General features: G+C 41.7%; 1 protein-coding gene across 1 annotated transcript; it reads left to right on the top strand.

Annotated features, from left to right (window-relative positions):
• The first annotated feature begins 21,069 nt into the window (after positions 1-21,069).
• On the top strand, positions 21,070-41,345 carry LOC149022601 (Bifunctional inhibitor/lipid-transfer protein/seed storage 2S albumin superfamily protein). Its single transcript, XM_089147662.1, is given in 7 exon segments — positions 21,070-21,391; positions 21,452-22,702; positions 22,754-23,115; positions 23,117-23,857; positions 23,969-24,113; positions 40,867-41,009; positions 41,208-41,345. Coding segments are annotated over 7 exon segments (3,039 nt in total). The 5' UTR covers positions 21,070-21,132.
• The last annotated feature ends 30,744 nt before the right edge of the window (positions 41,346-72,089 follow it).

The raw sequence follows: 72,089 nt of genomic DNA, 5'->3' as shown, positions 1-72,089 counted from the left end.
TATTGATTCCCATACTTCGTTCTCACCATCCCGGTACGCTTTGCAAGTTATAAGCATTCAGCATATCAACAAAGGGCTTCTTGTGTAAATACTTGAAGACGCAGCTCTGCGAACATCGGATTGGAAGGGATTTAGGCAAAGCAACGACAGCTTGCCTTTGAGGTAACGCTTCAGATCCTTTGGCTCCTGACTTTCCAACTCCTCGCTCCAGTTGCCAAATCTTCTCCCTGGCATCATCCAAGTTTGACCGGAGACGATCGATCACCGAATTCTTCTATCCTGCAAACTCCCAAGCTAGATTCCTAAGGCGAGCAATCTCAGCATCTTTAGCTTCAGAGATTTCCCGAAGCCTAGAAACTTCATTGCTCAACCTATTGAGCCTAGAGGCTGCTTCCACTTGGTTGTGGAAGTTACCAGTAAGACTCCTGCAAACAACTTCCGAGTTAAAATGAGCAGAAGAGTAATATTTAGAATCAAAAGATAATGAAGAAAGACTTACATCACCATTGACTTCATAAAGACCTCATCTGGAAGTTTGGAAAGAACTGCGCTCTCAGAAGTCATTCGAGTAGCAGTGCACCATTCCAACGCTCTGTCAAACTCGTTTGACACTAATTCAGGCGAAGGATGAGAAGGATGAGCTACATCAAGAGAAGGATGAGCTGCATCACTTGTCACCGACGGCGCTTCCTGGTGGCAAAATCCTCCAAATCCAAAGGAGAGAAGGAGGATGCCAAACAAGCACTAGAATTGGAAATAGGAGCAACACCTGCTGGGACCACACCTTCATCAGATCTTCCTGGGAAGAACGAGCGATCACTTCAGGCAGAAGAGGCATAGGGGCGGCATCAATAGAAACTGTGGGAATCTGACTTGAAGATTCACCAATAGCATTCGCCTTACGCTTGGAGGATTCACTAGCTGAAACCCCCTCACTTGCCCCAACCACCGCCGATGGAACGATTTTCTTACAAGATTTCGCTTTGATAAAGTTCGGATTGATTCTGGGAGCCACTGTATACACAGAAAAAGCCGTATCAGTACAAAAGCCCAACAACAACAGCAACACGGGAAAACCCTAGTTCTCTGTCAAATATGCAAACCCGATTAACTAAACCCCAAGTACTACTACTGTGCAGTTTACTCAGGGGGAAGGGGAAAGAGATGAGTAATCAAAAAACTCACTTGTTCAGAAGTTGATAGAGTTATTGTTGGAGTACGAGGAATACGGAAGCAAGCAGGAGGATTCGCTCCCAAACGTCATTCTGCCCCAAACGATAAGCTTGGATGTTGTAGGCACCCAACAGTTTGGAGAAAGGTACGCTGTTCAGGTACTTCCGAACACAATCCTTCCGAAGCTCTGGCTTGATGTGCTTGGGCTTGCTAGGAATCGCCCACTTCAAATATCTTTCGTTCTCCGCACATTGAAATTCCAGTCTGTCACCGAACAACGTGGCAGCTTCTTTTTGCTTCTTGGCCTCGTGCTCGACAGCAACAGCACGAGCCTTTGAAGAATTAAGGACCTCCTTGAGGGAGTTCACTTCTTCCTCGTGCTTTCTTTGCAGCTCCTCGGCAGCTGCAGTAAGCCGGTCTATCTCAGAATTGGCTTTGGCCAAATTCTCTTCACAGGTTTGCAACAAGGAGCTGTTGCAGCCAACCCAGCTCAATGCTTGCATGTGCTGATAGAAGCTCAACACAGCATTCCTGGGAAGGCAGAAATTATCAGAAGAAGTCATAAGAGATTATGAAAAAATAAGTAAGCAGGAAGACCGGTACCTTGTGGAGTGACTAACAAGGGCAACGTCGTCCAGGGTTTCAAATTTCTGACGATCAGAAGGAATAAGACTGAGGGAACTCCACTCCGCAGCTTTCTCAGGATTCTGTGTCACCCTGTCGGTCAACTTCAGGGTCCACTGGGGGGTAAAGACCTCCTCACAATCCGCAGAATTCTTGGATTTTTTATGGGAGGAAGCATCAACTATAACATGCCTCCTTTTGGTTCTGGCGGAGGAGGAGATATTAGACCTCTCCACCATCGGCTTCTTCCCTTTACTCGAAGCATTAGCCACGGGCCTGATATTCCTGATACCCCTGTAAGAGGGGTCGGGAGAGGGAACTGAAGCCTCTTGCTCAACGGTCAAGGCTCTAGGCGATCGTTGCTCAGCTGTCACAACGGCCCTAGCGGCCTTCACTCGCAGGCTTTCGGGATTCATTCTTGGAGGCACTGCAAAGAAGAGCAAGAGTCAGAATTAAAGATGTATCACTTCAGTAAAATTAAAGGATGATGGTTAGAAGCTCACAATGAGCCAAGCCCAAGTACTGAAGAATGGAGTTATACTCCACCTCAAGTCCATGTATCTCTTGATACCATGGAAAGGATTTGATCTTCCTGATGGCCGCCTCGTCTTCTTTGGATAAGGGAAGGCCTCGGTTATTCTCAGAAGAAGAAGTACGCCGCCTCCAGACGGTCGGGAAGTTAAGATCTTATGGAGGCGCTTGACAGAAAAAGTATCGTTCGCGCCATCTTTTGTGGTTAGAAGGGCAAGTTCCTTTTACAAGGATGCCGCCCCTCCAATCAAGTTCAGCTTTATTGCGTTTGGATAGAAAAACCCAGCCGGGAGGATGGGAGATAGAAAGAACATGAAAATGCACAAAGAGAGAAAGAGATGGCGTAATGCCAAGTTCAAAACACAAACCCAAGAAGCCGATGATGAGACGCCAGCTATTGGGAAGAAGCATTCCAGGGCAAATGTCCCAGTGATTCAGAACGGCTGAGAACAAAGGATTAAAAAAGGGAAAGCGAACCCCGTTTTCCAGTGCATCTATGTACAGAGAAAACTCACCCGAAAGGGTTGAATCGACCCTCTCATCAGGATGGGGAGCCCTAACCTGATAAGAGGAAGGAAAATCAAAATCTTGGATTGCTGAAAGAAGGGTTTCCTCCTTGAAAACGGAGGGAACAGAGCCAGGTCCGCCATCGAACCTGGAAGTTTGAGGCTGCCTAGAAGACTCGGCAGTTACCCTAGAAGTCTTGGAAGATCCAGACAAGGATGGAAGGAGTTTCAGTTTTCCTCTCTAAACTTTTTTGAGAAACTTCAGCAAACTCGCGCCAGAGGACAGTTAGGGTTTTGTTATCACTATTCGACTGTTCGGAAGGAGGGGAAGCAAAAGCTTCATTACCACTACTATTACTAACACTGGGTACTAGAGAAACCCTATTATCCGCCATTACTTGTTTCAGTAAGGTACAAAAAGAAAAAGACCAATAAACTTACTGATTCAGTGAGGCAAAAGCTTGAGAGCAGGAAGGCGCAAAGCAGACGACAAAGGTTCAAATTCCAGACAAGAAGAATGAAACCTACGAAGACAACGAACCGCTTTTAAAGCACCCGCACGAGTGTTCGAGAATCTGAACGATCGAGATTGATTCAAAATCGACGATCGAGATTAGAAGACATTTTGAAAGTTTGAACTCACGAATCCGAAATAGGCGTTCGGAAACCGTCGCTTGGGTTACGTGAGCCACGACAGATTGACTGCAAGGAGACACGTGGCATTACCCTCACAATGCTCGAGGAAAAGTGACCACTGCATTAAATGTGATATGACATTTAATGGAACATGCAGAGACTATTGCCTGATGAAGAACCCAGTTAAAAACCAAGCCCTCGGGATTGACCGAACGCTTGGTCTAGGGGGCTCGTGATATGGAGAAAATATGATCGAACCGGGTTCATACTTGGTTTGATCCTCGACTCCGATTGAGACAAAAGGAATCGACTCGCTCCCGAGCGAACCGAATCCGTAAGATGGCTTGCTAAGGAAGAAAACTTATTCAACTACAAGCACACCCTCATCCAACTTATGGATTAGGTTAATCACCCTAATGATGGCAGACTCAAATTGACGGCTGCGGCTAATCATTATCGAAGGGATAATCATCGCATAACCTTAAGGTTATCTCAGGAGTCCTCTACTAGTCCAAACTAGTAGAAGTTTATTGCTCAACAGATCTAATTGTTAAGATCCAACGACTACCCGAAGAAAGCTCAAGCGCATTCAATGAAGGAGATTTGAAGGTACACTCTATATAAACCTCACTGCCATACGAGGTGAGGGACACAGATTCAAATACACACTGGTAGACGTAAACTATAAGAGGCTTACGATCTAGATCACCTTTCCCAGTTCTTCATTCCTTAGCTCTGTGCTTCTAGTAGAGCCGTTTGTGATTAAGTTCATCAACTGACTTAGCCTTCGGAGGTGGACTCCCGACCCCCGCGGTCGGGCCACATCTGACTCTTTCGTTTTGCAGGTCATCACGAGGAGATCTAAGGGCTGAGCAGATTTTGGACGCATCAACTCATAGATTAAAGTCTTCTCCTCTTCATGGACACAAGCAAGAAGGCTAACCAAATTTCTGTGCTGAAGTTTTGCAATAAATAGAACCTCATTTTTAAACTCTTCAATTCCTTGCCTTAAATTCCTTGATAGTCTTTTAACAGCTATCTGCTTCCTATTGAACAACCGACCCTGGAAATTGAGATTAAAAACAATTAATCAACCCTTGAACCAATACCAGGTTTTAGTATTGTAGACCATGCTTGCAATCTATTAATCTAAATTAAATAGTAACTGGAGAATGGGAAGAGAAGTCACCTTGTAGACAACACCAAAACTGCCTTGTCCAAGCTTGTTATTGGGAGAGAAGTTGTCCGTGGCAGTGGCCACAACTTCTAGTTCAACGAATGGCGATTCGGCATTTGAATCAATGTCTTGAAGCTTATCATTCCCAATAAAGTTTTTTGTTGAACTAATGAAATCAAATAAGAACCTATTACACTTCTGCTTCTCAATTGTTCCTAATTGGTTGTAATTAGACACTAGAAGTTGCTTGATACTTTTCTAAGTAAATAAACCATGAAAAAGATTGATTTTTTTTTTTTACCTCCTCTCCTTTAGCAGTTGGTACACAAAAGTAGCGAAGAGAAGAACAACTAGAACAAGAGACTCGATAAGAATCACTAGAGTCCGCTTGTTGTGAAGAAATCCTCCATCTTTTCTTGCATGTTTAGCTGCAACACATAAAACCATCATCATCAAATCATATATTCTACCCCCACCAAAACACCCCCCCCCCCCCCAAAAAAAAAATAAAAGAAAGAAGGAACTCATTGATATAAGAAATTAGTTGACCTAGATCCAGGGCATCCACTTGTAGGTGAAAATAATCGCCACCACGACTAAAATATCGAATGTCCATAAAGTTGCCGAACCAAGCGATGCAACCACTGCCGCCACCGGTAATATTCGCAGGGGCGTAGGCAGTGCAAGAGTAGTTCTTGAAGCACTCTTCCTTAGACTCGTCGAGACTCAAATTCTTGTTGACCAGGGCCATGGATGTGTCTGGAAGCTTTAGGAACCCATCTCCCTTACTGCACCCAAGGCTTCTCTTCCTCACACACCCATTAAACCATTCCCTAAAGGACCAGCATGTTTGATACTGAGGGCTAACTTGATTTGCAGATTCATGCCCATCAATCATACAATCAACAAAGTCATCATTAGAAGTTCTATTGCTGACCATTGAAGAGTGAAGGGAAAATCTAAAGTCCTAGGGGAAACTGAATGAAGAGCTAAAATCTTAAACAGATATGCCAAGGGTCTCGAATGCAAATAGAGAAAGAGAGAAGGATGGAAGAATAGAAGAATGAACAAGAGAAAAGGTTGAAGAACTTACTTGTTTAAATCCTGAACGGAATGGAGCTTGAAACTAGAAGATATGGAACTGGAGATCGCAAGGAGGAATGCTAGAAACGCTGAGTGAAAGCAAATTCATGAAATGGAGAAGTGAAAGTTGAAATTTGAAAATTGAAAAGACAAGGGTTTAAATAGATTCAAAGGCGAGATGATGTTCGGATGAGATTAGCTTCAATCAACGGACGAGGATGAGTGACGGTTCGAGTGATGATAATCAACAAACAAGATTGGATGGAGATCAACAACTGACGATCACTGACGGTTCGAGCGCGCTAGGGTAATGATGGTAACAGCTTTCAAAGGCCACATGGCGCCTTCGGCACAGATAATAAGATGGGCATACGGCTCGAATAGCGTACCATTGCATAGACAGAGTAATAAATGCGACGTTTGAAGAAACGAGAGGACGTTTGGTCTTTCACCTACTAGGTTCGGTGATCTTGATCAAGAAATAACAAACCAAGCCATCGGTCCTATTGTCCTGATCGCTTGGCTTAAGGGGCTCATGATATGGATAAATAAGGGATTACTCTAGTCAAATTGATAACTCTGGTTGGGGTCGGTCTAATGATCAAACTATCAAGTAACGTGAAGAAGAAGGAACCCAATAGTTAAGGAAAGAAACATGTTCCCGTGGAATTCAGGAGACAAGATCATGCCACGAAAGGTAACAACCCTTAACTCCGAAAGATGGGTAACAACCCTAGGACTGGACGACCACTAGAAAGAAACATAAACACATCTAACAGTCGAGAATAACAGATAAAATCTATATAAACTAAGGAATCACATACAGGAGAAAAAACTGAATCATTTCCCTCCATTAGTTCATTCAATTAAAGCTCTGATCAAGCTAGAGCTCTTCGATGTTTCAATTGCAGACTTAACCTTGGGAGGTGGTTACCCAATTGTGGGAGGTGATCGAGCTCTGACATCTGTTTTGTAGGAATATGAAAGCTAAACAATTTTTGGCTGCATCACCTAGCTGTCTCCATTCCAAATGAACTCTGGAGATTTGAGTGAGGTGGATAATCCTAAACAGAACTAATCTTATATTATAATTTATAAAAAGAACAAAATTTTGAAAGGTACATATTGGTTAATAAGGTACGTATTGGTCCTATTGAATGGAATATCTGCTATTTAAAAATTCTGGAGCTCACAATAAGAGGGAGAAAAACAACTCTTCAATTCTCAGGGTTGCTAATTAATTTGTAATTCTTGTTGCTAAAAAGGAAAAACATAATGTAGACTTCTTTAGGATATAATTTCAGGACAATGGATTACTAACCTCTACGGGTCACGAGTGTACAATGCAAAATTCTTCCCCCTTTAAGAAACTTCGATTGCAGTCATTGTAACTACATTTATGGAACAAGAACCTATTCCCCATGGTAGATGAGTCTAAATCCTTGAGATCAGTTGTTTTCATAATTAGAGCAGGTTGGTTACGCATAGGAATTTTTGTTCCATTCTCTAGCACGAAAACAACACTACACATGGTTGGTCTATCTGATGCATTTTCTTGCACATACAGCAATCCAACCTGAATACACCTTAAAACTTCGTCAGTAGAACAACTATCAGTTTTGATAGATGCATCAACTATCTCTAATGCTCGTTCTTCTTCCCACAAGTCCCACACCTGTTAATGTTTCATATAATCATGATTGTCTGGAATTGGAAATTGAATATAGAGTTTTTTTTTCATTTTGCTCATTAAGTTGTTCCAAACTCTTGTTTGCCCGCTTAAGTGGCCAATATTTCAGTTTGTCCAATCTGGAGAACTTGAAATATTACAAAAAATCCAATGTAGTTTTCTGTTGATTTCCACTTTGAAATTACCATTTTGCCATGGGGTGAAGGGGGTGAAGGGAAATATAAATTTATTTTTATTTTATAATACTTCATTTAATTTTTTTCAAATTTATAAAAGAACTCCCTATCTCATTTGTTTAAATTGTCTTTTCTTTCTTTGGATTTTTCGCTTTACTCTCCATTTCCCATTTTCGTTTGTGACATTTGTGTGATTCGAGTCTTTACTCTCAACTTGCTTTGAGCTGATTAAAGCTGTGGACAGTGTTTTTTCTGCAGAAGTTGAAAATTAGTCATTCTGGAGTAAGATGGCTCCGAGTACGTTTGGTTTGCCAACCATGGTAGTGAGAGTTCATCATCTAGAGGATCTGATGGTACATAGATCATTGTGTTCTAAGAGGAATCCTTTTCACTCCAAAATTGCTTTTCACAAGTCTAATCAACTTGGGAATCCAGACATTGAACCAACCCCTTCTTTTCCACTTCTTGGGGAACTCAGGCCGGTATCTGCAAGCGCAAGTAAGAAGATGGTTTCTAATGGATATGCGGGAGGGGCAACTTCAAAATAAAAAATACTTGAAATTGGATTCTTGTTTGGTTGCTCCCCCACCCGAGGGAAAGAAGCCTTGTGCTTTTGCTGTAGCAGTTTCTGAAGTTACATACAGATAAGAATCTAAGTTCGAATATGGAAAGCAATTATATACTTAATAGTGAAATCCTCCCCCGCCCCCCTCCGTTTCTCTTTCAGGTGAATCAGTGAATATGGAGGTTTTTTTTTTTTTTTTCCGTAAATTTGAAAATATTGAATGAAGTTTTGTAAAATAAAACAATTTATATTTCCCTTCACCCCATGGCAAAATGGTAATTTCAAAGTCAAAGTTAACAGAAAACTAATGTTCCAAATTCACCATGTAATAACCCCCGTGTTCCTAACTGAAACATGAATTGTAGGTCTGAGTACCGGAAGCTCTAGCTGAAAGAAGATGTGGGCCATCCGAATTGAAGTCCATGTTTTAGCCTTAGAGCCCATAGATTTGGATAGTGTTGACAAAGAACTTGTCTTATTGGGAACCAGAAGAAGATCCAATCAAAACCTAAATGGATTGGGTAGGTAGATATCTACTACAAAAAAGGTCAAGTTGGAAGATGCCCATGAGTGAGATAAGAGCCCTCCACATGTTGGTTAAGGTTGTAACAGAACTAGGGACCAACTGGGAGTGCAAAATTTAGTCGACCTTTGTACAAGAACCGCTTGGTAGAGCGTTTGCGTGAATTGAACTTGTAGGAATAGATCCCTCAGCTAGGATTGTCTTTAGACTTCCATGATATCAAGCACATTTCAAGCCCAATCGTCCAATCAAACCTTGCTTTCATCCCAGGAAGGAACGTGTGTTGGATAATCAAAGCTCTACTAGAGGAGCCTCTATGTGCCTTTGCTATTGTATAGAACGGGGTTTCCAAAGTTGAGGAGCCTCAAAAGGTGGAATTTGAACTTAAGGAGACATTCATAGACCAGAAAGGTTTATGGTTGCTATAGGAAGAGACAACGAGATTCCCATCCTAACCCAAGGCTTATATCGACTCAATGTGTTGTTTCAAATACCAAATTTTGGGCTCCTTTACTGGGACTCATGTGCATATTGTGGTTGTGGAATCTTAAATTCCTCTTTTTTGTTTGAAATTAGTTGAAATTATATGTTTTTAATTCACTTGTGTGAGATTTGATTATGAGCTTAGCAAGTTGTTGGTCTCACTGTGTGGGTGTGAAAACTATTAATTTTAATTAGGTTTCTTGAACAAGATTTAAATGTGTACTAAATGTCCTATTGCATATTGTTGAATGTAGTGATGGCCAACTTATATGAAGTAGTTGACCTTGAAAGATGTTATAAGTTTGATGAGACCAATTATGACATATGACATCGTATGATTCTATCTATGCTCAATGAACAAGGTTACTTAGACTTTGGGACCTTTGAATGAAGAAACCTAATGAGGTAATACTACTCGACACTGTCAAGAGAAGGATGCCTATGAAACTTGGTTTAGAAAGGATCAATGGATACGCTATTTCATGCATAGTATTATGCATGAAGACTTGATTAGTGTATCTGAGAAGTACTTTACTGCCATGTCTATGTGGGACTAGACAAAACTAGAGTATGGAGGTACACCAACTACTAGGTTAAGGGCCATGACCTTGAAGTTAGTTATGTACCGTAAGGACCCCAAGCATACCATGCTTGAGCACCTAAGTGTTATGAAAAACATGATCAGGAAATTGGATGATGCTAGGAACACCCTTACAAATGAGAGATAGATACAAGTAATCATTAAGACACAACCTGATTCCTAGGCCCAAAAAAAATGGTTCTCATACATAACGATGACATCAAAACTTTCAATGATGTTGTCGTTGATGTGGAACTAATGGTGGAGAGCCAAGAGGCAATCCCAAAACAAGTGCTTGTTGCCAAAAAGGGGCAGCGCAAGACATCTTAGTCTAAGCTCAAGAGACAAGGCAAAGCATGAAATTAGGTTAAGGCTTTGAACCTAGTACCAAGTAGAGGCAAATCTACCAAGCAAAAAAGAGGCAAGCGTGGTAGAAATAGAGATCTTTGCAAAGTCAAATGCTATAAATGCCAAGAGATGGGACACTTCAGTCGTGATTGCACTAAGCCGAAGAAGGTAACATTCTAATCCCTTTTTGTATATACTATTATGTGTACGTATACATGTTTTGGTAGCTCATACCCAATCTGATTGGATTGTGTATACACGAGTATTAAGATACATTGTTAGAGATCAAGGGGGACTTATAGATTAGAAAACTTTTATGGATGGCTCCCAAACTATCGACATGGGAATTAACATGAATGAAGCGGTACAGTAGGGTGGTACCACAAGCTTGATTTGCATGTTGAGTGCACATTACTCCATGACTTGCTAAAAGCATCAGAAATTTGATGTAATCTAGTTTCGGTTTTAGCACACTTTTGTCTTTGCTAAATTCCTTAATATTTGGTAGTTATTTTGGAAATATTTTCCAATGACATTTATTTAAACACTGTGACTTTATAATGGTTTCTCAAATCAGATTTTCTTTAATTTAACTATTTTTATTTCATCTTTTATGATCCATGTTTATTGTGATATTGTATATTCTTCGAGCATGCTAGATTAGGATACATGAATCTTGACAAGATTGCCAAGCTAGCTAGAGAAGGCCTTCTTAACTCACTCGGTAAGGCTATTCAATCGACAAGTGGGCCTTGTTTAGCTGGTAAGACTCATTGGAACCTTTTAATAAGGTATCTCAGACCCTTAAGCTTATCCCTGTGGACATTGCAGACAATTAATGAAAAGGAAATTTAAAAATTCTTTCTTCCTTATAACAAATAATAATAATGTAGTAGGAAATAGAGAAAGTTTTCACTTCTAGATATGTTTAGGATGGTAATGACACAAGTTAACAACTCAATATCTTCTTGGGGGGACACTCTTGTAACTATAGTCGGCATCCATAACAATACGCAATCACAGACAAAGTCTTGCAATGTTTATCTTCTTGATTCTGATTTCCTAGCATAAAAGATGCCAACATAAATCTTGAACTTATGAGAAAGAGATTGATGAAAGTATCTCATCTACTCTAGGCAAGGGTGGGGAATTAAAACCCGTCCAACCCATCCTGTATCTCTAGAGAAGATAAGATTGATCATTAGTCGAGTGGGAGTGCGGTACCAATAATTGGGAGCATAGAACCAAATACTAATCCCTTGCACGTAGAAGCACATGAAAACAGATTCATATTTCGTCCTTTTGAGGTTGAAAAGAATGCTATTAGTCGTGCTTCATGAAATGAGAAAGAGCTTGCTTCATTATGTGAAGCACACCCTTAAAGCTAAGGAAATGAGATAAACATTTATGGAAGATGAGATCGATCTTCTAGTGCATGCCTAGTGGCATAGGGATGTGCCTAAAGAGAGGGGATAGACTATGGTGTAGGTTATAATGACGAGAGATATTCTCCCTTGTGGTGAGAATAATCTCATTTTGTCTTATGCTTTTCACAAAATTGGATTTGGAAATCTACCAGTTAGACATTCATAATTTTTCCTCAGTGGAGAACTAGACGATGAGTCCTTTATGGCTTGACTAATGAGTTTTATAGTGAAGGAATAAGGGCGCAAAGCATGATGTCTCATTCATTCATTCTTTGATCTTAAGCAATCATCTAGGTGGTGATACATGAAGTTTAATCATTCCAACACCTCCATTAAGTAAATGAAGATTTCTTTATCCAATTATGTTGACAATATCCTATATGTTGGAGATTTTTTTGTTGCCACTCAGAAGTGGTTGACATAAATCTTCTTGACATGAAGGACTTGGGTGGGGTCATCCTTGTGTTGTGACTGAAGTTAGTAAGAGAATGCATTAGGAAATTGCTTGGTATGGTAGGTCTTATTAGACTTAATAAGGAAAGACTTAATAAGGAAAATCCCTTAAGCAGTTTCATATGAGCAACTTGAAATCCATAAGCATTTTAATGGACAAAGCATGTGTTTTAAGCCTAGACTAATGTTTTGAAATTAATGAAGAGAGATAGAAACCATATGTCCTAGGTACCTAATGCAATAGGCAGTCTGATACACGTGATGATATACACACATGCAGGTATATGATATGCAATTGGGATGGTTATTCATTACAGAGCATTATAGGACTAGGTCATTGATGAGCAATGAAGAGAATACTTTGACATCTCAATAGGACTATAGACCTCAGGCTCGCCTACAGTGGTTCACATTTGAGACTAAGAGATTAAAGCATTTTGGCCTGTAAATCTATTATTGGGATTTATTTTTTGTCATGAGGGATAAGGTTGTTGCTTAACGCATGTGGTAAGAAAGAGACCCACATTGCCCTATCTTTTGTAGAGACAGAGTAAGTTGCTAGTTAGAACGATTTATGATGTTGTTTTACTTATTATAACTCTAATTTTGATAAGTAGGTTCCTTGATGGGTAAGTCTTATGTATTTATAAATGAACATGGCTGTTGTGCAAGAGTCCTTTACAATATTCAAATTTGAATTCAAAATTAAAAACTTGTATTCAAATTTAAAAAATCGAATTCAAAAAACTTGAATTCAAAAATCAAATTCAAACCATAACAGATCCGTTATGGTCTTTCATCCCGCCTCAAACTTTGCATTGGCAGGTGCAAGAGTTTGTCTCTATGCTTGAAGAAAGCTTGTGATGTTAAGCCCTTAGTAAACACATAATTTGATCATCTAATCGAACAAAGTGCACTTTTATGGTGTTGTTCTGAACCAAGTCTCGGACAAAATGATACTCCACTTCTATATGTTTTGTGCAAGCATGTAGCATTGGATTTGCAGCCATTTGTGTTGCAGACACATTATGACAATAAATTTCCATTCCTCTTGGAAGTTGTACATGCAAATCACGTAGAACATAAGAAAGCCATAGTAACTCAAAATGTTGTGACGGCAAGGGATTTGTACTCAACTTCCGTACTTGATCTAGATACTGTAGGTTGTTTCTTGAAAGACCATGAGAATAAATTATCCCCAAGAAAAATGCAAAACCCACTAGTTGATCGGCGTGTGTCTGGGCATCCTGCCCAATCTGCATCAGTGTAAGCAGCTATGAAAGAAAGTTGGGTTGGTTTCAAGAGAACACCAGCATTAATAGTATGCTTGACATAACATAAAATACGTTTTGCTGCTTGTAGATGATCTTCTGTGAGAGATTGCATGAACTGACACACTTGATTGACTACATAGGAGATATTTGGTCTAGTGATCGTCAAATATTGTAAGGCTCCAACTAATTGTCTGTATGGTGTTGGGTTAGGTAGGGGATAACCAGTTGTTAATGATAATTTTGTTTCAATTGCAATCGGGGTAGTGTATAGTTGGTTGCTTAAGCAAAGCTGTGCTCATGCATTAAAGAAGCATAACAGTGCTTATATGAGATCCCAAAACTCTATGGGAAGGCCGAACATTTTTTATATCACTACATTCAGGATATGGTTGCACTAGTAAGAAGTGGTCTAAAAATGTATCTCCATTAGCAATACGTTGGCTAGACTTCTTGATGAAGCCCATTGCAAGAAATGTTTTTCCCTTATCATATAAGGAACTTAGGATTGAAGAAGATTAGCTGTAATATTCAGCCCTATTCTAACCTTGACCCTGACCCAGATCCACTGTTGTATTCAGGTCCGAAGACCCGAAGCGGTGGAAGAAGAGATTTATGGACCATTCTGATTGATGATCATGATTCGGAGACCGAGCTCATGGACATTGACAATGATACCCCTTGCTTAAATGCATTGTCAGTGTTTAAGAAAAGTCTGCACATTGGAGAAGATTAATATGGTTGATGTACCAAATGACCTCCTGTGCACAATCCGAAGGTATTCCCCGAAACTAGACTTCTTGATTGAATTGTGGAAGAAAACCTCACTCAATTTGACCTTGTATAGCCTTTCAAATCCCTACTTGAAGTTGCTGTTCTAAACCTAAGTTTTCTGCTGAAAATATTTTGGTCAATCCTTTTGGTCGATACCATCGACCAAAATATCCCAGTCTGCCAAGTTAATGATTCCATGGAATATTCCTTTTCTATTTAATGTGACTCGAGCCTTGAGCCTTTTGCAATCATTTTTCTCACCTGGGAACGTGGGGAGAGCTTCCCAAAGCAGCTCCTTGGTTAGTGTGAAGGGTATCTCATCAAAGACATTTAGTTTATCATTGATTCTTGTCTTCATCTTCCACACTAAGGTATGACTCCTCATTCCACTCTCTACCCTACCATTTTCTACTCTTTTCTATTGTCATCTTGCTAATGAGACATTTGGAATGGTGCTGCAACCTTGCAACCACCACTCCAAGTGCCTACTCATGCTCAATCCATGATCCCCTTAGCCATTCATTGATGCTATGCTTATATCTCATGCCTAGCATATGTATTCCATGATTTATCTATTACCATCATACTGTTTGATATCAAACTGAGCTATAGAGTGTATTATGTTCATGTTTAACATTGCCATATGATTCCAATCGAATTTCTATTAGTTCCTCTAGCTATTGCATGCTATTCCTCATCAATGCAATCAATTCCAACTCATGCCATGATGTTCATCACTTGAACTTGATAGCTCAAATTGGGGCTTTTTAATTAGACCACTGGATTGGGTTAATTCCATGATTTATAGGGTCCTACTATTGTTGTTAAGTATGCCTCCAAGTTTCGGATTGATCCGAACACCGGAAGACTCATTTCGGACCAAAATCCCCAAAATCCACTATTCTCGCCCCGAGGACAATTTTGGTCGATCCTTTTGGTCGATACCATCGACCAGACCATCGACCAAAGTTGTTCTTGACAACAACCTTGGTCAGTTTTGACCCAAATGACATCCGATTTTCCCGACTTCTTTTCTAACTTATTATTGATGTTTGTTTAGGGCCTTAACAATTCTATTGGACTATTCTTGGTATTCTGAATTCATCATCAACTCATCCAAGGTGAGGATGGTTATATCCATAAACATATAAGTCATCAAATATTGAACTGTGCTTTATTTAAAGAATGAAATCCCTAAATTTCCTTTCAATCATTATGAGACTGTTACATATGTGTTAGAACAGTAGCATTTAAATCTTTATACTTTTGTTGTGTTACTTTATCATTTTGATTTGCTTATGATTATAATGATTCGTTTCAATATCATGATTTGATTACTATTGTGAATATGCATTGGATGCATGAGAAATGATGAGATTTGATGTGTGATTGCTTACGTATGACTTGGGATTTGGGGGTGTCCTACTGACACTTCTGTCTTTGGGCATCGGAGGGAATAGTATGGGATATTCTCCGATGGTGCCTATCGACACTCTCCCGAGTTATTGGATGACATACATAGGATTGTCTAGTTGTGTGGCTAGGTTCATCCTTGTCGTGTCAGACCCGAATCGGAAGGGCATTGAGACCGAACAACCCGTGGTAGTGTATGGTTGGATGGGCGCTCTAGGCCGGTAGCCAATCCGGTAGGGGACATAAACCATGCTACGGATACCTGAAAGGGGCCATTTATTGGTAGAGTTGCATATGGATAGACTTGGGCTCACGGGCGCTCAAGACCGGTAACCAATCCGTGAGAGGACGTGAGAGCTTCCCGTTTACTATATGTGGATGACCAATAGGGTTGATGAGTCCGAAATCCGGGATTTCGCTGACTCTAGTGTGAAGGATACCGGAAAGGATCGCCGGGGCGAGGAATGGACGTATCTGAATTCGACTTGACCGACCGAGTAGATGACTTGCATTGGGCTAGGCTTTACTGTGACATGCGCCAATACTTGACCAAATGGTGATGTGAGAGAGTGGTGACCGATCCCCTTACCACGGCTTTTTGATGACTTTACCGATCTTCCCCGGGCATTCCCAAGATATGGAAATGGGAGAGTGACTGACGACCCAGAGAAGTACGGTGCTATGACTTAAAGCATGTCTACCCTAGAGACCAGCATTCATAGAGTTAGGCTCATATCTGCATCATATGTTCCATATCACATTGCATTATTATATGTTCTGAATGTGTATGATTTCTAATTATGGAATAACTTCCTTGCTGAGTTCTTCGAACTCATTCCTTTTTGTGCAAATGTTTTAGATTACATTCCAGGTACCGAAGATTACGATGGCACCTCCTATGAGGCGGACTATGATTCCACATACTACCCTCCGGGTAGTGGCGTCGGTGAGGATCCGTATATTGGAGCCGAGGAGGATTACTATCCGCACGGGGGGTTAGCCCCACGGTTGTGCGGGAGCGGCAGCGTTGGGTTTACTTCATCCGATCTGGTTGAGGAGACTACCATTAGTATAGAAGAAACCCTAGCATAGTGCCCCATTTCCCTGGTGTATTTGTGGAACCTTGGATATTGTAATTAACTTGTCTTTGAATTATTCTGGTGACACTTGGATATGTAACTAACTTGATTTACTTCTTTTCCGCTGCTCTGAGAGGGTGGCTACCACACCTTCTCACCCTTTATGATTTTGATCACACTTTATTATTATCTATATTCCGCACTCTGATTTAGTTAATCTTATCTTATTCATGATACTTAGTATTAGCTGTTTTTACCATTGATTATTACTGTTCATGATTGTGTTACCGTGTATGTGGGAGGCATGGACCTCAGATCATTGATCCTTGGACTGTGGATCACATCCCGGGTATTCCAAATGGGGTACCGGCTGGGTGGATGTGAATGATTGGTATCGAGCCCAAGATCAAGTGGAACCCCGACCACAGAAACGGTGACGGAACATTCCGAGTCACAGATCCGAAAGTGACTCAAGTACTCCTAGAAGTGAATAATAGATAACCTGGACTAGAAACCAAAATATTTAAACATAATTTGACTCATGAATAAGACACAATAATATAGACAAAACAACTGAACTTCATTGATTTCATAGGGAAATTTTTACAAGTTTGAAAAAGAGAAATACATCCATAATGACATAAAAGAAAATTTCTAGTGATGTCTATGTAGGTGAACGACTCCTGCGATCTGTCTGATCCCTCCTAGATCTGAACTCCTCCTCCAGTCGTGCAAACCTCTCACTGAGGGTGCACATGTGTAACTCCATCCTCTCCTGCCGAGCCTCGATCCTCTCAAGAATAGAGTAAATCGATGACTGATGAGAAGCCACATCTGGAGCCTCAGAAGTCGTGCGTGATGGGCCTCCGACCTCAGTAAATCGTGGAGCGGGAACCTCCTCATGCCTCGGAGCCTCCTCATGACCCTGATCATCATCCTCACTATGCTCATCATCGTCACCACCATCATCATCATCAGTACTATCATCCTCTGAGTCGTCATCTCCTGATGCATCATCGATATCATCCTCATCCTCTGATCTGACTGCATCCTGGAGCCCCATCTTCCTGATCAACCATGTACAAATGGGCTCACCTAAATCTCGACCCTGAATCGTAGGTGTATGCTCCAAGTCCACACCAAAGTACTCAAAGATACGAGTCAAGAGTCGACCGAAAGCCAAGTTCCTATCCCCAGGAAACTCGATCCGATCAATCATGACATTTTGCATGATGTATGCTAAATCGATTTGTACTCCAGTATACATACTATAAATGATCAGTGCCTCCATCGCCGACACTTTGCTATGATGCCCTGCCTTCGGAAGGATGTTTCGCCCGACGATGCGAGCGATAACTCTAGCTGAAGGACGCATTGCGGTACCACACCGGGGCATATAACAGTCAATGTCATCCCATAGAGTCATGCACACCTCGTATACCTCATAAGGAAGAAGCACCTCTGTGATATCTGTACCAGCGGGAATCCACCAGCGGGAATCCACCAACGGGAATCTCGTACGATCGGTACATCTAAGATGCGAGCCAGTGTCCTCGTAGTGAAACTGATCTCTCTACCTCCGACCATGGAATCTATGACAATCCTAGAACCATCCCTCGGATCATCCTCTATACGGTAAGTCAGATTACTATAGAAGTATCTGATAAGATCTGGGTAGACTGGTTGTGCCGTAGTGTATAAGTGAAGCCAATCCATAGCCTCTAATCTCTCTCGGATGCGAAATACCTCTAAATCATCCACATCCACCAATCGTCCGTGCTCGATCGGTATATCATGGAAATAATGCTCGTATAGAAACTCCGCCATAGGAGTAGTGAAATGCTCCTCGTCTATGACCTCAGCCCGGGGAACAAGTCCTCTACCCCTGTCCACTCGTCTCCCTCCTCTAGGCATGGTGTATCTGTTGAAACAAGGAAAGAAACTCATTTGGATTAGTCTCAGTGTGTGATTGTTAGATGAAGGGCATTTTCGTAAATTTTCAGAAAATTCGATTTTGGTGAAATTTTGATTTGATCATTCTAACATATGCATAAGACCTATACAAGCATGCTAGAATACTTTATTTGGTGAAAATCCATCTTTTTGGCATATTCAAAGTGAAAATTCAGCAAGTAAGAGAGAGAAAAATCCCTCTTTTGGCTTGCATTTGTGATTTTTGAAAAATTGGAATTTGACCGAATGGAGAGTGGGAACACTTTTCCCCTAGTAGATCGGTGTTGTAGAAACTTGTTTCATGTCAAAATTCCTTTTGGTTTGAAAATGAGACAAGTGCTTGTAAAGTTGAGTTTTTGTGAAATGAATAGTGTTTTGGTAACCAAAATAGATGCAATCTTGTGTTTGGAACTTAATCTTACTTGAAAAGTTATGAAAACATGTTTCTAATCATTTATATGTATGATTCTAACCATTAGCTACAAGTATTACTCAGTTTTATTGAAGAACACAACAATGGTGAATGAAGTTTACAAGAAAAGAGAAAAAGAAAGAGAACTTACTTGTGTAGATGATCAAGTGAGATTATCAAGAATGATTGAAGCCTTGAATCAAGTCCTAGCACTTTTGAAAACCCTAGAAAATCGCTTTCTCAGAGCTAAACTCGAAATGGTTGAGTGAGAAATGAAAATGAAATGAGAAGTGGGCCCTTTAAATCTGATTTTCGCGCAGAATTTATTTTGGTCGATCCTTTTGGTCGATACCATCGACCAAGAAGCATCGACCAAAATTCTTCATTTTTCTGCATTGGGTTATTTTGGGAATTTTTGATTCTTTGACTCATTTCCTTTGGATTTTGATCAATGCTGATTTATTTTCTTGTTATATTGATAATTCTAACCATGATTTGGTTATCCTATTCGTTGGCCAAGTTGTCTTTGTCAAATTTGAAATTTTGGTATCCTTATCTTTGATCCTTGCAGAATGGTCTTACTTAGAAATCGTTTCGTCGGATCCGGAAGCAACGGAAGCGAAGAAACCCCTGCTTGAGGGGCTCGATCAGCGAGACACGGGACGATAGCCACACCACGAATGGCATTCCTGGTGCCCCCGATATCGGAAGCTTTAGAGATATCGCCAGCGTCATGACCAACATGATGCAACAGCAGGCTGCCCAATTTAATCAAATGATGACTGGTTTTGCTACCCTTCGCAATGAGAACCGTGCCGGAATTGGAACTTCTGGAGCCGCAGCCCCTCTTATGGAAAGATTCACCGGGACACCCCACACCCGTTTGATGGAAAGTTTCCTAAAGTTACAAGTACCTTCCTTTACTGGTGTAACAAAGGACACCCTCTTTCCGAACAAGTGGCTTCGTGAGTTGGAGAAGGCCTTCAGACATTTGCAATGTTCTGATGCTCAGAAAGTGTTGTTTGCCGAGCAGAAGCTTCAGCAAGAAGCTGATGCATGGTGGGCTTCCACTAGGCCTATCCTTGAGACCTTGAATGGTGGTGTTGTTACCTGGGAGAAGTTTAAGGAAGCTTTTTGCAAGAACTACTTTCCGGAAGCTGTAAAGGACGCAAAGGAGGCCGAGTTCATGGCCTTAGTACAAGGTACTTTGTCTGTGCTTGAGTATCAGCAGAAATTTGAAGAACTTTTCTTCTTCGCCCCCGAGTCTATTAAGTCTGAAGAAGCCAAGGCGAAAAAGTTTTTCAAGGGTTTGCGACCTTCTATTAAGGCATACCTCACTGTCTTGCCTCTTGAAGGATATGCTCAGGTGGTTCAAAACTCGAAGAAGCTTGAAGAAAATGAAAAGGAAAATGCTCGAGTTCAGAAACCCTGGCAACCTAGACCTTCTGGATTTGTGGACCGCACTGATCGGCGTTTTGCTAGACCTACTCCTTATCCTGCACCCGCCTTTCAGCCGAGAAATGTTGGTCAGAATCCTAATTCCCTTCCTGTGAGCTATTATGGTCAGTCCAGTGGAGCCAGACCTCAGGGAGCTACTTATCCTCCTAGGCCTGGGATGGTGAATCCTAGACCAGCTTATCAGAGACCTCCCCCTGCTGCAGCTCCTATTGGACCGAAAGATACTACTTGCTTCCTCTGCAAGCAAGCAGGCCATTATGCTCGTTCCTGCCCCAAGAAGTCTGTGCAACCTCAAGCTCCTGTAGTGAAGAGTACTCCTGCTGCTACTTCTGCCCCCTCCCTCTGGCAGAGTGTTTAGCATATCTGGTACCGAGCAAGACCCCTGCCACGATGTTGTAACAGGTACTCTGTTAGTAGCTTCTCTTCCCGCATTTGTATTATTTGATACGGGTGCATCACATTCATTCATATCATCTACTTTTGCCTTGAGAACTAACTTGACACCTCGATGTTTATCTAGTCATTTATCTATTTGTACCCTTGTTGGGTCTGCTGTTAAACTAGATAAAGTGTTAGAAGATTGTTCTATTTTGATTTGTGGAAGAAATCTGAAGGCAAACCTTGTATTGTTTGACATGAGAGATTTTGATGTAATCTTGGGAATCGACTGGTTGACCTTCTACAATGCCGTGATCTTATGCTCCTCAAAGAAGATTCAGTTCCGTGTAGAAGAGAATTCAGTTTTCGAATTTCAAGGAGAGAAGGGAAGATTTAGCAAGAAGACCTTGTCCACTCTAATGCAAGTCCATGCCTTTTTGGGAGATGCTTCGTCTGGAAGCAAGGTCAGAGAGAAGAAGAGACTTGAAGAAGTCAGAGTTGTTAGTGAATTCCCTGATGTTTTTCCGGATGACTTGTCAGGTTTGCCTCCTGATAGGGAAGTTGAGTTTTCTATAGACTTAATTCCTGGAGCGGCTCCTGTATCCAAGGCCCCTTACAGAATGGCACCTACCGAACTCGAAGAGTTGCAAACTCAATTAAATGAACTCTTAGAGAGAGGTTTCGTGCAGCCAAGTGTGTCGCCTTGGGGAGCTCCGGTCTTGTTTGTAAAGAAGAAAGATGGTAGTATGCGTCTGTGCATTGACTACCGGGAATTGAACAAGCTGACAATCAAGAACAGATATCCTTTGCCTCGGATTGATGACCTTTTTGATCAGTTGAAGGGTGCTGCTGTCTTTTCAAAGATTGATTTGAGATCGGGATATCACCAGCTGAAGGTGAAGTCAAGTGACATCCTTAAGACAGCGTTCAGAACAAGGTACGGACATTATGAATTTAAAGTGATGCCTTTCGGCTTGACTAATGCCCCTGCCGTGTTCATGGACCTCATGAACCGAGTATTTCACGATGTACTCGATAAATTTGTAATCGTTTTCATTGATGACATCTTGATTTACTCAAAGAATGAGGAAGAGCATGCGGAGCACCTGAACTGCACGTTGCAAAGGTTGAGAGAAAAGAAACTCTATGCTAAATTTAGCAAGTGTGACTTCTGGCTCTCAAGTGTAGTATTTCTTGGCCATGTTGTTTCAGCCGAGGGTATTCGTGTTGACCCAGAGAAAGTCCAAACTGTTACTGATTGGGAAAGACCGAAGACCGTGACTGAGATAAGAAGTTTTCTTGGATTAGCAGGATACTACCGGAGATTCATTGAAAACTTTTCTAGGTTGGCTGCCCCTATGACTAAGCTAACTAGAAAAGAAGAGAAGTTTGTCTGGACCGATTCTTGTGAGAAGAACTTCGAAGAGCTGAAAGTTAGATTGACAAGCGCCCCGGTTCTGACTATACCTGATAGTTCCGGTGGATTGACGGTCTACACTGATGCTTCTAAAATCGGTTTGGGCTGCGTGTTGATGCAACACGGAAAGGTAGTGGCTTATGCCTCTCGACAACTAAAGGATTATGAGCGGAACTACCCCACTCATGACTTAGAGCTTGCAGCTGTTGTATTTGCTTTGAAAATTTGGAGACACTATCTATACGGTGAGAAGATCGCCATCTTCACGGATCATAAAAGTTTGAAATACTTCTTCACCCAGAAGGAGCTGAATATGAGACAGAGAAGATGGTTGGAGTTGGTCTCTGACTATGATTGTGACATCCAGTACCACCCGGGTAAAGCAAATGTAGTGGCGGATGCTCTTAGTAGAAAGAGTCAAAGAAAAGAGTTGGATTTAAATGTTTTGAGTCGGCCTTTGTTGTCCTCGATGGAAAGATTTGGTTTGGAAGTGGTCCCTAAGGGTTCGGATTGTATTCTCTATGCCATGACTGCAAGATCCTCCCTTAGAGATAGAATTGTTGCCTTGCAAAGTTCTGATCAAGAGTTGAAAGAGAAGATTGATAAGATTGCCTCGAATTCAGAAATGGACCCTGCTTTTAGTACATCTATGGATGGTACCTTATTGTTTAGAGGTAGACTCTGTGTGCCCGCTGTTGATGAAATCAAGAAGGAAATATTGAAAGAAGCACACCAGTCCATCTTTACAGTACACCCTGGAAGTACCAAAATGTACAAGGACTTAAGGGAACATTTTTGGTGGAATGGTTTGAAAGCAGACGTTGAAGACTTTGTTGCCAGGTGTGAAACTTGCCAACGTGTGAAAGCTGTTCGCCAACCCCCATCTGGATTACTTCAGCCCCTTCCTATTCCTAGTTGGAAGTGGGAAGATATCTCAATGGACTTTGTGACTAGCTTGCCGCGGACGAGTAAGGGAAATGACACTTGTGTGGGTGATTGTTGATAGGTTGACTAAATCAGCCCATTTCATTCCTATGAAGATCACCTACTCTTTGGATAAGCTAGCTAGACTTTATGTGGACAATGTAGTTCGTCTACACGGAGTGCCAGTGAGTATCGTTTCGGACCGTGATCCTAGGTTCACCTCAAGGTTTTGGAATGGACTGCAGAAAGCCTTGGGAACCCAATTGAATCTGAGTACAGCTCATCACCCACAGTCTGATGGACAATCTGAGCGGACAATTCATATTCTTGAAGACATGCTTAGGTCTTGTGTGGTTGACATGGGTGGAAATTGGGATGAACACCTAGCCTTAGTCGAGTTTGCCTATAACAACAGTTATCAAGCAACAATAGGCATGGCTCCGTTTAAGGCTTTGTATGGTAACACTTGTAGAACGCCCTTGTATTGGACTGAGACTGGTGAAAGAAAAGTCTTAGGTCCAGAGATGATTGAAGCTACCAGTGATATGGTTGACATGATTCGGGAAAGGATCAAGTCTGCTCAATCTAGACAGAAGTCGTATGCCGACAAGAGAAGAACCGACTTAGAATTTCCAATTGGAGAGAAAGTCTTCCTTAAAGTATCACCTATGAAAGGGGTGACGAGATTCAATGTGAAAGGAAAGCTTAGTCCCCGCTTCATTGGACCTTTTGAGATTTTGGAAAGGGTTGGACCTGTAGCATACCGCTTGGCCTTGCCTCCGTCACTTGCTGGAGTTCACAATGTGTTCCATGTTTCAATGCTTCGGAAATACCTAGAAAACCCGGAGCACATACTACAGCAAGCACCCGAAGGACTTAGTGCCGATCTTTCTTACGATGAAGGACCAGCCGAGATCCTAGATAGAAAGGACAAGCAGTTGCGGAATCGCACCATCCCTCTGGTGAAGATTCGATGGAAAAACCATACCCCTGAAGAAGCTTCATGGGAGAAAGAAGAAGACATGAAGGAGAAGTTTCCTCATCTTTTTGGAAGCACAGGTACGCTTTCAATTTCGAGGACGAAATTCTTTTAAGGGGGGGGAGAATGTAATATCCAGCCCTATTCTAACCTTGACCCACGACCCGGATCCTTTGTTGTATTCAGGTCCGAGGACCCGAAGCGGTGGAAGAAGAGATTTATGGACCATTCTGATTGATGATCATGATTCGGAGACCGAGCCCATGGACATTGACAATGATACCCCTTGCTTAAATGCATTGTCAGTGTTTAAGGAAAGTCTGCGCATCGGAGAAGATTAATATGGTTGATGTACCAAATGACCTCCTGTGCACAATCCGAAGGTATTCCCCGAAACTAGACTTCTTGATTGAATTGTGGAAGAAAACCTCACTCAATTTGACCTTGTATAGCCTTTCAAATCCCTACTTGAAGTTGCTGTTCTAAACCTGAGTTTTCTGCTGAAAATATTTTGGTCGATCCTTTTGGTCGATACCATCGACCAGGACCATCGACCAAAATATCCCCGATCTGCCAAGTTAATGATTCCATGGAATATTCCTTTTCTATTTAATGTGACCTCGAGCCTTGAGCCTTTTGCAATCATTTTTCTCACTTGGGAACGTGGGGAGAGCTTCCCAAAGCAGCTCCTTGGTTAGTGTGAAGGGTATCTCATCAAAGACACTTAGTTTATCATTGATTCTTGTCTTCATCTTCCACACTAAGGTATGACTCCTCATTCCACTCTCTACCCTACCATTTTCTACTCTTTTCTATTGTCATCTTGCTGATGAGACATTTGGAATGGTGCTGCAACCTTGCAACCACCACTCCAAGTGCCTACTCATGCTCAATCCATGATTCCCTTAGCCATTCATTGATGCTATGCTTATATCTCATGCCTAGCATATGTATTCCATGATTTACCTATTAACATCATACCATTTGATATCAAACTGAGCTATAGAGTGTATTATGTTCATGTTTAACATTGCCATATGATTCCAATCGAATTTCTATTAGTTCCTCTAGCTATTGCATGCTATTCCTCATCAATGCAATCAATTCCAACTCATGCCATGATGTTTATCACTTGAACTTGATAGCTCAAATTGGGGCTTTTTAATTAGACCATTGGATTGGGTTAATTCCTTGATTTATAGTGTCCTACTACTGTTGTTAAGTATGCCTCCAAGTTTCAGATTGATCCGAACACCGGAAGACTCATTTCGGACCAAAATCCCCAAAATCCACTATTCTGCCCGAGGACAATTTTGGTCGATCCTTTTGGTCGATACCATCGACCAAGACCATCGACCAAAGTTGTTGCTGACAGCAACCTTGGTGAGTTTTGACCCAAATGACATCCGATCTTCCCGACTTCTTTTCTAACTTATTATTGATGTTTGTTTAGGGCCTTAACAATTCTATTGGACTATTCTTGGTATTCTCAATTCATCATCAACTCATCCAAGGTAAGGATGGTTATATCCATAAACATATAAGTCATCAAATATTGAACTGTGCTTTATTTAAAGAATGAAATCCCTAAATTTCCTTTCAATCATTATGAGACTGTTACATATGTGTTAGAACAGTAGCATTTAAATCTTTATACTTTTGTTGTGTTACTTTATCATTTTGATTTGCTTATGATTATAATGATTCGTTTCAATATCATGATTTGATTACTATTGTGAATATGCATTGGATGCATGAGAAATGATGAGATTTGATGTGTGATTGCTTACGTATGACTTGGGATTTGGGGGTGTCCTACTGACACTTCTGTCTTTGGGCATCGGAGGGAATAGTATGGGATGTTCTCCGATGGTGCCTATCGACACTCTCCCGAGTTATTGGATGACATACATAGGATTGTCTAGTTGTGTGGCTAGGTTCATCCTTGTCGTGTCAGACCCGAATCGGAAGGGCATTGAGACCGAACAACCCATGGTAGTGTATGGTTGGATGGGCGCTCTAGGCCGTAGCCAATCCGGTAGGGGACATAAACCATGCTACGGATACCTAAAAGGGGCCATTTATTGGTAGAGTTGCATATGGATAGACTTGGGCTCACGGGCGCTCAAGACCGGTAACCAATCCGTGAGAGGACGTGAGAGCTTCCCGTTTACTATATGTGGATGACCAATAGGGTTGATGAGTCCGAAATCCGGGATTTCGCTGACTCTAGTGTGAAGGATACCGGAAAGGATCGCCGGGGGCGAGGAATGGACGTATCTGAATCTGACTTGACCGGCTGAGTAGATGATTTGCATTGGGCTAGGCTTTACTGTGACATGCGCCAGTACTTGACCAAATGATGATGTGAGAGAGTGGTGACCGATCCCCTTACCACGGCTTTTTGATGACTTTACCGATCTTCCCCGGGCATTCCCAAGATATGGAAATGGGAGAGTGACTGACGACCCAGAGAAGTACGGTGCTATGACTTAAAGCATGTCTACCCTAGAGACCAGCATTCATAGAGTTAGGCTCATATCTGCATCATATGTTCCATATCACATTGCATTACTATATGTTCTGAATGTGTATGATTTCTAATTATGGAATAACTTCCTTGCTGAGTTCTTCGAACTCATTCCTTTTTGTGCAAATGTTTTAGATTACATTCCAGGTATCGAAGATTACAATGGCACCTCCTATGAGGGGGACTATGATTCCACATACTACCCTCCGGGTAGTGGCGTCGGTGAGGATCCGTATATTGGAGCCGAGGAGGATTACTATCCGCACCAGGGTTAGCCCCACAGTTGTGCGGGAGTGGCAGCGTTGGGTTTACTTCATCCGTACGGTTGAGGAGACTACCATTAGTATAGAAGAAACCCTAGCATAGTGCCCCATTCCCCTGGTGTATTTGTGGAACCTTGGATATTGTACTTAACTTGTCTTTGAATTATTCTGGTGACACTTGGATATGTAACTAACTTGATTTACTTCTTTTCCGCTGCTCTGAGAGGGTGGCTACCACACCTTCTCACCATTTATGATTTTGATCACACTTTATTATTATCTATATTCCGCACTTTGATTTAGTTAATCTTATCTTATTCATGATACTTAGTATTAACTGTTTTTACCATTGGTTTTTATTTTTTTTGTTTTTGTTTGGGGGGGGTGGGGGGGGGGGGGGCGGGGGGTTGATCGTCGGGGGGGGGGGGCCCCCCCCGGGTAACCCAAAGGGGGGGGGGGGGGGGGGGGGGGGGTGACAATAATTTATTAATTTTAAAAAACTATACTACTAATAAGAAAAAAATATTTATTTTTAATAAAAAAAAAAAAAAAAAAAAAAAAAAAAAAAAAAAAAATAAATAAAAATAAAAAAAAATAAAAAATATTGAATTGACCACCCACACTGGTAATTCACCTTGGTGCTTGAGAATAGCAAGCAAGATGAGCCTATGGTTTTGTAAAGCTTTTAGGGGTTTTCAAACCAGTGAGGGGCGCTTTAGTAAGGACTAAGATGAGACCTCTTTGGTCGAACATGGAGACACCACATTTCCATGTTACCTGAATTGAAGCCAAACATGAATCTTTTACAATTGGTTGCTGGACAATTAGTTGTAAAAGGATTAGGTTAGACGCTTTAGGTAGCAACTGAGCCAATATTTGTATGGCATTTTTTTCTTTTGTGAAATGCCCATTTCAGTGGTAGTTACCCCATAGCATGCATGTTGGTTGCATGTGGTACAATTGACCGATGATGTGAGTGATAGAATGGATCACTGCTTCATCATTGTGTAAGCCATCAGAATCACATTTAGTTGATCCTACTTGTACCCTTCACCTTAGACTATACGATGAAGAGGACATGCACTAATGCTACTTTAGCTTGTTCCTTGGGATCAAGGATGATGCGGTCTCGCAGGACAAGACTTGGAATGCAGTTGGGGATAATCCAAATGGCACGAGTGCTTTGGGAAAAAAATTTGTTCTATACCCTACAGTGATGTGACTCATTGCCCGAGCGACTTGTCATATGACAAAGTCATGAGTACAACATATGAGATTGGTTCACTACTCATTTTGAGGGATCAAAAGTGTGGAACTGGGTATAGTTGAATTGTTTAGGGTAAAATGAGATAATTTTAAGTGATGTGCTATGTTGGTCAAATGGACACTTGATATAGCACTCCTGCCCTAGATATATCTCTTTAGGTCACAGGTTCCATTTCCACATTGAAAGGATTTGAGTTGATGAGAGAATTTATTTGTATAGTTCTACCACCTTGGTGACTACTCCTCTAAGTGATTGGGTCTAAGAACTCTAATATTGTTTTCCCTCGCTTAGTTGATTCTAAGTGAAACTCTAATTAAGGAATTGAGAAAATATTATAAATAGAGGGATGGAATATGAAACTAACTATTGAGAAAATACGTATACTCTTCTTTTTTCTCTCTGTGACTTCTTTTTGAAAGAAGATAATCCTGAACCTCCATCACTATGGTTCGCCGATTTGGAAGCATGGAAATAACCTGAAGGAGTACAATCAAGTGAACGGGAAAGCAAAGGAACGAGAACGAAAAGAGGCATCTTCTATGTCTAGATCCATTGCATTCAAGATCTTTGAGGTATAGGATCTTCAACCTATCTTCGCACTAATTTTAAGTAACAATACAAAATTCAAAAACGAAAATCTTCTACAAGAAGAGAGTTGTGCGAGCACTAGCTAGACAAATGAAAAAAGGCATAAATATTTCTTCCGACGAAATAGAGAAAGCACGAGACATGCGAGGACAAGAAATAACTTGGTTATAAAAGATGGTGTCATTTAAGTTTTGGTTCATGAACATGATAAATAATTGGAATTATAATTCCATGATTCGTGTACATGGCCTTGGATTGTGCTTGCTTTCTTTAATAACTTCCCTTTTGGATTCATGAGATCTCCTTCTCCTCATAGGTACTTCGTATATGTTTTGTAATTAACTTAGTTTTGAGACTACAACACAATATATATCATATGTTATTGAGGTTTAGTATTGGGTTTAACATGGGAGTTCATATAGAGTCAAGTCTTGTCTAATTCCATTAGTTGTCTTGGAAAAAAAATCCAAGATGAAATGAATAAACACAAGCAACAAAAGAGGTCAGTACAATGATGATAATTGTTGCATTCGGTTGTGACTCGACCGCCAAATCAGCTACAAGTAATGGGCCGACCTTGCTTGATTGGAGGCCATCTCTGATGATCGAGTTAGTACTTCACACGAATAGAAGACTCCGATGGCAAAGCCTTGATTATAGAGAATAGTATGAGTGAATTGAGTTACCTTCTTCCAATTTAGGTGTGGTGTTAGTCTAACCTAAGTGATGGATTGGATTGTCTAGCCACTTTTTCTATTGTCTGATCTTCACTATAGATAGGCCTCTACTGAATTACGAAGTCTAGTTACGCAATGTGCAGGGAAACTTCTCCCAATTCTCTACAGCTTGGGCTTTTATCCGAGCCAATTCTAGAAGGCTCTGTGGTGTGATCTTAGGTATCGGATGAGCATAATTTTGTCTCTATTCGATAGCGATTGAGGGATGGTCAATTTTTTATAAACCGTTATCTTGTTGAACCTGGTTGGGGGATCCAGGCATAACATTAATGAAATGAAGAAAGAGCATTCTTAATCAAATTCTATTTCTTTGGTTTCCTACTAAGTGAAAGATGTACATAATAATTAGTACTCAACAGAACCAACCATGACAGTCATATGTTATGAGTTTTATTCTTTGGTAAACTAGTGGTCTATTGAGGACGAGCAAGAACCGTGGCTGAGCAAAGCTCTAATAGCCATGCACCAAAACAGATTAGTGATCTATTGAGGAAGAGGAAAGACCATCGCTGAGCAAAGCTCTAATAGCCATGCACCAAAACAGACTAGCGATCTATCGAGGACGAGGAAGGACCATCGCTGAGCAAAGCTCTAATAGCCATGCACCGAAACAGTTTGATGTATGTTTATGTATTAAAACATACAATGGGATGTCCTTCAAGATAATTACTGATACCTCTTTCCTATACTTTTTGAAGGTACTAACATAATCTTGTACTTTGCTTGAAATTTATTGATGCATACGATTGTTAATCTTTTCCAATTAACTGATGGTGTGATATCTTTGTATTTTTCAAAAGCCCCAAAATATCCATGAGATTTGATTTTACTTATTCATCTCACTTGGATTTGACTTTTTGAGATCCAAAATTGCAAGGGCAGACTTGGTATTTCATATGTTTTTTTTGGGATAATTACTGTTGCCCCCCTTGTACTTTGATTTTATTACTACTTTATCCCCTGTATTTTTTAAAATTACTATTTCAACCTTTAACTTTGTCAACAATTACTAATGCCCGCCTACCGTTAAGCTTCGTCAGTTTACTGATGATGTGGCGTCTATATATTTTTTCAAAATCCCAAAAATAACCCTGCAATTATCTTTTTAATTATTTGCTCTTTTTTCAAGTTATAATACTACCCTTAAGCAAAAAAATTAACTTTAATTTCACTTTTCTTTTTTAAAAAGAAACCACCAAATAAAGGAAAGATGTGATTTTTTTTCTCTAAAAATAAATCACCAAATAAAGGAAAGATGTAATTAAATAGAAACTAAAATATTAAAAAATATCAAATTTAATTCAAAGCTGAAAATTGAAAATCACCTAATATATGTTGACCATTATGTATGTTACCAAATTTTCTATCAATTAGATCTTATATGCTAATTTGTTTGTAAAACTTCTATCATTGTGATTATGAAAAATTTAAGTGGAATGTGAAAGTTTCAACAATCATAAGTATGTGGTCCCACCAAATCCAAAATTAATTCTAAAATACGATTTTAAGGATATAATTGACATGCAATATAGTTTCTATAAATGAGGGTAATGCCATATTTTTTACTTCTTAATTTTAATGGCAAAATAGACATTTCATATTTGATGTTAACAGCCACTTAACACCTTTAGAAGTGAGGGGGGCAATAGTAATTTCACAAAGAAGGGGTTTGATTAGTAATAAAACCAAAGTATAAGGGGGCAATAGTAATTATCCCTTTTTTTTTTACTTCTGAATAAGAGTAATATCGTCTTTAAGCATCATAATTTTAGCTAAGCGCCAAGTAGACATTATACATTTAACTTTAACAGCCTCTTAACATCATTAGAAGTGAGGGAAGAAATAATAATTTTATAAAGAGCAAGGTTCCATTAGCTATTAAGTTAAAGTACAAGGGTTGTGATTTAACTATTTCTATTTCCTATATTTTTGGTGAAGAACTTTTATAGATAGTATCCAAGCACAACATATGGTAATGTTCCAAAAGATGAAAAAAAATTAGGTTGGAGTCCCTTAATTATTTTGAGCCTAAACTTCGGTTGGGTCCCTATAGTGGCAAATATTATGTTTGGGTCCAGCTTAAATTTACAGCATTACAAGGGTGCTAGCGTCAGAGATGAAATGACCATAATACCCTCACTAAATTAAAAGAAATGAAATTACAATTTTACCTCATAACCTATTCTCAAAAACTATATAGGTTGGTGAAGGGATTTCCCTTTTATCCATTTTCTTTCTTTACCCTGCCAGAAATCACCCCCCACTGGCCCCATTGTTGGAAGCCACCCACCACCCAAAAGGGGGAAAAAAAGGAATGCCTCCATTGGCCCTGCAGCGAATCCCTTGGTCAATCTAGTTACTGATCGATTTGGTCAGTCTAGTTAAGATCGCACCACCTGCTATTCTTGTTTATTTTTTGAGAAAAAAGAGAGAACAGAAAGAAACCCTAGATTTGTAGAAGATAAGCATGAAGAATGCATGAGAAGAATTAAATCTATACGTGTCATTTTCCTTATTATTGCAAACCATTGATAGTTTTCTTTGGAGAAAAATTCTCTCTTCACTTTAGAAATCCTTGTACCCTTTTCTTCCTTCTTTATTTTTCTCTCCCTTTATTATTCTATAGAATTCGTTTCACATCTGATCAAGATACAGAGAAAGCAAAAAGAAGGTTATTATTATTTTATTTTTTAAAATTTTTTGAAATATTGTCATTCTTATTTTAATCTTGTATTTTACCCATGAACTCTAACCGATGGAAATTAAAAAAAGAATGAAGGAGAAGAGAAGGTGTGCTTAACCTCAAGATGGGCACTGTCATTCTATTTTCTTTTTGGGAGTGGTGGTATTCAGTAGTGGGGGATGATTACTTGCAGGCAAAAGAAGATGGGTGAAAGGGGAATCTCTTCACCCACATGTATCATTTTTTAGGTTTTGAAAATAGACTACTGGGAGGGGTCAAATTTGTAATTTTAGTTTTGGGGTTCAACTATGAAAATGGGATGTAAATTGAGGGGCATTTGAGACATTTTAACCTATAAGGGTAATTTGTCATACTATGAGTGTAGATGTTTTGAGGTCAAAAGCATACTTATATTAGGTTGAGGCGAGTAAAGAAACTATCAAAAGGAAAGGACATGGAGACTGCCACCATACAAGATTTCAAGAACAATTCAAGGCTCCCTTAGCAAGGAAGTCAACATAGATGTTCGAAGACTTGTTAACAAAGCAGACTTGAATGAAATCAAAAGCAGTAAATTAAGTTTTAACACCATCAATATACTGTAACTGTCCCAATCAAGATTGCTAGGCTGCCCATTAAGAGCCAAAACCATAGAATGACAATCTCATATAATCCTAAGCCTATGTAGACCAAGTTGAATAGCCATAAGACTGCATCTCGTATGGCTAACCATATCTAACATGGCTGCTGAGAGTCCACTGCCTTTGATGGAGCTGGATCTAGATAGAATATTTGCAACACTAAAGACCCAACCTGAGTTTAATCACATAACAAGGGACTCCATTGTAAATTTTTCAAAGACTAATTATGGAAATCTTAGGGATATTGGAATCAATGATTTTCTGTGAGTTGACGAGTAAAACAGACCAAGTAATTAGCATCTAAAAGGCTAAAAATGATGTAATGCTGTCTAGACAAAATCTAATCATTTTATATATTTAAACAAAAGAATGCCCACTACAAAATTTTGTTTTGGATCTGAGATTCATTCATGCCATATGCGTATCTCAACTATATAATCAAGATATGATATAGTATAGTATGACTTTATGAGAATTTAAAATAAATCTAGTTTTAATGATTTTTTAATTTCTAATTAAAAAAGAGAGTAAAATTGCCAACTTCAAATTAATGGCATTCACGAACAAGAAATTAAATATTATGTTCAAATATAAAAACAAATGGATAAATTTGACCACATAAAATCTAAATTCCTTATTATAGATAGATTTTTCAAAGTAAATAATTGCCACAAAGTAAATGGGTTGAAACCTTATTTGTAGTAATTACCGTCTTTAGAGGTTGGAAATAGGATCATTGTGTCCAATAAAATATATATAATTAATATGTACTATATATAATATAGTTTTATATTTTTCTTTCTCAAGGAGTTGATTCGTAATAACCATACCCAATATATGTTATTGTTAGGTTTTTTATTAAAATCTATATTATCTATATATTAAGTTTCAAAATTAGTTTTTGCATTTCTTTTATTTAATTGTTTTGTTTGTGTGTGGGACCATGAGGTAAGGGTGGTAATGAGGCACCATGAGTAAAGGAGGCCCTTCATGACCTTGGTTAAAGGAGGTCCTTCATGACTTTGGTTATGAGGCTCTTCATGACATTGGTCATGGGTCTTAAAGGTCTTGATCATGGTGATGAGGTGGGCTAACTTGAATGGTGGAATTACTCAAATTCTAACTCTTGACCTTTATTTCTCATTTCAACTTCATGGCCATTCATGGCCATTACCATGAGTGGGGGTTAAGGTCTTTGAATGGGTTAAAGCCTATTCATTCCAAAGAAGTGAATATGAGAGTTACTTCCCCAAGTAGTGGGGAGGTTAGGTCAAGGGGGTTTATTCACATTAGTGGAGGAGGGACAAACCATTGATTCTCCACTAATGGAGAATTGATTCTCCCCTTGTGAGGAGGTGTGGTTGGGCCTATATAAACCCAACCCTTCCTTGCATATTTGGTGTGCTATTGTGACTCTCCTCACTCACATTATTTGTTCTACAAAGTTCATTTCTTTCTTGAGTTGTCTAAGTGTTGTGCTCTAGCTTTTGGCTCCTTTAAGGGACTAGAAGAACTACCTCATCCTCTAGTTGGAGGTTGCTTTATCTTGGAGGTGGTGGTGCGAAGAACCCTTGGTAGTAGGGTGCATCAATTACCTTAAAGACAGCATCAAGGTGTGACTCAACCTCATCAATCAGTGGTTCGTTCGGTTGCTACTTCAAGCTCTTCAAATTTGCTAAAGACGATCTTCATCTCTCAATTGTATTGCGATTTCATCTTTGTATGTTTGAAGAATTTGTAATACAATTACCTCAACAAGTTTAAGGTAATTCAATTGGAAGATCCAATGGCAAGTCTTGGAGATGGCGACTTCAACAAAGACGGAGACAACAACACTGAGGTTGTTGATGGAATTAACACCGGAGGAGATCCTTCAAACAATACCGTTGAAGGTAATGTCAACAAACAAGGTGACGACACTTTCGTTGCCATAGATGGTATGAGATATCCATTCCTTGCTACTCATGATTCAATCCCCACTAATGTAATTCCAACGAGTGTGAGATCTTATCCCGGATTTGGGTAAGATGAGGATTGTCCACTGAGTTCGACAAAATCGAACAGTTTGGAGGTCAAAACTTCAAAAGGTGGAGGCAAATGTTGCTATTTGCCTTAGCCCAAATTGGGGTGGCATTTGCCTTGGTGAACCCATGCGAGAAAAAGTATTGATCTTGTTAAGGAGGGCAAAAGGGTGGCTTGGATTCAAGTGGACTACCAATGCAAGAATCGAATTCTGAATGCATTATCTAATGACTTATACCATGTGTATAGTTCATTAGAATATGCTTATTCGATTTGGGATGCTTTGGTTAAAAAGTATTCTCTTGAAGATGCTGGTTCAAAGAAATACTTGGTGGCTAGCTTTCTAAATTTTACTATGAAAGATAGTGACACAATATCAACCCAAATTGATTTATTTCAAATTGTGGTTGGGAAGCTAGCAAAAGAGAAAATGGTCTTACCTGAAGAATTTGTAACCAGTGCCTTGATTGAGAAACTTCCACCTTCATGGAATGCTTTCAAGATGTCTATGAAACATAAGAAGACAGGATTGACCTTAGACCAGTTGGTTGTAAGGATCAAGATTGAAGAAAGGAACCGGTTCAAAGACAAAGGTGAAAAAGACCTTGGAGAAAGTCGCCTAAAAGCGAACTTGGTGGAAACCAACAAGCAAAACAAGAAGAGGAAAAGTTATCAAGAATATGATGAGTCTTCTAAGAAGAAGAAACTGACTTGTTTTGTTTGTGGAAAGGTTGGCCATTTTAAGAAACATTGTAGGTTCAAGAAGAAAAAAGTTGAAAAGGTGAACCTAGTTGAAGATGATGTGTTTGTAGCTATGATCACAGAAAACAATTTGGTTGAAAAACCAAAGGATTGGGTGTTGGATAGCGGTGCTACAAGACATATCTGTGGTGATCTCAAGATGTTTTCCTCCTATTCCATGGGCTCAAATGATGAAAAGGTATTTATGGGAAACTCCCAAAGTGCCCCTGTTATGGGAAAAGGTAAGGTGACATTGAAACTTCCTTCGGGAAAAACTATTGTTCTCACCAATGTTCTCCATTAGCCGGATATTAGGCGAAATTTAATTTCAATTCCTTTGCTTACTAAAGTAGGAATGAAGTTGGCTTTTGAAAGTGATAAGGCAATTATCACTAAAAACAATGTATTTGTGGGAAAGGGATATCTTAGTGAGGGATTGTTTGTACTTAGTATTTCCAATGTTGTAATTGAAAAGGCTAGTACCTCTTCTGCTTACTTTGTTGTTTCGTCTAATTCTTTTGATTTGTGGCATGGTAGGTTAGGTCATAGTAGTGTAAAATATATCATCAAACTATGCAAGTTAGGGATGATCACCAAAAAGGTGAAATCTCCCAAGGACAAGTGTAAAACTTGTGTGGAGGCTAAGTTAACCAAAATGCCTCACAAGACTATGGATAGAAAGAGTGATCTCTTGGAATTGATCCATAGTGACTTAAGTGACTATAAGTCATATGAGTCAAGGGGAGGAAACAATTATGTTATCACCTTTATAGATGATTATTCTAGATATACCATGATTTATTTGCTCAAATCAAAGGATGAGGCCGGAAAGGCATTTATATCTTACAAAATGGAAGTTGAAAATCAACTTGGCAAGAAGATTAAAAGACTTAGAACAGATAGAGGGACTGAGTATTTTAATCTTGATAAGTTTTGTGAGGAAAATGGAATTATCCATGAAACGACCGCTCCTTACCAACCGGAATCAAATGGGGTAGCGGAAAGGAAAAATAGATCTCTTAAAGAGATGATGAACTCCATGTTGTTGAGTTCTAATGTACCACTTGATATGTGGGGGGAAGCCATGTTGACTTCATGTTATCTATTAAATAGAATCCCACATAACAAGACCGGTATGGTTCCATTTGAAAAATGGTTTGGTAGAAAACCAAGTATAAAACATTTACGTGTTTGGGGCTGTATGGCCAAGGTGTTATTACCGGATTCCAAGAAAAGGAAACTAGGTCCCAAAACATGTGATTGTGTGTTCTTGGGGTATGCGATAAATAGCACGGCATACCGATTCATGGTAATTAAATCCATGGATGATGTTATTGAACCAAATAGCATCATAGAATCAAGGGACGTTGAGTTCTTTGAAAGAATTTTCCCCTTTAACTCCGCCTTACCTATAAGTAAGGAGAGCCAATTGATCAATGGGGAGTTGGATCCAATTGAAGAGAATATCAATCAATTGGGTATTAGTGATGGAAATCAATCAAGAACAAGCAAACGACTCAAAAGACCCAAATATAAGGATGATGAGTGGCTTGTTTACTTGGTAGATAAGGATCCTCTTAATTATAAAGAGGCTATCACATCATTAGATGCCATCTTTTGGAAGGAGGCAATCAAGAGTGAACTTGATTCAATCTTGGCGAATAATACTTGGGAATTGGTAGATTTACCAATTGGCTCTAAAACTTTGGAGACCAAGTGGATATTTCGAAAGAAGTTAAAAAGTGATGGGTCCCTTGATCGTTTCAAGGCTAGACTTGTTGTCAAGGGATTTAGGCAAAAACCAAACATCGATTATTTTGACACATTTGCCCCTGTGTCAAGAATTGCCTCAATAAGAGTTATGTTGGCAATTGCGTCAATACATAACTTGATCATCCATCAAATGGATGTAAAAACTGCTTTTCTAAATGGTGATTTAGAAGAGGAAATTTACATAAAACAACCAGAAGGTTGTATTGTAAAAGGACAAGAGCAAAAAGTTTGCAAGCTTCGAAAATCCTTATATGGATTGAAGCAAGCGCCTAAGCAATGGCATGAAAAATTAGACAAGGCTCTAATTTCAAATGGCTTTATCATCAACAATGTCGAAAGGTGCTTATATAGCAAGTTTCACGGTGGTAAAGGCGTATTTATTCTATTATACGTAGATGATATGTTGATAATGGGGACGAGCTTGGCAATAGTGAATCAAACTAAGCATATTTTGATGTCTAATTTTGACACAAAAGACTTAGGGGAAGCTGATATGATTCTTGGGATCAAGATCATCAAGCAAGGGAATTGTATTTCACTATCTCAAGCTCGTTATGTGGAAAACATACTTACAAAGTATGGCTACCATGAACTTTCAGCAGTCAAAACACCTTTTGAGGTGGGATGTCATTTGAAAAGGAACTTAGGTGAACCAATTGAACCGAGAAAAGGTATGCACAAATCATTGGTTCAGTTTCATATCTTATGAATTGTACACGTCCGGATATTGCTCTTGCGGTAGGAAAGTTGAGTCAACATACTCAAAATCCAAGTAAAGAGCATTGGAGTGCAATTGATAGATTACTAAGGTACCTAAAAGGTACTATAGACTATAGTTTACACTATAGTGGTAAACCAACAGTTTTAGAAGGGTATTGCGATGCTAATTGGATTTCGGATACAAACGAATCCTTAGCCAGTAGTGGGTATGTGTTTACACTAGCAGGCGGTGCAATATCTTGGAAGTCCACAAAGCAATCATGTGGAACAGGCTCTACCATGGAAGCTGAGTTCATAGCCTTAGAGAAGGCCGGAACAGAAGCCAAATGGCTTAGAAGTTTAATGGCGGATATACCATTGTGGGAAAAACCGACGCCATCGGTATCACTACATTGTGATAACCAAGCGGCTATTCACTTAGCCAAGAATAAGGTGTACAATGGTAAAAGGAGGCATATACGCTTTAGACACAATCTTGTGCGACAGTACATAGATGAAGGAATGATAGCTATCGATTATGTGAAGTCAGAAAGGAATCAAGCTGACATGTTCACAAAGGCTATGTCTGTCAAAAACTTGTGTATTGCATCTACAGGAATGGGGTTAATGCCTTATCCTCGGGTCACATGATGGATACCCTACCTATGTGAAGAGGCTAAATACCTGAATTAGGTTCAAGGGGTACAAACGAAGTCATGGGAAGACCGGTTCAGTACTATCATTTATAATTATTCCATTCTAGGGTGTAGATGAAGGTAATAGTACTACCACAAGGGTAAGGTTGAGCGAAGCTCTTAATTAGTCTAATCCCAAGGAATGTGGGGGTGTGTTAGTTGTGGTGCACATCAGAGACTAACCTAAGTGGGTGTAGGTGGTTTGGCCGCCACTAATGAGAACTTATAGGCGAGTGCTCTAAACATTCATGAATCCAAGATAAGAGACATGGCCGGTTCAAAAGTCCAATGTGTAGTGTAAAAGGTAGCTCCAAAAGTCGACCTTTAGGACATGGATGATGGGGCGGTCAGCTACACTAATGAGGAAAGGTTCAAGGAGTCTGGCTCTACCCGTACTTTGTAGCGCGACTCATTAGACCTAGTGTAGGTTCAAGTCCGAAAGACACCTACAACGATGTGTCCTTTAGTGTCTAATAAAGTCACAACACGAGTCCTTTTTTGCAATTTTGAAACTTGTGGGGGATTGTTAGGTTTTTTATTAAAATCTATATTATCTATATATTAAGTTTCAAAATTAGTTTTTGCATTTCTTTTATTTAATTGTTTTGTTTGTGTGTGGGACCATGAGGTAAGGGTGGTAATGAGGCACCATGAGTAAAGGAGGCCCTTCATGACCTTGGTTAAAGGAGGTCCTTCATGACTTTGGTTATGAGGCTCTTCATGACATTGGTCATGGGTCTTAAAGGTCTTGATCATGGTGATGAGGTGGGCTAACTTGAATGGTGGAATTACTCAAATTCTAACTCTTGACCTTTATTTCTCATTTCAACTTCATGACCATTCATGGCCATTACCATGAGTGGGGGTTAAGGTCTTTGAATGGGTTAAAGCCTATTCATTCCAAAGAAGTGAATATGAGAGTTACTTCCCCAAGTAGTGGGGAGGTTAGGTCAAGGGGGTTTATTCACATTAGTGGAGGAGGGACAAACCATTGATTCTCCATTAGTGGAGAATTGATTCTCCCCTTGTGAGGAGGTGTGGTTTGGGCCTATATAAACCCAACCCTTCCTTGCATATTTGGTGTGCTATTGTGACTCTCCTCACTCACATTATTTGTTCTACAAAGTTCATTTCTTTCTTGAGTTGTCTAAGTGTTGTGCTCTAGCTTTTGGCTCCTTTAAGGGACTAGAAGAACTACCTCATCCTCTAGTTGGAGGTTGCTTTATCTTGGAGGTGGTGGTGCGAAAAACTTTTGGTAGTAGGGTGCATCAATTACCTTAAAGACAGCATCAAGGTGTGACTCAACCTCATCAATCAGTGGTTTGTTCGGTTGCTACTTCAAGCTCTTCAAATTTGCTAAAGACGATCTTCATCTCTCAATTGTATTGCGATTTCATCTTTGTATGTTTGAAGAATTTGTAATACAATTACCTCAAAAGATAAACATTTCCATGGGAAGGGGGGGGGGGGGGGGGGGCTGGTGTTTTTTTTTTTTTTTAATGGGGAAAAAAAGGGGGAAAATAATTTTTTAATTATAAAAAAATGGGTATGTTATTAAACTAAAATAAATTTTTTTTTTTTTGTTGGTGGGGTGGAAAAAAAATATAAAAAAAAGGGGGTAATTTTATTTTTATTTTTTTTTTTTATTTTTTTTTTTTTTTTTTTTTTTTTTTTTTTTGGTTTTGTGGGGGGGGGGGGGTGTTTGGTGGGTGGGGGGGTGGGGGGGGGCGCAAAGTTGGGTTGTTTTTTTTTTTTTTTTTTTTTTTTTATTTTTTCCACCATTGACAATTTAAGAGAAATTTGCAAGACAGGTGTATCTAAGTGTATCTTTAGAGAGAAAATCTACACGATGGCATGAGGTGTATGTGAATAGGAACCGCTTGCTTTTTAAGGAGGATCCTCAAATCCTCTACCCACATGAGAGAGAGAGAGAGAGAGAGAGAGAGAGAGAGAGAGAGAGAGAGAGAGAGAGAGAGAGAGAGAGAGAGAGAGAGAGAGAGAGAGAGAGAGAGAGAGAGAGAGAGAGAGAGAGAGAGAGAGAGAGAGAGAGAGAGAGGAGGAGGAGGAGGAGCTATGAGTAATCGTTCTTTGACCTGTGTAGCCTTTGTGATCGTTGTAATTTTAATTTCCGGCGACTGGGTGTTTGGGCAATTTTGCTCCGATGATTATAAGAGTATAATGATGCAATGTTTAGGTTATATTGAGAAAGGAGGCCCTAAAACTCCACCATCAGGTGAATGCTGCAATGTTATAAAGAGAACTCATGATATCCCATGTGTTTGTAATGTCATTAGTCTTGTTAAGGATGTAGAGCGAAAGATCAGCCGGGAGAAGATGGTCTATGTTGTCGGTTTCTGTGGCAAAACTATCCCACCTCAGATGAAATGTGGAAGTAAGACTATTCTACCATTCTCTCGCTTTCTTTTAGATTGCAGCCCTATTTTATTTTATTTTTTTATTCCTTTAATTCGAAAGCTTTGATATAAAAAATACTTTTGATCTCATTATGTTTTTATTATTTTATTCTAATTACAGGTTAAATCATTCCTAGCATCAGATGGAAAGGAGATGCTTGCAATTCCCAGGTGTGTTACAACTAGTTATGCATCAGATGGAAAGGATATGCTTGAAGGTTTCAGGCGTGTTACAACTTACAACTTGTTATTAAAATAAATATACCTAATGTTTTTTTAACTTTATGAAATGTTTAACTCCAAATGACTTTTGGTTTCTAATAATAAAATCAGAGGCATTTCCAGTTCGAGTTATTAATTAAAAAAATTCTTGACCAACAACATTTTCAAGGAGTAGCTTTATGATTATTGAAATATAGAGCTGGGCTTCAATACCCCTAGTCCCAAGTAGATTCAAACTCTTGACTTCATACTATGAAATGTTGGCAAGGTTCAAAATATGCTTGTCAACTTGAGTATCATATCGGTCAAGTGATTTTAGAAGAAATATTGTCTTCTCTTAGTAGCCAACATATATGGACGCAATCAAATTTGGACCCTTTAAGAAAAAAGAGAGACATATAAAGATGTATTGTATCGGTTATATCGAATATGGATACATATCTGTTGATATCGTATTGTATGGCAGATACTTTAGAACTTGAGTGCTAGTCTTTTTCAATTGAGCCAACCCTATGGGGTTGTGATTGAAGTTGATTTTTGTAATTTATCTCAGAGCAAATTACATGTACACCCTCTTGAAGTGCAAACAATTTCATCAACAACTTATTTGCTTTAGTATAAACATAATTTCATACCTAACATATTTAGTTTCAAGTTGAAAAGATACAAGTTCATGCTCCATCTTCTCCCCTCATTAATTTCATTAATGGATTCTTCGTCTTAATTTCTAAGATCCGTGCTACATCTCTGCGATGTCACACCACCAGAAATAATTACTTAGATTGATTAACAACCCCTAACTATGGATTTCAATATAATTAAGATTTTGAAGAACTTGTTTGATTTAATCATCTAGAATGGAATACTAGAAGCTTTCGGCTTCCAATACTGAATGTAGGAACAAAAAAGGTTGAAGGACCAAACATCATAGGATAGGGTATTTAGGTTTTCGAGTTTATTATTTCTAGAATTAAAGGTTTTTGAAGCTTGCCACAAGAGAATGATTTTTTTTTGGGGGGGGGGGGTGGGGGCGATAATTATTCGCAACTCTAGTGGGTGACAAACTACCCTCCAATTGGTTTAGGGTGCCGACAGTTGTTTATTAAGAATGCATGTGCACCACAACAAAGTTCATAAGGCTTGGAACTTGCAACCAAGGTGTTGAAATTTTGTTGGGGGGGGGGGGGGGGGGGGGGGGGGAGCCCACCCCCGGGGGGAGGCGCCCAAAAAAAGAGGGGGGGGGGGGGGGGGGGGGGGGGAGGAGGACCCGCGGGGGGGGGGGGGGGGGGGGGGGGGTTGTATGGGGGAAAGGTGGGGGGGGGGGGGGAGGGGGGGGGAGGGGAGGGGGGGGGAGTAAAAATTAAACAAAAAAAAAAATCAAAAATATGGGTGATTAGGTGAGTGGTGGGATTAGAGGGGGGGGAGAGGGGAAGGAAAGGGGAAGAAAAAAAAAAAAAAAAAAAATTAAGTAAAGAAAAAAATAGTATATAAGAGTATAGTGTAAACAAAAAAAAAAAAAAAATAAAAATTTGTGGGGGGGGGTGGGGGGGGGGGGGGGGCTGTGCTGGGGGGGGGGGGTCCCCCCCCCCCCCTCCCGCAAAAAAAAAGGGGGAGGGGGAGGGTGATTGAGATATGGAGAGATTATGATCAGACCGGGTTCATACCTGGTCCGACCCTCGACCCCGGTCGAGACGGAGAGATCCGACTAGCTCCCGAGCGAACCGGATCCGGAAGATGGCTTGCTGAAGAAGAAAGCTTATTCGGCTGCAAGCGTGCCCTAATCCTACTTATGGATTAGGGTAATCACCCTAATGATGGCAGACTCGAATTGACGGCTACGGATAATCATTATCGAAGGGATAATCATCGCATAACCTAAAGGTTATCTCGGGAGTCCTCTACTAGCCCAAACTAGTAGAAGTCTATTGCTCAACGGATCTAACTGATAAGATCCAACGACTACCCGAAGAAGGCTCAAGTGCATCCAACGAAGGAGATTCGAAGGTACACTCTATATAAACCTCACTACCATACAAGGTGAGGGGATCGAAAAAAGAATACTATCTGAGACTCGGGTTCGGATACATGCGATAGACCTAAACTATCGGCGATCTGCTATCTAGATCACCCTTCCCGAGTTCTTCATTCCTTAAGCTCTGCGCTTCTAGCGAGCCGTTTGTGATTAAGTTCATCAAGCGACTTAGCCTTCGGAGGTGGACTCCCGACCCCGGCGGTCGGGCCACATCTGGCGCTTTCGTTTTGCGAGGACATCACGAGGAGATCTAAGGGCTGAGCAGATTTTGGACGCATCAATTGGCGCCGTACTGTGGGAAACAACTTGAAAAGCCATGGTGACTAGATCAGCAGCCGCTGCACAACTGTGCACAACGCAATTCCGGTGTTCAGATCCCTGGAGTGAATAATCCAGATATTCCCCAGGAAAGCCAAAATCCTATCGAGGTAGATGGTGGCCAGGGAGGACGTAATCCTCCTCCTGATACAATCCAAGATCAATTGGATCAGGTAAAGATTCAACTCTTGGAGGTGAGCCAAGCACTCCGCATGCTCACCAGACGAGTGGTTTTACCACAAGAGCACGATCGGCGCGATTCGGGGAGACGTGCATTGCCACGTGACCGAGAGATTGGCTGAAGACCGGAATATCGATCGGAATTTCCGTGAAGGAGACCGAGGACTTAGGAGGATCGATGATCAACCGAGGCGAGACGATCGGTTCGACGGACCGCAAGAGAGTACAAGCTGATTCAAACACAAGGTTGGATACGGGGGTAAGAACTCACTCACCCTTTATCGGAAGAACCGTTCGTGATGATCGAGCGATTCGCGACGAGAGGAATGCTCGGGAAGGACGGGCTGTTCGTGATGATCGAGTAGCACGGGATGATCGTGTTAATCGAGGTCGTGATCATATTCTTGAAGATCACCCGACCCAGTTGGTCGGGAATTGGCCAACATCAATGAGAAATTAGGGCGGTTGGCTAAGGGAAGAATAGCGAGGATATTTACTCGGTCATTCGGAAGACTCCCTTTGCCGAGCCAATTGCGGGATATCGGTTTCCCCGTAACTTCCGTTTGCCTACCTTTTCAACATTCGATGGCTCCGGAGATCCAACAGCTCACATCGGCTATTACCAACGAGACCATGGCGGTTTCGGGTAATTCGATGAAATTTTATGCGGGGTTTTGGTTCATCACTTACTGGAGCAGCACAAAAGTGGTTTTCGAACCTCCCCTGCGGGAGGATCGTAAACTTTGCGAATTGGCGCGCCAATTCATAGGCGATTCCGGAGTGGAATACGAGGTCAAGAAAACGGAAGAAACCTTGTTTCTTGTCAAACAAGGAAAGAGCGAATCAATCGAGAGAGTTTACGAAAAGATTCAACAAAGTGACGATGGAGATAGAAAATTTGGATGAACAAGTAGCCAAAGCTGCTCTATTCACGGGACTCACTAATCGGAAACTCCTGGAGTTATTACTACGGGATATGCCTGCGACTTATGCTTTGAGTTGGTACGAGAGATGCCGGAAGCGAGGCTGAAGTCATGGAGATTCTAGATGCGCGCCAAGGAGATAATAAAGTCTCCAATAAGGAACAGAAGGCTCTGACGAAGCGAAGCCAAAGAAAAATGTTCGTGATCGGGTTGGAAAATCTCGGCCTTGGCGCCAAAGGTCCCCGGTAAAAGTGAGTACACTCCATTGAATGCTCCTCGGGCTGATATTTTAAATATCCTCAAAAGAAAAAATATTTTAAAGTGGCCGCCTAAAATTCTTTTGAAACCCGGAGAGCGGCGGGATCGAGAAAAGTATTGCCGATTCCACAAGGACTATGGTCATTATACTAATGATTGTCGTCATACGAAGGCGGATATTGAGAGATTGATATCTCGGGGACATCTGTCCGATTTCGTTAGCGAGAAGAAGGGAGGAGCCACGTGAGCCACGTGCGGCTGCTCCTAAAAGGGATCGTTCGGTTAGTTCGGAACGATCAAGGAGGCCCCGAAGTCTAAGAAAGGCAAGGAGGTGATTGAAGCTACTCGGTCACCGATCCTTACCATCTTCGGGGGGACCGGAGCCCGAATCACTCCGGAGTCGAAAACAAAATCCAAATTTGTTGGAACCGGAGAGACGCGAAGCGGAAGAAGCTGAATGGTGAAGATTCTATCACCTTTAGCGAGGAAGACGAAAGAGATGTTTGTTTACCTCATGATGATGCTATAGTCATCAAGGTAGAGATTGCACGACGGGAAGTGCATAGAGTTTTGATTGATACGAGTGCAGTGGTGACCTAATTTCCTACGAAGTGTATCAAAAATTGAAGGTGGATCGGGACTTGATGAAACCTTCATCCACACATCTATATGGTTTTGCGGGGGTCATCTGCGGTGGCGGAAGGATCGGTCCAGTTGGATTTATCCATTGGAAGTTTTCCTAAGGAAACAAGCTGTCCGAATCAATTTTTTGGTGGTTCGGGAGCTGCCGACTTATAATATGATCCTCGGGCGACCATCTTTATCCAAGATAGGTGCTATTGTTTCGACAAAGCACCTGAAGATAAAATTCCCGACTGATATGGGAATTGGTCAAGTCTCCTCGACCGAGAAGATCTCTCGGCGGTGTTATGTTGCCTATTTAAAAGACAAGGAGGGCCCGAGGAAGGTAATGCTGCCCTCCCCATAGAAGTTCGAGATGATCGGGAAGAGACGAGAGATGCAAAGACCCGAACCGGTGGAGAAGCTGGAACAAATCCGGTTGTGTACCGAGGATGAGAAAAAGATTACTTATATCGGGTGCGAGCATTTGGAAGAATTTAAAGATGAGTTGAAGTTTTTCTTCAACGAGAATAAAGATGTATTTGCATGGTCTGCTGAGGACATGCCCGGAATCGATCGGGCCATTGCGAGAGCACAAACTACTGGATAGACCCTAAGGCGAAACCGGTGATACGAGAAAGAAGAAATTTCTCCATTGAAAAGTATGAAGCCGTTCGAAGCGAAGTTGAAAAACTTAAGAATTCTGGTTTCATAGAACCAATTGAGTGCCCAACTTGGTTGGCCAACGTGGTAATGGTAAAAAAGGCGAATGGGAAGTGGAGGATGTGTACGGACTACACGAGATCTTAACAAAGCTTGCCCAAAAGATTGCTACCCGTTGCCTCGGATTGACCTCTTGATAGATGCATTGCGAGGATATGAAACTTTAAGTTTCATGGATGCCTACTCGGGGTATAATCGGATCCTTATGAATAAGGAGGATGAGAAGTATACGGCTTTCATGACTGATCGTGAGAGCTATTATTACAAGGTCATGCCTTTTGGCTCTGAAGAATGCGGGAGCAACATATCGAGAGGGCCGTCAACAAGATTTTCAAAGAGCTGATAGGAAAGAATGTTGAAGCTTATGTTGACGACATGCTAGTGAAAAGCTTTACAAAAGCAAATCATATTGCAGATTTGGTGAGGTATTCTCGATCTGCGGAAACATCAAATGAAGCTAAACCCGAGAAAAATGTGCCTTTGGAGTCTCCTCGGGCAAATTTTTGGGCTTCATGGTATCACGAGAGGGAATTGAGGCTAATCCTGCCAAAATACAAGCTCGATTGATATGGAGGCTCCCAAAACCGTTCGGGATGTACGGTGTTTAACGGGGAGAGTTCTTTGCTTTAAATCGATTCATCTCCAAGTGCGGAGAAAAATGTTTGCCTTTCTTCAAGGCACTTAAAGACTGAAGGGCGGTAAGGAAGCAAAGTGGGTGAAGAGTGCCGAGAAAGCTTTCGAGGAATTAAAAGAAGCACTTGGACAACCACCGATCCTGTCCGGACCGGGAGAAGGGGAAATATTACAGCTATATCTAGCGACGTCCCTTTCGGCGGTCGGTGCGGTACTTGTTCGGGAAAAAGATAAAAAACGGTGGCCGATTTACTATGTAAGCCACGTGTTGCTAGATGCGGAGACAAGATATTCACAGATTGAGAAGCGAGGCTCGGCTCTCATGATGGCCGCCGGGAAGCTAAGGCCATATTTTCGGGCTCATCCAATTGAGGTATTTACAACTTTTCCTCTTAGTAAAGTTCTTAACAAACCTGATTTGTGCGGAAGGATGGTGTCTGGTCGGTTGAACTCGGCGAGTTCCAAGTGAGCTTTAAGCCCGAAGCTGCAATCAAGGCTCGGGCATTAGCCCGACTTTGTAGTAGAAACTACTGCACCGAGTGGAACCCACCATTGAGGATCCCATTATACCAACCACTTGGGAGGTATATGTGGATGGTTCGAGTAATAAAGATGGAGCGGGAGCTGGAATTCTATTAAAAAGTCCAGCGGGATTTATTATTCGATATGCTTTGAGATTCGCATTTGACGCAAGTAATAACGAAGCGAGAATATGAGGCTACGATAGCGGGACTTCGGTTGTCAAAAGCATTATCTATTGCAGATGTTACTATTTATAGTGACTCTCAACTTATAGTCAACCAAGTCCGGGGGGAGTATGGTATTAAAGAACCACGCTTGCGAAATATCAAGAGATAGTGCGGGCATTTCAAAACCAATTTCGGAATTTGAAGATATCTCGGATTTCGAGGAATGAAAATTCGGTGGCGAGATGAGCTATCCCGACTAGCCAATGCCAAGGAAAAGAATCTAGACCCTTCGGTCTACATTGAAGAGATAACTTTTCCAAGTTATCATGAGAAAGAAATTTCTTATATTGAAGCGGAACGTTCTTTGGATGGATCCAATAATCGAGTATCTAAGGGATGACAAATTACACGAGGATCCGGTAGAGGCAAGGTTGATCAAGATTCGATCAGCTAGATTTGTCATTCGGAATGGGAGACTATACAAAAGATCTTATCTTTGGACCCCTTATGAGATGTATAGGCCCCGAAGGAGCAAAATCAGCTTTGGCTGAGGTTCATGAAGGAATTTGTGGAGCTCACATGGGTGGACGAGCCCTGGCTCACAAAATTTACGAGACTTGGGTTATATTGGCCTAAGGTCCAAGAGGCTGCTATGGAATACGTTCGTCGATGTGGTAGCTGTCAAATTCATGCTACGATGTCGAAGCGCGCCGGCGGAAACTATGACTTCAATTCTAAATCCCATTCCCTTTGCAATGTGGGGAATTGATATCATGGGCAAATTCACCAAGGCATCGGGCGGACGGGAATATCGATAGTAGCAATTGATTACTTCACAAAATGGGTAGAAGCCGGTGCTGGCGGCGGCAATTGCGAGAAAAAAAGTGGAGAAATTTGTGCTTGAATCAATCATATATCGCTTTGGGATTCCAAAGATTATTGTCCTTGACCATGGTACTCGGTTCATTGTCCACAATTTGAGCAATTCCGTGGAACATATATGATCGAGCATCGTATGTCCTCGGTGGCATACCCCCAAAGCAATGGACAGGTAGAGGTTACTAACCGAACGCTCTTTGGAAGGAATAAAGAGAAGACTCGAAGGTGACAAAGCTTCTTGGGTCGAAGAACTTCATAATGTCTTGTGGGCTTATAGAACTACGGTTCGAACACCCACGGGAGAAACTCCATTCAGGTTGGCATATGGATCCGAAGCATTGGCACCGGTGGAGATAATGGCGGGGACATTACGGGATCGTGAGTTCGAGGAAAAAGCAAATGAACAAGGGCTGCTTGATAGTCTTGATTTGTTGGACGAAGTTCGGGCAAAGGCAATAGCACGAACTCAACATTATCAAAGAAGGATAGCGTCTCATTATAATACTCGAGTGAAGAATCGTCGGTACTTAGCCGGAGATTTGGTGTTGAGAAACACCCTAGCTTCCGACCCGCGTCACCAAAGAAAATTAGACCCTTCTGGGAAGGACCTTATATGGTTGTGAAACCGGTCGGTTCGGGAGCTTACGAGGCTGAAGAACATCAACACCCGAGAAAGAGTTGGATCGTTCGTGGAATGCTAGGCATCTCAAAAAGTTTTATCCTTGAGGATGATTTCAATTTTGTTCGCGATGTAATCATTTTCAACTCAATCAATGCAATTTTTGGCTTTCAACAAACTATCTTTTGATTGGGGGGCATCATACACCACATTCAAGAACAAGATCCAACTATAAGGCATCGGATGAAAATTCGTGTGGGTCCTTCAACACTTATGGAAATTTTTGGACTTTCTTAAGTCGAGGCATCGGATGAAAATCCGAGTGAGTTCCTTTTGCAAGGCGTCGGTTTAAAACCCGAGTAAGTTCCTTCAAGACTTATTGAATTTTTGAATTATCCTTAAGTAAAGGCATCGGTTTAAAACCCGAGTGAGTTCCTTCTCAGACTTATTGTATTTCTCCGGAAATCCTTAAGTAAAGGCATCGGTTTAAAACCCGAGTGAGTTCCTTCTCGGACTTATTGTATTTCTCCGGAAATCCTTAAGTAAAGGCATCGGTTTAAAACCCGAGTGAGTTCCTTCTCAGACTTATTGTATTTCTCCGGAAATCCTTAAGTAAAGGCATTGTTTCAAACAACTAAGACCTAATGCAACAGCGATTCAAGTGGCTAGCAAAGTTCAAGATAAAGTTAATTTCTTATTTCTTCAAAAGATCCAAAGAGGCCGGTATCAAAACAATTACAAGAGCTGGATACAATCTTCGGTCAAAAAAGAAAGTCATCATAGGTGATTTGTTGAGAAGTTATACAAGATCAACGCGACTTTGCTAGAACAAACATATGAGTCAACCATTGGTGGGGATTCAAGGAAAAGAAGAGAAGAAATGAGGATTACAAAAATATTTCGGTATGCATAAAATCCTCCGCAATTTCATACTCTTTGTCCGGGAGAAGCATGGTCCTCGACCAAACTCGCATTCGGGACAAGCTCGTCATAATTGACTTCTTCCGGGGGAGAATAAACGGGAGAATCTTCCGGATAATGCATAATATCTGGATCGGAAGGTGGAGGATCAATCTTATCCTTGGTCCAGTCGGGAGGAGGAATACCCGGGTCGGTAAATACTTCGGGATGGCAAACGACCTTTGTAGGGAGTCGTATCAAAATGAGGATCCTTCCTTAATATTGATTCCCATACTTCGTTCTCACCATCCCGATGCGCTTTGCAAGTTATAAGCATTCAGCATATCAACAAAAGGCTTTCTTGTGTAAATACTTGAAGACGAGGCTCTGCGAACATCGGTTGGAAGGGATTCGGGCAAAGGAACGACGGCTTGCCTTTCGGGTAACGTTTCAGATCCTTTGGCTCTGACTTTCAAGCTGTTCGCTCCGATCGCCGGATCTTCTCCCTGGCATCATCCAAGTCGACCGAAGACGACCAATCATCGAATTTTTTTCTCCTGCCACCTCCCAAGCTAGATTCCGAAGGCGAGCAATCTCAACATCTTTAGCTTCGGAGATTTCCCGAAGCCTAGAAACTTCATTGCTCAATCTCTGAGCCTAATGCTTGCTTCCACTTGGTTGTGGAAGTTACCGACAAGACTCCTGCAAACAACTTCCGAGTTAACGAGGAGCGAGAAAAGTAATTTTTCAGAATCGAGAGGATAATGAAGAAAGACTTACATCACCGGTGACTTCGTAAAGACTTCATCTGGAAGTTTGGAAAGAAGCTGCGCTCTCGGAAGTCATTCGAGCAGCGGTACACCATTCCAACGCTCTGTCAAACTCGTTTGACACTAATTCGAGGCGAAGGATGAGAAGGATGAGCTACACCAAGAGAAGGATGAGCTGCATCACTTGTCACCCGACGGCGCTTCCTAGTGGCAAAATCCTCCAACTCGGAAGGAGAGGAGGAGGATGCCAAACAAGCACTGGAGTTGGAAATAGGAGCAGCACCTGCTGGGACCACACCTTCATCGAGACGCCAACATAGTTGCCTCGGATGCCCGAAGAGTCTCTTTCGGGGGTGCACCATGATCTCACCGGCGGGGCGTCGGCGGCACCATCGGCAAGCGGGTGATCAAGATCTTCCTGGGAAAGACGAGCGATCACTTCGGGCAAAGGAGGCGCGGGGACGACATCAATAGAAAGCTGTGGGAATCGACTTGAAGATTCACCGGCAGCGATCGCCTTACGCTTGGAGGATTCACTAGCTGAAACCACCCTTGGCCCCAACCACCACCGACGGAACGATTTTCTTGCAAGATTTTGCTGCGATAAAGTTCGGGTTGATCTTGGGAGCCACTATGCAAACAAACAAGCCGTATCGGTACGAAATAAACGACAACAACAAGAGGGAAAACCCTAGTTTTTTATTACTTCCAACAAACCCAAATAACTAAACCCCAAGTATAACTACTTGTGCGGTTTACTCGGGGGGGAAGTGGGGAAAGAGATGAGTAATCAAGAAACTCACTTGTTCGAGAAGTTGATAGAGCTATTGTTGGAGTACGAGGAATACGGAGCGAGGCCGAAGGACGAAAGGTCGCTTTAACACTTTAGCAAATCTAACTTGCGAGAAGACGGGATAGATGGAGAGTACCCACGAAGGCTTTAAATAGCCTCGGGTATTAAGACGACGGTTGAAGGCTAAGGACAACCGACGACCTAGATCGAAATGACGCTTCGAAATCCGCAGAAAGCAAGATCAACGGTCGGAGGGATGCCACATGGAAACATGTGGAAGCGAGCACTGATGCGAGAGATACCTCCAATCGTCGCACCGCCATTAAAATAATGGATGTATTTCCGATTCATTGGAAACAGTGAATGGTATACAAAGGCAAGAAAACGTTTGAACTTCGCGAGAAGGGAAACGTGCGGACTTTGCAATAAATGAAGTAGTGGAGAAGATTAATGCATCTTCCCGAAACGCATCTTCACAATATTTCTACAAGATTATTATTCGGCGAGGAATGTAAAGTTAAGTGATGAGTTTTATCATTAATACTTTGATATTCAAGGCAAGATTTCGGCGGGGAGACGGGGGAAATATAAAGGCCAACATGAGAAAGAAATGTCTATTCATTAAATAGAGGGTAAATCTGTACAAAAAGATAACTCCCTAAGCCTTTTCTTCATTGTTGCCCGAGGGACCACAGTCGGGAGGACTTTTCTCGGGATCATGAGAAGAGCCTTCCTCAAGAATGGCATCGGCTGAGTCCTCTACGGCAGCAACTTGAGACTCGGCTTGTGATTTCTCCTCTGGAAGTGCCGGCTCGTCGGCCGGGTATGCCTCATATTGAGGGTCGGCTGGAAAAGGATCATCTTCTTCCTGAGCCCGGTCAGGAGATCCATACCAACTTTCCCGAAGACCTCTTTGTGGCACACCTCACGAAAAGGAGCGGTGTCGAAGGCGGGGATTGATCCAGGATTCGCTCCCCAAACGTCGTTCTGCCCCAAGCGATAAGCTTGAAGGTTGTAGATACCTAGCAGCTCGGAGAAAGGTCGCTGTTCGGGTATTTCCGAACACACTCCTTCCGAAGCTACGGCTTTATATGCTCGGGCTTGCTAGGGATCGCCAACTTCGGATGTTCTTCGAGCTCCCTACTTTTGAATTCAAGCTTGTCACCAAACAACGTGGCAGCTGCTTTTGCTTCCTGGCCTCGCGCTCGGCGGCGGCGGCACGAATCTTCGGCGCTTCGAGGGCCTCCTTGAGGGAGATCACTTCTTCCTCATGCTTTTTCTGCAGCTCCACGGCATGCTGCGATCGGCTGGTCTATTTCGGAATTGGCTTTCGCCAAATTCTCTTCACGGAGTTTGCGGCAAGGAGCTGGTGCGACCAACCCGGCTCAATGCTTCCATGTGTTGATAAAAGCTCAACACGGCATTCTGGGAAGGCGGAAAATATCGAGAAGAAGTCATAAGGAATTATGAAAAAATAACTAAGCAAGAAGACCGGTACCTTGTAGATTGACTAACAAGGGAGGTGTCATCCGGGGGCTTCAAATTCTGGCGATCGGAAGGAGCAAGGCGGGGAGCTCCATTCTGCGGCTTTCTCGGGATCCGGAGTCACCTGTCGGTCGGCTTCGGGGGTCCCTTAGGGGGGTGAAGACCTCCTCACCATCCGTTGAAGCTTTGGATTTTTTATTGGAGGGAGCATCAATTGTGTCATGCCTCCTCTTGGTTCGGGCGGAGGAAGAGACATTAGACCTCTCCACCATCGGTTTCTTCCCTTTACCCGAAGCATCGGCCACGGGCTGATATTCTGATACCCCTATAAGAGGGGTCGGGAGAGGGAATAGAAGCCTCTTGATCTACGGTCAAGGCTGCGGGCGATCGTTGCTCGGCTGTCACAACGGCCCTAGCGGCCTTCACCCGCGAGGCTTTCGGGGTTCATTCTTGGAGGCCTTGCAAAGAAGAAGGACAAGAGTCGGAATTAAAAACATATCACTTGAGTCAAATTAAAGGATGGTGGTTAGAAGCTCACAATGAGCCAAGCCCCGATCTTGAAGGATGGAGTTATACTCCACTTCAAGTCCATGTATCTCTTGATACCACGGAATGGATTTGATCTTCATGATGGCCGCCTCGTCTTCTCTGGATAAGGGAAGGCCTCGGTTATTCTCGGAAGAAGAAGTACACCTCCTCCGGGTGGTTGGGAAGTTAAGATCTGATGGAGGCGCTCGACGAGAAAAAGTATCGTTCGCGCCATCTTTTGTGGTTAGAAGGGCAAGTTCCTTTGACAAGGATGCTGCCCCTCCAATCAAGTTCAGCCTTATTGCGTTTGGACGAGAAAAACCCATCCGGGAGGATGGGAGATAGAAAGAACATGAAAATGTACAAAGAGAGAAAGAGATGGCGTAATGCCAAGTTCAAAACACAAACCCAAGAAGCCGACGATAAGACGCCGGCTATTGGGGAGGAGCATTCCGGGACAAATGTTCCAATGATTCGAGAGCTGCGGAGAACAAAGGATTAAAAAAGGGAAAGCGAACCCCGCTTTCCGGTGCATCTATATACGAGAGAAAATTCACCCGAAAGGGATGAATCAACCCTCTCATCGGGGTGGGGAGCCCTAACTTGATATGAGGAAGGAAAATCAAAATCTTGGACAGTTGAAAGAAGGGTTTCCTCATCGTAAATGGAGGGAGCAGAGCCGGGTCCACCATCGGACCCGGAAGTTTGAGGCTGCCTAGAAGACTCGACAATCTTGGAAGATCCGGACTCGAGAAGGACGGGGAGAAGTTTCGGTTTTTCTTTCAAAACCTTTTTGAGAAACTTCAGCGAACTCGCGCGAGAGGACGGTTAGGGTTTTGTTATCACTATCCGATTGTTCGGGAGCGGGGAGAAGCAAAAGCCTCATTGCTATTACCAACATTGGGTACGGGAGAAGCCCTATCGTCCGCCATTACTTGTTTCGAGTAAACTACAAAAAGAAAAAGACCGGTAAACTTACTGATTCGGTGAGGCGGAAGCTTGAGAGCGGGAAGGCGCGAAAGCGAGACAACAAAGGTTCAAATTCCAGACGGGAAGAATGAAACCTACGAAGACAACGAACCGCTTTTAAAACTCCCCTTGCAGTGTTCGGGAATCGAACGATCGAGATTGATTCAAAATCAGCGATCAAGATTGAAAGACGTTTTGAAAGTTTGAACTCACGAATCCGAAATAGGCGTTCGGAAACCGTCGCTTGGATGACGTGAGCCACGACGAGATCAGCTGCAAGGAGATATGTGGCCTTACACTCCTGGCAAGCTCGAGGAAAAGTGACCACCGCATTAAATGTGATATGACATTTAATGAAGCACGCGAGATTATCACTGACGACGAACCCGGTTAAAAACCAAGCCCTCGGGATCGACCGAAGGCGCAGTGCAGGGGGGCTCGTGATATGGAGAGATTATGATCAGACCGGGTTCATACCTGGTCCGACCCTCGACCCCGGTCGAGACGGAGAGATCCGACTCGCTCCCGAGCGAACCGGATCCGGAAGATGGCTTGCTGAAGAAGAAAGCTTATTCGGCTGCAAGCGCGCCCTAATCCTACTTATGGATTAGGGTAATCACCCTAATGATGGCAGACTCGAATTGACGGCTGCGGATAATCATTATCGAAGGGATAATCATCGCATAACCTAAAGGTTATCTCAGGAGTCCTCTACTAGCCCAAACTAGTAGAAGTCTATTGCTCAACGGATCTAACTGATAAGATCCAACGACTACCCGAAGAAGGCTCAAGTGCATCCAACGAAGGAGATTCGAAGGTACACTCTATATAAACCTCACTACCATACAAGGTGAGGGGATCGAAAAGAATACTATCTGAGACTCAGGTTCGAGATACATGCGATAGACCTAAACTATCAGCGATCTGCTATCTAGATCACCTTTCCCAGTTCTTCATTCCTTAAGCTCTGCGCTTCTAGCAGAGCCGTTTGTGATTAAGTTCATCAACTGACTTAGCCTTCGGAGGTGGACTCCCGACCCCAGCGGTCGGGCCACATCTGACGCTTTCGTTTTGCAGGACATCACGAGGAGATTAAATAGCATTGTTGGATCTGTTTGTAACAATAATAAATTTTTTACACCCTAATAAAAAATAAAAATAAAAAGAGAAGCCAGTTTTGGGCTAATTTTGTATCGGCTGCAAGTAACCATAAGAATTTGTAGAAAGTTTTGTGGTGGAACATTAAATTTAAAATCTTCATGTGGACGTTAATGCAGAAAGGCTTCCTATACTTTATAACATCTCCAAATGGAATAATGAGGTTACCAAAAAAAAAAAAAAAAAGGAATAATGAAGGATGTCTGTGTCCTTTATGTGGGATAGGAGGAGAAATAGAATGACAGCTCTTTACAACATGTGAATGGACAAAGAATTTGGTTTGAAGTATCCCTGGGATGAAGAACCGATCCCATAACTCCCTCTTCTATGTTCTCCTTTTCTATTTGATATGGAGGAAATGTGATCGAACCGGGTTCATACCTGGTTTGATCCTCGACTCCGGTCGAGACAGAAGGAATCGACTCGCTCCCGAGTGAACCGAATCCGTAAGATGGCTTGCTGAGGAAGAAAACTTATTCAGCTACAAGCACACCCTAATTCAACTTATGAATTAGGTTAATTACCTTAATGATGGCATACTCAAATTGATGGCTGCGGCTAATCATTATTGAAGGGATAATCATCGCATAACCTAAAGGTTATCTCAGGAGTCCTCTACTAGTCCAAACTAGTAGAAGTCTATCTCTCAACGGATCTAACTGTTAAGATCCAACGACTACCCGAAGAAGGCTCAAGTGCATCCGACGAAGGAGATTCGAAGGTACACTCTATATAAACCTCACAGCCATACGAGGTGAGGGAAGGAGATTCATATACACACTGATAGATGTAAACTATCAGGGGCTCACGATCTAGATCACCTTTCCCAATTCTTCATTCCTTAGCTCTATGCTTCTAGCAGAGCCGTTTGTGATTAAGTTCATCAACTGACTTAGCCATCGGAGGGGGACTCCCGACCCCCGCGGTCGGGCCATATCTGACGCTTTCGTTTTGCAGGTCATCACGAGGAGATCTAAGGGCTGAGCAGATTTTGGACGCATCATTTGGCGCCGTCTGTGGGAAACACTTGTAGAGCCATGGTGACTAGATTGGCAGCAGCCGCTGCACAGCGCAATTCTGGTATTCAGATCCCTGGAGTGAATAATCCAGACGTTCCCCCAGGGAAGCCAAAATCCTATCGAAGTAGATGGTGGTCAGGGAGGACGTAATCCTCCTGATACATTCCAAGATCAATTAAATCAAGTAAAGATTCAACTCTTGGAGGTGAGCCAAGCACTCCGCATGCTCACTAGACGGGTGGCGTTACCACAAGAACCTAACCATCGCGATCCAGGGAGGCGCACGTTACCACGTGATCAACCGCGTGATTAAAGATTGGCGGAATATCTGAATATCGGTCAAAACTTTCGTGAAGGTGACCGAGGACCTAGGAGAATTGACGATCAACCTAGGCGGGACGATCGGTTCGACAGACCGCAGGAAAGTACAACCGATTCAAATACAAGGTTGGACACAGGGGTGAGAACTCACTCACTAACTGTCAGAAGAACCGGTCGCGATGATTGAGCAGTTCGCGACGAGCGGAATGTTCGGGAAGGACGAGCTGTTCGTGATGATCTAATAGCACGTGATGATCGTGTTAATCGAGGTCGTGATCATATCTCTGAAGATCACTCGACCCAGATTGGTCAGGAATTGGCCAACATCAATCAGAAGTTAGGGCAGTTGGCTAAGGGAAGGATAACTGAGGATATTTACTCAGTCATTCGGAAGACCCCCTTTGCCGAGCCAATTGCGGGATATCAGTTTCCCCATACATTCCGTTTGCCTACCTTTTCTACATTCGATGGCTCCAGAGGTCCAACGGCCCACATTGGCTATTATCAGCAGACCATGGCAGTTTCAGGTAATTCTGACGAAATTTTATGCAGGGTTTTTGGTTCATCTTTAACCGTAGCAGCAACAAAGTGGTTTTCGAACCTCCCATCTGGAAGGATCGTAAACTTTGATGAATTGGCGCGCAAATTCATAGGGCGATTCCAGAGTGGGATACAGGTCAAGAAAACGGAAGAAACCTTGTTTACTATCAGACAAGGAAAAAGCGAATCAATCAGAGAGTTTCTGAAAAGATTCAACAAAGTAACGATGGAGATAGAAAATTTGGATGAGCAAGTAGCCAAAACTGCTCTATTCACGGGACTCACTAACCAGAAACTCTTGGAGTTATTACTACAGGATATGCCTGCAACTTATGCTGAGTTAGTACAGAGATGCCGAAACCAGGCCGAAGTCATGGAGATCCTAGATGCGCGCCAAGGAGATAACAAAGTCTCCAATAAGGAACAGAAGGCTCCTGAGCAGAAGCAGAAGCCAAAGAAAAATGTCCATGATCGGGTTGGAAAATCTCAGGCTTGGTGCCAGAGGTCTCCCGGTAAAAGTGAATATACTCCATTGAATGTTCCTCGGGCTGATATTCTAAATATCATCAAAAGAAAAAATATAATGAAGTGGCCACCTAAAATTCTTTTGAAACTTGGAGAGCAGCAGGGTCGAGAAAAGTATTGCCGATTCCACAAGGATTATGGTCATTATACAAATGACTGTCGTCATCTGAAAGCAGATATTGAGAGATTGATATCTCAGGGACACTTGTCCAATTTTGTTAGCAGAAGGAGGGAGGAGCCACGTGAGCCACGCGCGGCTGTTCCTAAAAGGGATCGTTCGGTTAGTTCAGAACGATCAAGGGAGGCTCCAAAGTCTAAGAAGGGCAAGGAGGTGACTGAAGCTACTCGGTCACCTATCCTTACCATTTTCGGAGGACCAGAGCCCGAGTCATTCCGCAGTTTGGAGACAAAATCTAAATTTGTCGGAACCAGAGAGACGCAGAAGTGAAAGAAGTTGAATGGTGAAGATTCTATCACCTTTGGCCAGGAGGATGAAAGAGGCGTTTGTTTACCTCATGATGACACCATAGTCATCAAGGTAGAGATTGCACGTCAGGATGTGCATAGAGTTTTGGTTGATACAGGGTCTGCAGCTGACCTAATTTCTTATGAAGTGTATCAAAAACTAAAGGTGGATGAGGACTTGATGGAGCCTTCATCCATGCATCTATATGGTTTTGCAGGGTCGTATGCGGTGGCGGAAGGATCTGTTCAGTTGGACTTATCTATTGGAAGTTTTCCTAAGGAAACAACCGTCCGAATCAATTTTTTGGTGGTTTGGGAACTGCCAGCTTACAATGTTATCCTCGGGTGACCATCTTTATCCAAGATAGGTGCTATTGTTTCGACAAAACACCTGAAGATAAAATTCCCGACTGATATGGGAATTGGTCAAGTTTCCTCTGACCAGAGGATCTCTCGGCAATGTTACGTTGCCTATTTAAAAGACAAGGAGGGCCCGAGGAAGGTGACTGCCCTACCTATAGAAGTTCGAGACGATCGGGAAGAAGCAGAAATGCAAAGGCCCAAACCAGTAGAGAAGCTGGAGCAAATCCAACTGTGTACCGAGGATAAGAAGAAGATTACTTATATCGGGTTTGAACAGCTGGAGGAATTCAAAGATGAGTTGAAGTTATTTCTTCAACAAAATAAAGTCATATTTGCATGGTCTGCTGAAGACATGCCAGGAATCGATCGGGCTGTCGCAGAGCATAAACTTTGTCCGAAGGTGAAACCAGTGATACAGAAAAGGAGAAATTTCTCCATTGAAAAGTATGAAGCCGTTCGGGGTGAAGTTGAAAAACTGAAGAATTCTGGTTTCATAGAACCAATTGAATGCCCAACTTGGTTAGCTAACGTGGTAATGGTAAAAAAGGCGAATGGGAAGTGGAGAATGTGTACAGACTACACAGATCTCAACAAGGCTTGCCCTAAAGATTGCTATCCGTTGCCTCGGATTGACCTCTTGATAGATGCGACTGCAGGATATGAAACTCTAAGTTTCATGGATGCCTACTCAGGGTATAATCAGATCTTTATGAATAAGGAAGATGAGAAGTTTATGGCTTTCATGATTGATCGTGAAAGCTACTATTATAGAGTCATGCCATTTGGCTTGAAGAATGCAGGAGCTACATATCAGAGGGCCGTCAACAAGATTTTTAAAGATCTGATAGGAAATGTTGACGACATGCTGGTGAAGAGCTTTACAAAAGCAAATCATATTGCAGATTTGACTGAGGTATTCTCAGTACTGTGAAAATATCAAATGAAGCTGAATCCAGAAAAGTGCGCCTTTGTAGTTTCCTCAGGCAAAATTTTGGGCTTCATGGTGTCATAGAGAGGTATTGAGGCTAATCCAACCAAAATACAGGCTCTGGTTGATATTGAGGCTCCCAAAACTGTTCGTGATGTGCAGTGTTTAACAGGGAGAGTTGCCGCTTTGAATCGATTCATCTCCAAGTCTGGAGAAAAGTGTTTGCCATTCTTCAAGGCACTCAAAGATTTGAGGGGCAGCAAGGAAGCAAAATGGACCGAAGAATGCCAGAAAGCTTTTGAGGAGTTAAAAGAAGCACTCGGACAACCGCCGATCTTGTCCCAACCAGAGAAGGAGGACATATTACAGCTATATCTAGCGACGTCCCTTTCAGCGGTCAGTGCAGTACTTGTTCGTGAGAAAGATAAAAAACAGTGGCCAATTTACTATGTGAGCCACGTATTGCTAGATGCGGAGACATGATATTCACAGATTGAGAAGCAGGCTCTGGCTCTCATGATGGCCGCCAGGAAGCTAAGGCCATACTTTCAGGCTCATCCAATTGAGGTATTTACAACTTTTCCTCTCAATAAAGTTCTTAATAAACCTGATTTATCTGGAAGGATGGTGTCCTGGTCAGTTTAACTCAGCGAGTTCCAAGTGAGCTTAAAGCCTAGAACCGCAATCAAGGCTCAGGCGTTAGCCGATTTTGTAGTAGAAACTACTGCACCAGTGGAGTCCACCATTGAGGCTCCCATTATACCAACCACTTGGGAGGTATATGTGGATGGTTCGAGTAATAAAGATGGAGCAGGAGCTGGAATTCTATTGAAAAGTCTGGTAGGCTTTATTATTCGATATGCTTTGAGATTTGCATTTAAAGCAAGTAATAACGAAGCAGAATATGAGGCTCTGATAGCTGGACTTCGGTTGTCAAAAGCATTGTCTATTGCAGATGTTACTATTTATAGTGACTCTCAACTTATAGTCAACCAAGTCCAGGGGGAGTATGGTATTAAAGAACCACGCTTGCAGAAATATCAAAAGATAGTGTAGGCATTTCAAAACCAATTTCGGAATTTGAAGATATCTCAGATTCCAAGGACTGAAAATTCAGTGGCAGATGAGCTATCCCGACTAGCCAATGCCAAAGAAAAGAATCTAGACCCTTCGGTCTTCATTGAAGAGATAACATTTCCAAGTTATCATGAGAAAGAAATTTCTTATATTGAAGCAGAGCGTTGCTGGATGGATCCGATAATTGAGTATCTGAGAGATGACAAATTACCTGAGGATCCAAAAGAGGCAAGGTTGATCAAGATACGATCGGCGAGATTTATCATTCAGAATGGGAGACTATACGAAAGATCTTATCCTGGACCCCTTATGAGATGTATAGGCCCCGAAGAAGCAAAGTCAGCTTTGGCTGAGGTTCATGAAGGAATTTGTGGAGCTCACATGGGTGGATGAGCCCTGGCCCACAAAATTCTAAGACTTGGGTTATATTGGCCTAAGATCCAAGGCTGCTATGGAGTATGTTTGTCGATGTGGCAACTATCAAATTCATGCTACAGTATCTGTGAAACCCAGCCCTAATCTAACCCTGACTTTGACCCGGTAACCCGGTTGTTTTTAGGTCCGAAGACCCGGAGTAAAGAAAGAAGCCAACTATGGGCCATCTCAGTAGAAGACATGGTGTTTGACTCTGAACCCATGGATGTTGTTGATGGAGTTCCATACTTGGATGTCTGTGTAGATTTGGAAAGGAAGCTGCAGTTGTCTGAAGATGAGATTAGTTGAAGGACTTGGAGTATTATCTGACTTGGTTTGAAGGTATTTCTTCACACTTGACTTGTTACTGGATGTGTATGCAAAAGCTCATAAGGTTTAAAGCCCATTTGATCCTCCAAATCCCTGATTATTCCTTACTGTCTGCCTTGGTCGACTGACTGGGCGAGTGGGCCACTCGACCAAGCACTCGACCAAAGGAAGGTGAAATCCGAGAAATTGTAATTTTAGGGTTTTTCACTCTTATTTAAACCCTACTTCGTATTTCTTTGTTACGGCTGCCTCCTAAACACTTTGTGAACGTGAGAAGACCTCTCCGAAACTCTCTCTGGTGATTTCGAAGATTCCTCTGCAGATCTGAAACCTCTCTTCTCTGTTCTTACAATTCAAGGTTAGTATCTCTTCTGAATTATTAATTCTCTTTTCTTGATCTTGTTCTTGATTGAGATCAGGAAGTTGATGCTGCATCCTTGCAACCATCCCTTCGTGATCTCCTTCGTTTCTTTGAGATCTATGATCATCATCATGATCTCAACCCTAGCCGAAGGTTTTCTTGAAACCCTAACCCTTGCTGGAGTTCTGGAAACTCTTGTTAACCTCCCATGCGAGGGAAACCTCATGGGTAATATTTCTAGTAACCTAAATTACTTTTCCTATGATTTTCTTATTGCCTTTGGCCAATTATTTAATTTTCTTTCATTCTGTGATCTCAACCTTTTTATGGGAACCATAAGGTTGAAACCCTAAATTCTTGGGTTAAATCAAGAACCCAAATTTTCCCCATGACTTGATGTTTTTATCTTACTATATGATCCTAATATACCTTAGGAAGTTCCCCTTCGAATTTCGGATCATTCCGACTTCAAACGAAGAAGTTATGTTCAAAGCAGTCTGTACAATTCCGTACTGACTTGCTTGGTCGACTGGGCCAATCTACCAAGCACTCGACCAAAGGAGTCAGTAGCTTCGTTTTTCGCCTGAATTGATTCGTTTGCTCTCTGATCTTTTAGGCATCTTTCCTAATGTTGTATCTATGATTGTTAGGAATCTATTTGCTAAGTTTGGAGTTGCTCTCTTTGATTTTTGGATCATATTCTTCGATAATCAGGTAAGGACAGTTGATTCCTTAACTACATAGATTGCTTGTTCTCTGGTTTCTACTTTATGAAACTATGAGATTACCTACTGTTGCTGTATTTTAATTCTGATCTCCTACTGTGAGAACAGTAGCACTTATTTATATTATCTTTTTCATTATTCATGTTATATGAGTTACTTATTACTGCTTAATCTGATTTTGCTTTTACATTCTCTTGCATATGATGAACTGTTGGTTGTGTATGTCATGACTGATCTGAGAATGTGTTTGCTTAAGTTTGGTTTGGGAATGGGGAGTATCCTATTGATGCTTCTGTCCTTAGACATCGGAGGGAATAGTATGGGCTGTTTTCCGAAGATGCCCATCGACGCTTTCCCGAATCAATGGTTGTCATACCTAGGGCTGTCTAGCAGTGTTTGGCTAGGATATACCCCTGTTATATCAGACCCGAATCGGAAGGGTATTGAGACCGAACGACCCGTGGTAGCAATGGAGATTCGTGGGCACTCAAGACCGGTGAAAAGATCCATGAGAGGACATGGATCACATTGTGGATACTCGAAAGAGGCCATTTATTGGAGGGTTGCATATGGCTAGACTTGGGCTCATGGGCGCTCAAGACCGGTGAAATGATCCGTGAGGGGACATGAGAGCTTCCCGTTTACCATATGTGGATAACCAATAGGGTTGATGAGTCCGTAGTCAGGGACTATTAGGACTCTAGTGGAAAGGATACCGGAAAGGATCATCAGGGACGAGGAATGGAAGTATCTGGACCTGAGTTGATGTAACTGAGTAGATGACTTGCATTGGGCTAGGCTTTTCCTTGACATGCGCCAGTACTTATGCCAAATGGTTGTGAGAGAGTGTGTTGACTTAACCCCCTGCCATGGTTTGTCCTGAGGGATGAAGGACCCATTACCAACCGGCTGCTCAAGACCGGTGAAATGATCCGTGAGAGAATCCAAGATATCTTAAATGGTTGAGGATGTGAGCAGACCTTCCCAAAGAAGTACGGTGCTATGACTTAAAGCATGTCTACCATAGAGACCAAAGCATACATAGAGTTAGATGCATACATTCATTACTTGTTTCATACCGCATTGCATCATGTTATGTTTTGCCACATGTTATCTATGATGTTATGGATTAACTTGCCTTTTACCGAGTTTCTTCGAAACTCATTCCTTTTTGTACATTTTCTTGTTAGATTATCCTGGCAGCAGTGCAGTATTATGACGGAGCAAGACAACGAAGCACAAGCTGATGAAGCGTATTGCACGCAAGGTGCTGGCAACGATCAAGCTTACTCTGATGATCCCTCGGCGGATCAAGCTGCATACTACTTTTGAGAATGGCATAGAGTTAGAACGGATTCATTGGATTGATGAAGTCCATACTTATGAAGACGTTATCTATAAACTTGAAGACGCTTAATCTTAGTTTATTTCTTAGTACATTTGTTTCAGTTGTAATCCCTTTTGATTTTCATACTAGGTTCCGCTATTTTGGTAAAGTGAGTTTCCGCCTCACTTTACTCCTTTTTGATATCATTGGATATCTGGTATCTTTCCGCACTCTGATTATACTGATTGTTCATTTCTTGTTTTGAACCTTGTTTATAATATTAAAACTTGATTTATTTCCTGTTTATGATTATGTTATTGTATATGTGGGAGGATGATTTCCTCGATACTTGATCTTCGGGGCTGTGGATCACACTCCCGGGTATGCCAGTTAGGGTACCGGCTGGGGGGATGTGACAGTATCGAAGCGCCCAGCGGAAACCATGACTTCAATTCTAGATCCAATTCCCTTTGCGATGTGGGGAATTGATATCATGGGCAAATTCACTAAGGCGTCAGGGGAACGGGAATATCTGATAGTAGCAATTGATTACTTCACGAAATGGGTTGAAGCCAATGCACTGGCAATAATTACTGAGAAAAAAGTGGAGAAATTTGTGCTTGAGTCAATCATATATCGCTTTGGGATTCCAAAGATTATCGTCACTGACCATGGTACTTAGTTCGACTGTCCGCAATTTGAGCAATTTTGCGGAACATATATGATCGAGCATCATATGTCCTCAGTGGCATACCCCCAGAGCAATGGACAAGTAGAGGTTACTAACCGAACACTACTGGAAGGAATAAAGAGAAGCATCAGAACTTCATAACGTACTGTGGGCCTATAGAACTATGGTTCGAACACCCACAGGAGAAACTCCATTCAGGTTAGCATATGGGTCCGAAGCATTGGCACCGGTGGAGATAATGGCGGGGACATTACGGGATCGAGAGTTCGAGGAAAAAGCAAACGACCAGGGACTGCTTGATAGTCTTGATCTGTTGGACGAAGTTCGGGCAAAGGCAATAGCACGAACTCAACATTATCAAAGAAGGATAGCGTCTCATTATAATACTCGAGTGAAGAATCGTCGGTATTTAGCTGGAGATTTGGTGTTGAGAAACACCTTAGCTTCCAACCCGCGTCACCAAAGATAATTGGACCCTTCCTGGGAAGGACCTTGTATGGTTGTAAAACCAATTGGTTCAAGAGCTTATAGGCTGAAGAACATCAACACCCATAAAGAGTTGGATCGTTCGTGGAATGCTAGGCATCTCAAAAAAATTTATCCTTGATGATGATTTCAATTTTGTTCGTGATGTCAACATTTTCAACTCAATCAATGCAATTTTTGGCTTTCAACAAATTATCTTTTGATTGGGGGGCATCATACACCACATTCAAGAACAAGATCCAACTATAAGGCATCGGATGAAAATCCGTGTGGGTCCTTCAACACTTATGGAATTTTTTCGGATTTTCTTAAGTCGAGGCATCGGATGAAAATCCGAGTGAGTTCCTTCCGCAAGGCGTCGGTTTGAAACTCGAGTAAGTTCCTTCAATATTGAATTTTCGAACTATCCTTAAGTAAAGGCATCGGTTTAAAACCCGAGTGAGTTCCGTCTCAGACTTATTGTATTTCTCCGGAAATCCTTAAGTAAAGGCATCGGTTTAAAACCCGAGTGAGTTCCTTCTCAAACTTATTGTATTTCTCCGGAAATCCTTAAGTAAAGGCATCGGTTTAAAACCCGAGTGAGTTCCTTCTCAGACTTATTGTATTTCTCCAAAAATCTTTAAGTAAAGGCATTGTTCTAAACAACTAAGACCTAGTAGAACAGCGATTCAAGTGACTAGCAAAGTTCAAGATGAAGTTAATTTCTTATTTCTTCAAAAGACCAGAAGAGGCCGGTCTCAACATCAAACATAAGATTGCAAGAGCTGGATACAATCTTCGGTCAAAAAAGAAAGTCATCATCGATGATCATTAAGAAGTTATACAAGATCGGCACAACTTTGCTAGAACAAACACATGAGTCAATCATTGGTATGGATTCAAGGAAAAGAAGAGGAGAAATGAGGATTACAAAAAACATTTCAGTATGTATAAAATCCTCCGCAATTTCATACTCTTTGTCCAGCTTGTCCAGGAGAAGTATGGTCTTCGACCAAACTTGCATTCAAGGCGAGCTCGTCATAATTGAATCCTTCCAAGGGAGAATAAACAGGAGAATCTTCCAGATAATGCATAATATCTGGATCAGAAGGCAGAGGATCAATCTTATTTTTGGTCTAGTCAGGAGGAGGAAGGCCCAGTTTGGTAAATACTTCAGGATGGCAAACAGCACTGTTGGGAGTCGTATCAAAATGAGGATCCTTCCTTAATATTGATTCCCATACTTCTTTCTCACCATCCCGGTACGCCTGCAAGTTATAAGCATTCAGCATATCAACAAAGGGCTTACTGTGTAAATACTTGAAGACGCAGGCTCTGCGAACATCAGTTGGAAGGGATTCGGGCAAAGGAACGACAGCTTGCCTTTGGGGTAACATTTCAGATCCTTTGGCTCCTGACTTTCCAACTCCTCGCTCCAGATGCCGAATCTTCTCCCTGGCATCATCCAAGTCTGACCGAAGACGATCGATCACCGAATACTCTTCTCCTGCAAACTCTCAAGCTAGTTTCCTAAGGCGAGCAATCTCAGCATCTTTAGCTTCAGAGATTTCCCGAAGCCTGGAAACTTCATAGCTCAACCTATTGAGCCTAGAGGCTGATTCCACTTGGTTGTGGAAGTTACCAGTGAGACTCCTGCAAACAACTTCCGAGTTAAAAAGGAGCAGAAGAGTAATATTCAGAATCAAAAGATAATGAAGAAAGACTTACATCACCAGTGACTTCATAAAGACTTCATCTGGAAGCTTGGAAAGAACTGCGCTCTCAGAAGTCATTCGAGCAACAGTGCACCATTCCAACGCTCTGTCAAACTCGTTTGACACTAATTTGGGCGAAGGATGAGAAGGATGAGCTACACCAAGAGAAGGGTGAGCTGCATCACTTGTCACCCGACGGCGCTTCCTGGTGGCAAAATCCTCCAACTTTAAAGGAGAGGAGGAGGATGCCAAACAAGCACTAGAATTGGAAATAGGAGCAGCACCTGCTGGGACCACACCTTCATCAGACGCCAACATAGTTGCCTCAGATGCCCGAAGAGTCTCCTTCGGGGGTGCACCAATGGTCTCTGCAACAGGGGCGTCAGCAACACCATCAACAGCGGAGTGATCAAGATCTTCCTGGGAAGAATGAGCGATCACTTCAGGCAGAAGAGGCGTAGCGGCGGCATCAATAGAAACTGTGGGAATCTGACTTGAAGATTCACCAACAACAGTCGCCTTACGCTTGGAGGATTCACTAGTTGAAACCACCTCACTGGCCCCAACAACCGCCGACGGAACAATTTTCTTACAAGATTTCGCTTTAATAAAGTTCGGGTTGATTCTGGGAGCCACTGTATACACAGAAAAAGCCGTATCAGTACAGATAACCAACAACAACAGCAACAAGGGAAAACCCTAGTTCTCTGTCAAATATGCAAACCCGATTAACTAAACCCCAAGTACTACTACTGTGCAGTTTAGTCAGGGGGAAAGGGGAAAGAGATGAGTGATCAAAAAACTCACTTGTTCAGAAGTTGATAGAGTTATTGTTGGAGTACGAGGAATACGGAAGCAAGTAGGAGGACGGAATGTCGCTTCAGCAAATCTAACTTGCAGATAGCAGGATAGATGGAGAGTACCCACGAAGGCTTTAAATAGCCTCAGGTATTAAGACGACGGTTGAGAGCTAAAGACAACCAATGGCCCAGATCGAAATGACGCTTCGAAATCCGCAACAAGCAAGATCAACGGTCGGAGGGAGGCCACATGGAAACATGTGGAGGCGAGCACCCGATGCAAGAATACCTCCAACTGTCGCACCGCCATTGTGATAATGGATGTATTACTGATTCATTGGAAATAGTGAATGGTATACTAAGGCAAGGAAACGTTTGGACTTCGCAGATACCAGAAGGGAAACGCGTGGACTTTGCAGTAAATGAAGGAGTGGGAAAGATTAATGCATCTTTCCAAAATGTATCTTCATAATATCTCTACAAGATTATTATTCGTCAAGGAATGTGAAGTTAAGTGATAAGTTTTATCATTTATATTTTATTCAAGACAAGATTTCAGCAGGAGACGAGGAAATAGTAAGGCCAACATGAAAAGAAGTGTCTATTCATTAGCAAGGAGGTCAATCTTTACAAAAAAAAAAAAAAAAGATAACTCCCTAAGCCTCTTCTTCATTGTTGCCCGAGGAGCCTTGGTCAGGAGGACTTTTCTCAGGATCCTGAGAAGAGCCTTCCTCAAGATTAACGTTGTCAGAGTCCTCTTTAGCAGCAACTTGTGACTCGGCTTGTGACTTTTCCTCTGAAAGTGCTGGCTCGTCAGCCAGATATGCCTCATATTGTGGGTCAGCTGGAAAAGGATCATCTTCTTCCCGAGCCCAGTCTGGGAGATCCATGCCTAATTTCCCGAAGACCTCTTTATGGCACACCTCACGAAAGGGAGCAGTATCAAAGGAAGGGATTGATGCGAGAATTCGCTCTCAAACGTCATTCTGCCCCAAGCGATAAGCTTGGACGTTGTAAGCACCCAATAGCTGGGAGAAAGGTTCGCTATTCAGGTATTTCCGAACACAATCCTTCCGAAGCTCTGGCTTGATGTGCTCGGGCTTTTTGGGAATCGCCAACTTCAAGTATTCTTCGTTCTCTATACATTTAAATTCAAGTCTGTCACCGAACAACGTGGCAACTTCTTTTTGCTTTTTGGCCTCGCGCTCGGCAGCAACAGCACGAGCCTTTGAAGCATCAAGGGCCTCCTTGAGGGAGATCACTTCTTCCTCATGCTTTCTTTGCAGCTCCTCGGCAGCTGCGGTAAGCCGGTCTATCTCAAAATTGGCTTTGGCCAAATTCTCTTCACAGGTTTGTAGCAAGGAGCTGTTGCGGCCAACCCAGCTCAACGCTTCCATGTGTTGATAGAAGCTCAACACAACATTCCTGGGAAGGCAGAAATTATCAGAAGAAGTCATAAGAAATTGTGAAAAAATAAGTAAGCAAGAAGACCGGTACTGTAACATCCAGCCCAAACCTAGCCCGGGGCACCCTATTTGTTTTGGGTGAAGAAAGACTTGTTTGATATTAGACCTTAAAGTTGGAGCTTGATTTCAGTGTTATTATCTTTGAAAACCTTAGGAAGCCATGTCAGACCTTTCCCTTAGGGTAGATCTGTAATGTCTGGCCTTATCCTAACCTTGACCCGGCCAGAGACCTGTTATGTTTATAGGTCCGAAGACCCAAAGTGGGGGAAAATATACTTGTGGGCCCTTTTGGTTGATTGTCACGCCCTCCCAGCCGGTACCCTATCTGGCATACTCGAGAGTGTGATCCACAGCCCGAAGATCAGGTATCGAGTGATCAACCTCCCACATAAACAATAACATAATCATGAACAATCATAACAAGAGTGCGGAAGATAAATCATAGATCCAATAATGAAAGAATGAATCATAAATGAATTAGAATAATAGATATAATCAGAGTGTCAAACGGATAAGTAAAGTGAAGCAAAAATCCCACTTTACATCCAGCGGAAAAGTAGCTCGAAAGAATAAACTAGATAAAAGCTAATCCCAGTAGCAAGTACATTGGGTAACTAAATTATTCTCCACTTTGTAGACGACATCCTTGTAGGTATAGATCTCATAAATGGCACAAGGACGCTTCCACTCAATGGTCGGACTAAGCATCGTACGGAGCATAACCACCCGTGGGATCTTCAGAGTAATTGTGGTAACCGCAATCACCTTCCCGGAGATATGTCTCTTCGCCTTGCGCTTCCTCATAGGGACCGTCATAGTATTCCGCACTGCGCAGGGTAGTCTAACAACATTGTACAATAAAGGAATGAGTTTCAAAGAAACTCCAGTAAGGCGCTTAAAATCCATAATAACATAAATGGCAGGATTCCGTAACAATCATAAATGCAATATGATATGAGACAAACAATGAATGAATGAATCTAACTCTAAGTATGCTTGGTCTCTATTGGCGGACATGCTTTAAGTCATAGCACCGTACTTCTTTAGGAAAGTCCACTCACATCCTCAACCATTTAAGATATCTTGGATTCCCTCCAACCATTTAAGATATCTCAAGCGACCGATTGGTAATGGGTCCTTCATCCCTCGAGGACAAACCTTGGCAGGGGGTTAAGTCAACACACTCTCTCACAACCATTTGGTATAAGTACGGCGCATGTCGGGGTAATACCTAGCCAAATGCAGGTCTTCTACTTGGTTACATCAAGTCGGATCCAGATACTTCCATTCCTCGTCCCCGACGATCCTTTCCGGTATCCTTCACACTAGAGTCCTCATAGTCCCTGACTATGGACTCACCAACCCTATTGGTTATCCACATATGGTAAACGGGAAGCTCTCACGTCCTCTCACGGGTTGGTTACCGGTCTTAAGCGCCCGTGAGCCCAAGTCTAGCCATATGCAACCCTACCAACAAATGGCCCCCACAATGTGATTCCTGTCCTCTCACGGGTTGGTTACCGGTCTTGAGCGCCCATGAATCCCCATTGCTACCACGGGTTGTTCGGTCTCAATACCCCTCCGATTAGGGTCCGACATAACGAGGACATCCTAGCCAAACACTACTAGACAATCCTAGATATGTCATCCAACAGTTTAGGAAGGTGTCCAGAGGGCATCTCCGGAAACATCCCATAATATTCCCGTAGTAGTCCAAGGACAGAAGTGTCAAAAGGACACCTCTCCTTTCCAAACCATACGTAAGCATACACATGCATCAATTCATATCATCACATATATGGTAACTCCATATATGGAAAGAAATCAGTATAACAATCACTTGTATAACATTGGTAAGTAAATCATACATGAATCAATTCAATATGAATAAGTAATGCTACTGTAATCAAAGTTATGCAACAAGAGAATATCATTGTAAGAATCTAATTTAGGAAACATATTAATGATATTCAAATATAGAAACTAGATTCATGCTATCTATGTAATTAAGGAAATAACCATCCTTACCTTTTATAACTCGCAAAGAATCCTAAGAAATCAAGTAAGATCTTGGCAAACTTGAGAAGAAGGTCCTAAACAAGTATATACAACATATTAGGAAAGATCCCTAACAGCAAATATAGCAAAACATCCGAAACAGACCAATTTCGGGAGTTGTTGTACTCATTGGTCGAGTGGATTGGTCGAGTGGTCCAGTCGACCAATCAGTCGACCAATGCAGACAGTAGCTTATAAAATCAGAGTTTTGAGATATGAAATCCGAATTTGATGGTTCAAGAGGGTACTAATCAAGGGGTAGACTACATCAGTAGTATTCTAGCATATAGGGGACCTCAAAACACTAATCAAATCAAGGTATCAAGATCCAAATTAGGAAACAAAAAGTTACCATAAATAAATCAAACATGGATCTTGATGAATTTTGAAATAGAAAACAAAGACAAGAACTATAGGAGGATGGATCATTGCTTTTGGTAATGAAAACATGAAAACATGCATAGGTCTTCATGGAATAAGGCTTAGAAGCATAAATCTAAATAAGGAAATAAAACCTACCATATATGTACTATCATGCATCATGAAGAACACATAGCAAGGTAGAAGAGAACAACTAGAATTCTATGGATTATGGATCATAGAAAGAAAAACACAACCATTAACCACTAACATGATCAATGAAAGAAGATCCAAAGAGATCAGAATTCAGATTAGGAAATTAACAGAGATTAAATCATGGTTTGATCATGAAT

Source organism: Hakea prostrata, chromosome 3 (genome assembly GCF_041222555.1).
Source record: "Hakea prostrata isolate BN-2017 chromosome 3, UWA_Hpros_2, whole genome shotgun sequence".
NCBI classification, from domain to species: Eukaryota; Viridiplantae; Streptophyta; class Magnoliopsida; order Proteales; family Proteaceae; genus Hakea; species Hakea prostrata.
Note: the sequence above shows the minus strand (reverse complement) of the source record. Positions and strands in the feature narration are given on the sequence as shown.